Source organism: Somniosus microcephalus, unplaced genomic scaffold (assembly GCF_052327205.1).
Source record: "Somniosus microcephalus isolate GS21.2 unplaced genomic scaffold, FLI_Smic_1.0 unresolved_chr4, whole genome shotgun sequence".
In the NCBI taxonomy this organism is placed as follows: Eukaryota; Metazoa; Chordata; class Chondrichthyes; order Squaliformes; family Somniosidae; genus Somniosus; species Somniosus microcephalus.
In genome coordinates, this window is record NW_028225182.1 from 7,701,300 (window position 1) to 7,773,388 (window position 72,089).

Here is a 72,089-nt window from a genome sequence, read left to right on the forward strand (position 1 = left end):
GTCAGTATTGGCTTTCTAACACTCCCTGGTTTTGCCACGTTACCCTTGTTGTATCACGTTCACTGGTCTGGGCCGTGGTTGAATTAATGAATTATATCTTAACGCCATTCAAGCCGTTTCTTTTGATTCTACTGTTCAATGCTTTAACAGTCAGGCACGTTTTAGTGGCCAGCAGAGCCCGCAGAAGACTCCGGGCTCGGAGCAGTGGCGAGAGTCCCAGTGACCCAGAGATGGAGAGCCAAAGGAAATGCACGATTGTACTGTTCGTTACATCAGGGAATTTCATACTGTTATGGGTGGTGTTTATGGTCTGTTCTATACTGAGGCGGTTGGATTACTTGGGATATCCTGCCCCTCTGCCCACATTTGTACCTGAAATCGGCTTCATGCTCCAGCTCCTGAGTTGCTGCACCAACACTTTTATTTATGCTGTGACCCAGAGGGAATTTAGAGAGGAATTGAGGAGAGGAGTGAAGTATCCCCTCGCAATGATGAACAAATTAAATAGATGAGAAGGGCTAACACTTTCTAACAATATCCTGTATTTTTGTTTCATGTGTAGATTTCACTGGGTTCCATTTGGCCTTTATATTTTCGGAAACATTTCACAATCTGGTCCAGTGTTAAAACGCAAGTTAATATCATAGTTCGGGACCTTCTCGCCTTTTTGCGCAAGGACAGGACCTGGACACAAGCTATCTACAGCTGTGGTTTTAGCAGGTACTCGCCCAGGAGTGGGTAGCTGCTTTACTCAGTCTCATGCTGAGGTCGCAGTACAAGGGTGTTTTGGGAATGAGTCCTTGTTGTGACTGATTCCAAAAAATAGACAAATCGTGTGAAATTTCCCGACATTCAGACCGGGTTTAGATCCTCAGAGTTGACAGCTTTATCCGATCTGTGCTAGTCTGTAAAGGAAGACTTGTTTTAAAAATAAAGATCAGAAAAATTTAAGGCAGCAGGATGGTTGCGATATATATTAATCTCTGCCTCGTCACTGGGAAAGATATTGAAAAGAAATCAATCTATATTAAATTCCAGTCAACCCCGTGCGTTCGTCTAAGCCTGTTCTTCATTTTGTACATTTCCGGGCAGGTGCCGTTCTGATTAAAGTGAACATATTGCATCCCATTCAGTGTTATGTATATTTTACCTGTTGTTGAATGAAACAGAATGTGACCTGAAATAAATGACATTTTGCCCAGTGATAATTTCGTCCACATATAGAGTTCTTGCCAAATTAGTTGGGAATAATGGCCCGCATTTTCCAATCCCTACGGGTGTGTACGAGCTGTGTACACACCTGTCGGGAGCTCATAAGTGCCGGATTCACGCATGTGAAGCTCATGCCCTGAAAACCGGCCCTTCCGATCTGTCAAGCATCCTCTCGGCTGATCATGCAGCTGCAGAAGAGAAGGGCCACTGCGGGCAGAGCGTTCCGCTTTCTGCAATATCTCCGCCCGCTGAAATCTCTTTAAAATGTTTTGCCTGGTAAAAGGAGGCGTAAGGCCTGCTTTTACCAGCAAAGAGTTTAAAAAAGTAAAAATATTTTTTTACACTCATTTATCATTTAAAATACATTTCAAAAAGGTAAGTTTATTTTAACCCCGTAAAATTTATATATCTTTTTGAAATAATTACATTTTTGTTTAAAATATTTAATTTAATGTAATTTTAAATAATTTTAAAAACGTGATTTAAAAAAATATATATTTATTGTTCTGATATATTTTTTCATTGATGCCCATTCATAATTTTGACAGGTCTAAGCTGAGAGATCTGTCAAATATATGAAGGGGGATTCCCTTCTTTCATTGGTTCCTCATGGCGCACATGATCCCAGGGACGCTTGCGAACCGCCTGTGCCCGTGGGAGACCTGGGCCCTACGCATTTCGTAGAGCAGAGGCTCAGGAGTGGAACTGTCCGGACCTCCGGAGCCCTCAGGTAAGGGCGCATGCAGGAATCCTCTGATTGGAAAATACGGGCCGACATTGCTTAACAACTGGGTTCCTGTGCAGCACACTCCTTGGTCCCAGTATGGGAAACTACCGTGTCCCGTACTGCACATTCAGTGTTACCATTACAGCACTTCCCCATTCCCAATACCGCATACTCCCTGATTCCGAGGCTGCACACTCCCGGATACCGTTACAGCACATTCCCTGGTCACATTACTGCACATTTCCCGCTCCTGCTACAGCAGCAATAGAAAACTGCTTGTAGTTCTCATCCGGAAAAAGCAAGTTACCGGATTTCTTAAGGAAGTGACTAATTTAACTGAACAGCAGTAGACACCTGCAGCAGACCCGAGTTGGCTAGAGTTTGCAAATTTAGATAAGCGTCATACTCTCTGTAAAATGTATATAATGTCTGTGTATTCATTAAACTACTGTTAACACATTATCATGAAATCTTTTTAAATTTTCATTAAAAAAATCTCTCCAGAATAAACTCATTCCACCATCCCTGTTGTTATTTGTGCCGAATCTCAAATATCGGTGTTGGCATCAATAGTCCAGCAAGACTTGCGACTGTGCCTGTTATTATACCTGTCTATGCTGAATAGCTACATACCCGGTGTGTTGAATGGGTTAATACCCAGTGTGTTAAATGGTTATTACCCAGTGTGTTAAATGGTTATTACCCAGTGTGTTAAATGGGTTAATACCCAGTGTGTTAAATGGGTTAATACCCGGCGTGTTAAATGGGTTAATATCAGGTGTGTTAAATGGGTTAATGTCCAGTGTGTTAACTGGGTTAATGTCGGTTGTGTTAAATCGGTTAATACCCGGTGTGTTAAATGGGTTAATACCAGGAGTGTTAAATGAGTTGATACCCGGTGTGTTAAATAGGTTAATACCAGGAGTGTTAAATGGGTTGATACCAGGTGTGTGAAATGGGTTCATACCAGGTGTGTGAAATGGGTTGATACCCGGTGTGTTAAATGGGTTAATACCCGGTGTGTTAAATGAGTTGATACCCGGTGTGTGAAATGGGTTAATACCAGGAGTGTTAAATGGGTTAATACCAGGTGTGTTAAATGGGTTGATACCCGGTGTGTTAAATGGGTTATTACCAGGAGTGTTAAATGGGTTAATACTAGGTGCGTTAAATGGGTTGATACCCGATGTGTTAAATGGGTTATTACCAGGTGTGTTAAATGGGTTAATACTAGGTGCGTTAAATGGGTTGATACCCGCTTTACAATAGCAGACTGTGGAAAGTAAATGAGACAGACTCACTGTTCAGAAAATAATTTCCCAGAATGCCATAATCGAGCTCAGAAGTGTAACCTGTCCCGGTCCTTTCAGCATCCCTGTTCTTCCTGCCAGTGGCTTCTAAGCCAGGGCTCAGAGGAAGGAGCAGTGGAACCCGGGAGAACTAACATAAATATGGGGGATAAGTATTAAGGTAACGATGTAAGATTATATAAAAAACTGGAACTGTGTATCAGGAGATAGTCACACCAATTAGATTAATTAATTCAGATGTAGTCCGTGGCCAGGGGCAGGATGGTGTGACTAGAAGTGAGGCAGGTACGGGGATCCAGGAGGTAGTGTTGGAGGAGCCGCAGCCCTTGCACTTGTCCAACAGGTTCAAGGCTCTTACTCCCTGTGAGGATGGGAACAGGGACTGCGGGGAGGATGAGAAACCTGGCCACAGCACCGTGGAGCGGGGGACCATTCAAGTGGGGGGAGTTAAAAGAAATGTTGTAGTGGTAGGGGATAGTATCGTTAGGGGGATAGATAGAGTTCTCTGCAGCCGAGAGCGAGAGTCCCGAAGGCTGTGTTGCCTGCCCAGTGCCAGGGTTAAGGACATCTCCTCTGGACTGGAGAGAAACTTGGAGTCGGAAGGGGAGGATCCAGTTGTCGTGGTCCATGTTGGTACCAACGACATAGATAGGACAAGGAAGGAGGTTCTGCTGAGGGAGTTTGAGCAGCTAGGGGCCAAATTAAAAAGCAGAACAACAAGGGTAATAATCTCTGGATTACTACCTGAGCCACGAGCGAATTTGGCTAGGACAAATATAATTAGAGAGTTAAATGCGTGGCTCAAAGACTGGTGTGGGAGAAATGGGTTTTGATTCCTGGGACACTGGCACCAGTACTGGGGCAGGAGGGAGCTGTTCCGTTGGGACGGGCTTCACTTGGCCAGTGCTGGGACTAGAGTCCTGGCGGATCATATAACTAGGGCTGTAGAGAAGGCTTTAAACTAACTAGTGGGGGGGAGGTTCCTAGAGAGCAAATAATACAAATGACAACAGAGAAGGTCATAGACCTAGGTAGCAGTGGGGAAATTAAAAACCAGAGCATGTCAGGAAGGGGCAGAAGGTATGGAGTAAAAGGTAAAGTAATAAAAAGGGCAAAAGCAGGAACTAAGTGTCACAAAACATCTTTGAAAGTTCTCTATCTGAATGCACGTAGCATTCGTAACAAAATAGACGAGTTAATGGCACAAATAACTACATATGGGTATGATGTTGTGGCCATTACAGAAACATGGCTGCAGGGTGACAATGCCTGGGAATTAAACATACCAGGTTATTTAACGATCAGGAAGGACAGGCAGGAAGGAAGGGGAGGTGGGGTGGCAATGTTAATAAAGGAAGGAATCACTGTAATACAGAGAAATGATATTGGGTCAAAAGATCAGGACAATGAAACAGTTTGGGTGGAGGTAAGGAATAATAAGGGAAAAAAAACACTAGTGGGCGTAGTCTATAGGCCTCCGAACTGTGGCAACTCTGTTGGACGGAGTATCAATCAGCAAATAGTTGAGGCTTGTAATAAGGGAGCATCTATAATTTTGGGGGATTTTAACTATCATATTAATTGGAGAAATCAAATTGGGCAGGGCTGCCTTGAGGATGAGTTCATTGAGTGTATTAGGGATGGGTTTCTTGAGCAGTATGTAACTGAACCGACCAGGGGGCAAGCAACCTTAGATCTGGTCCTGTGTAACGAGACAGGATTAATTAAAAATGTCCTAGTAAAGGATCCCCTTGGAATGAGTGACCATAACATGGTTGAATTCCATATTCAATTAGAGGGTGAGAAGGTTGGATCTCAAACAAGCATGCTAAGCTTGAATAAAGGAGACTATGAAGGTATGAGAGCGGAATTGAGTAGAGTGGATTGGGAAAATAGATTAAAGGGTAAGACGATACATGATCAGTGGTGTACATTTAAGGAGTTATTTTACAACTTCCAAAAAATATATATTTCACTGAGAAGGAAAGGGTGTAAAAGAACAGACAGCCATCCGTGGCTAAGTAAAGAAATTAAGGATAGTATTCAACTAAAAACAAGGGCATATAAGGTAGCCAAATCTAGTGGGAGGATAGAGAATTGGGAAAACTTTAAAAGACAGCAAAAAATAACAAAAAGATTGATTAAGAAAGGGAAGATAGATTATGAAAGTAAATTAGCAAACAATATAAAAACAGATAGTAAGAGTTTTTATAGTTATATAAAAAGAAAAAGGGTGGCTAATGTAAATGTTGGTCCCTTAGAGGATAAGACCGGGAAATTAATTGTGGGAAATATGGAGATGGCAAAAACACTGAATGAATATTTTGTATCAGTCTTTACAGTAGAGGACACTAAGAATATCCCAACGCTGGACAAACAGGGGGCTATAGGGGGGGAGGAGCTAAACACGATCAAAATCACTAAGGAAGTGGTACTCAGTAAATTAATGGGACTCAAGGCGGATAAATCACCTGGACCTGATGGCTTACATTCTAGGGTCTTGAGGGAAGTGGCGGTAGGGATTGTGGATGCATTGGTAATAATTTTCCAAAACTCCCTGGACTCAGCAAAGGTCCCGGCAGACTTGAAAACTGCTAATGTAACACCCTTATTTAAAAAGGGCAGTAGACAGAAGGCTGGAAACTATAGTTAGCCTAACATCTGTGGTAGGTAAAATTTTGGAGTCCATTATTAAGGAGACAGTAACAGGACATTTGGATAAACATAATTTAATAGGACAAAGTCAGCATGGTTTTATGAGGGGGAAGTCATGTTTGACAAATTTGCTGAAGTTCTTTGAGGAAGTAACATATAGGGTGGATAAAGGGGAACCAGTGGACATAATGTATTTAGACATCCAAAAGGCATTTGACAAGGTGCCACACATAAGATTATTGCTTAAGATAGAAAATCACGGGATTGGGGGTAATATTCTGGCATGGATAGAGGATTGGCTATCTAAGAGAAGGCAGAGAGTTGGGATAAATGGTTCATTCTCAGACTGGCAATCAGTAACTAGTGGTGTTCCGCAGGGGTCAGTGCTGGGTCCCCAACTCTTTACAATCTATATTAACGATTTGGAGGAGGGGACTGAGTGTAACATATCAAAGTTTGCAGATGATACTAAGATGGGAGGGAAAGTAGTGAGTGAGGAGGACATAAAAAACCTGCAAGGGGACATAGACAGGTTAAATAAGTGGGCAGAGATTTTACAGATGGAATACAATACTAGAAAGTGTGAGGTTATGCACTTTGGCAGGAAAAATCGTAGAGCAAGTTATTATCTTAATGGCAAGAAACTGGAAAGTACTGAAGTACAAAGGGATCTGGGGGTCCTGGTGCACGAAACTCAAAAGGTTAGTATGCAGGTGCAGCAAGTGATTAAGAAGGCCGATGTAATGTTGGCTTTCATTGCTAGGGGGATAGAATATAAAAATAGGGAGGTATTGCTTCAGTTGTACAAGGTACTGGCGAGACCGCACCTGGAATACTGCATACGGTTTTGGTGTCTATACTTAAGAAAAGACATACTTGCTCTCGAGTCAGTACAAATAAGGTTCACTCGTTTAATCCCGGGGATGAGGGGATGGACATATGAGGAGAGGTTGAGTAGATTGGGACTCTACTCATTGGAGTTCAGAAGAATGAGAGGCGATCTTATTGAAACATATAAGATTGTGAAGGGGTTGGATCGGGTTGATGCGGGGAGGATGTTCCCGATGATGGGCGAAACTAGAACTAGGGGGCATAGTCTTAGAATAAGGGGTTGCTCTTTCAAAACTGAGATGAGGAGGAACTACTTCAGTCAGAGGGTGGTAGGTCCATGGAATATGCTGCCCCAAAAAGCTGTAGAAGCTACATCATTACATAAATTTAAAACAGAAATAGACAGTTTCCTAGAAGTAAAGGGAATTAAGGGTTACGGGGAGCAGGCAGGAATTTGGACATGAGTCTAGGTTCGGATCGGTCATGGCCCTGTGGGTAGCGGAGCGGGCCCAGGGGCCGTGTAGTCTGATCCTGCTCCTATTTCGTGTGTCTAATTCTGTTAGATTCAGGAGATGGTTCTGTGATTGTAGATTGGCAGTTAGGATCAGATCAGCCATGATCTTATTGAATGGCGGAGCAGGCTCGAGGGGCCGATTGGCCTACTCCTGCTCCTATTTCTTTTGTTCTTATGTTCTTATGTTCACTGAACCGTGCTCTCTAAGAGATACTTTATCCAGAAGTCACTGATCCCAATAAGCATTTATCATTCTGGAGGTTGCACCTAAATCAATCTTATGCAGAGCCGCTGGTGATCTCGGAGACTCATCAGAATGTGTTATGCTACAGACAGAGGCTGTTACACAGGAACATTTTACCAATAAATACTGGACATGTAAGCTGGCAATTCTAATAAACCCTGGAAAGCAAAATATATAGGCTGTTGATCCCAGTAAATCCCGACAAACCCAATAATATAGCTGGTAATCCAAGTGAACCCAGATAAACCCAGATATCTTGGCTGGAGTTTACAGTAAATTACGATTAATCCATATATATATATAGGCAGTTGTTCTCAATGAGCCCTCATAATCACAGATATATTGTCTGTCGATTCTAGTAATCTGTCATAAACCCAGAAATATAAGCAGGCGATCCCGAATAAACCTGTTTGGAGCACAGGAGCATAGCAACAGTAGTAGTAGCCATTCAGCCCCTCGAGCCATTCAAGGGGATCACGGCTGATCTATTGCCTAACTCCATTCACCTGGCTTTGCCCCATATCCCTTGATAACTTTGGGTAACTGAAATCTAATAATATCAGATTTTAAATTAACAATTGACCCCACATCAAATGTTTTTTGTGGAAGAGAGCTTTATGAGATATTGTATTGAGTGTTTTGCTGAGGTAACAGAGAGGGTGGGTGAGGGCAGTGCATTTGCTATTGTGTATATGGACAATACAAATCTTTTGATAAAGCTCCATATATTAGGCATGTGAGACAATTTGAAGCCCATGCAATAAAAGGGGAAGTAGCATCATGTATATAAAGGCGGCGAAGGGATAGAAAGCAGCGAGTTGTGGTGAATGGCTGTTATTGCGTAATGTATAGAGGTGAAAATTTGTGTTCCCTCGGGTTAACTACTCGGGCCACTGCTGTGCTTGTCATACATTAACGTCATGGACATGGGGGTATAGGCCCAATTTTGAAAATTGCAGAGGATACGAAATATGTAAGAGTGAAGAAGATAGTAAGAGACTTCAATTCGTGGTGATTGAAGGTCAATCATCACAGCCCAGGACATCGCTGCAGGATATCCTCATGGTAGTGCCCTAGGCCCAACCATCTTCAGCTGCTTCATCAATGACCCTCCCTTCAAGATAATGTCAGAAATGGGCATGCAACATGACCTGGATGGCATTCAGGATTGGGCTGATATGTGGCAGGTAACATTCGTGCCACAGAAGTGCCAGGCAATTACTACCTCCAACAACCGAGAGTCTAACCACCGTCCCATGATATTTACCAGTATTACCATCGCCGAATCTCCTACCATCAGCATCCTGGGGGTCACCATTGACCAGAAACTTAACTGTACCAGCCACATAAATACTGTGGCAACAACAGCAGGTCAGAGGGTCGGTATTCTGCGGCGTGTGTCGCACCTCCTGACTCCCCAAAGACTTTCCACCATCTACAAGGGACAAACAAGGAGTGTGATGGAATACTCTCCACTTGCCGGGATGAGAGCAGCACAAACAACACGCAAGAATCTCGACACCATCCAGGACAAAGCAGCTCGTTTATTGGCACCCTATTCACCATCTTAAACATTCACTCCCTCCGCTACCAGTGCATGGTGGCTGCAGTGTGTACCATCTATAAGATGCTTTGCAGCAACCGCTAAGGCTTCTTCGGCAGCACCTCCCAAACCCGCGACCTATTCCACCTAGAAGGACAAGGGCAGCAGGTGCATGGGAACAGCACCACCTCCAAGTTCCCCTACAAGTCACACACCGTCCTGCATCGTCGCTGTGTTAATATCCTGGAACTCCATCCCTAACAGCACAATGGGACTACCTTCACATCACGGACTGCAGCGGTTGAAGAAGGTGGCTTGCCACCACCTTCCCAAAGGTAATTAGGAATGGAAAATAAATGCTGGTCTTTCCAGCGACGCCCACAGCCCATGAAAGAATTTTTAAAAATGATGACATAGACAGGCTGTTGTAATGGGCGGACACATTTAGATGAAATTCAATGCGGAAAATTGTGAGTTGATATGATTACAAGCTAAATTGAATAATTTTAGAAGGGTTAACGGACAGATATCACTGGGGGAGTTTGTGAACAATTCGTTGAAGATGGCAGAACAGCTTTAGAACGCTGTTAATAAACCATGTGTGATCCTTGTTTATATAAAAAGAAACATGAAGTCCAAACGGCATGAAGTTGTGGATAACCATAATATAATATACTAGTTGGGCTGCAGCTGGAGTATTGAGTCCTATTCTGGGCGCCGCACTTTCAGAAGGACATGAAGGATTTGAAGAGAGCACAGAAGAGATTTACTTCATTGGTTCCAGTAATAAACGATTGCCGTTACGTGGATAGACCAGAGAAGCTGGAGCTGTTCTCCTTAGAGCATAGACGGCTAAGAGGAAATTTGACAGAGGGTTTTAAAATCAAGAAAACGATTAGATACAGTAAATAAACAGAAAAGATGGATGAATACAAAAGACAAAGCTGAAGTGTCTGTAACCATCCTGAGAGAAGCCAGACTTCATTCAATTCGATTAATTCCAAGCGATATTAAGAAACAGCTGAGCTGATTAGTTACAGCAAATGCAATGAGCTCCGACAACACTCCGTCTGCAGCACTAAAAGCGTGTGCTCCAGAACTAGCCACGCCTCGGGGAAGCGGTTGTGTTAAGAGATTGAGTAAACTAGGCCTGTAATCTCTTGAATTCGGAAGAATGAGAGGGGATCTCATGAAGCATGCAAAATTATTACACGGTTTGATCGGTTGGATGCTGGGAGAATGATTCCCTTTGCTGGGGAGTCTAGAACCAGCGGACACAGCCTCAGGATAAAGGTTAGGCCATTCAGGACTGAGAGAAGACATTTCTTCACACAGAAAGTGGTGAATCTTTGGAATTCTCTTCCCCAGAGTGCTGTGGAGGCTCAGTTATTGGGTATATTCAAAACAGAAGTGGGTAGATTTCTGACTGGTAAGGGCATCAAGGGATATGGCGATAGGGCCGGTGAGTGGAATTGAGGCAGGAGATCAGCCATGATCTCATTGAATCCCCTGCACTGCTTAAAATCTGTTCCATTACCTTTTTTTTTATAGTTCTGACGAAAGGTTATCGACCTGAAACGTTACCTCTGTTTCTCTCTTCGCAGATGCTGCCTGACCTGCTGAGTATCTCCAGCATTTTCTGTTTCAATTCATATTTCCAGCATCTGCAGTATTTTCTCAGTTCGCATTTCTTTCATTGTGCAAAACAAGGATATCGCTTAATTAATGACGCTTTGAAAGCAACATAAAAGTTTAACAAAATAACTACCGCCCAACGTGGGGCTCGAACCCACGACCCTGAGATTAAGAGTCTCATGCTCTACCGACTGAGCTAGCCGGGCCTGTTGCAGCGACATTGCCTTGTCGCTGATTGCAGTCAGGAACCTTGTGGCTCCGGCCCGGTCACAACAGCATGTCTGAGCCGCGTTTCTGCAAACTACGAAACAAGTTCTCCAGAAGCCCAAGGCGTATAAGGAACTCAAGCAGCAAAATCCCTTTCATTAACCACAGGGGTTCAGGCAAATTTCTGATCACAAATCGCTTTAGTCCTTGTCAACATCGCTTGTCTATTTCCCGGAGATTCCCGATTCTGTCTGTCTCTCTGGCTCTGTTTATTGTGTCTGTGGCCACCTGCAGGTAGATTTTGAACGAATTACCTGTGTTTGTGTCTGCTTGTTACTTTAAACAAATGAGGGCATCAGGCGCTTCTGTGCATGACACTGAGGAATCAGGAGAAGGCAGGAGGGATGAAACAGTGTTTGTGGAACGAGTATATATACAAACATCCGCGGTTATGTTGTGGACCTCATGGTGCAACGGTAGCGCATCTGACTCCAGATCAGAAAGTCTGCGTGTTCAAATCTAATCGATCTCCCAACTGAGCTATTTCAGTGTTGTATGGTGGCTATTCAAACAGCCCCAAAACGCACAGTTTTCTCACCGGGAATCGAACCCGGGCCGCGGCGGTAAAAGTGCCTGGAATCCTAACCACTAGACTACCAGAAAAGCTGCAGCAAGTCTCCTGCCAGCAAGCACAGCAATGCAGTGTTTCCTGCTTGCTCCTTTGCAATTCAGATCCTTTCGCGCCAGGCAAACTGTTCGGACAAAATGGTATTTTTAACATGAGAACACAAAAGACGTGTTCGCGAAAGCACGGCACCAAGTGCGGGTAGGCATCCACTTGAAATCGATTTCCTTCAGTGGTTTTCTCTGGATGTTGTCTCTTTCGGTGCCGGCGAACATTTCATTGATGCATTTGTCCTGAACTGAAGCCTTTTGCCCTTCTCGCGGGGTCAGAGCTGCTCTGTCTGTCTATTACCTGCCTGTTAACCTTATCGGGAACAGGCCACCTGTTCAACGTTCAACAGCAAACCCAGAAAGACAAATAAACAGAAAGATGTGTCTCTCAGCCCCGGTGGCAAAGGTGCAATGGATGTTAATCCAAATAAATCCCCCGTGAGTCTGTGTGCATTGGCTTCCTTATAAAGTTTGTATTTGAAATGTGCGGGAAAAGTGTAAAATTATGAAAACATCCTGATGGCCAGTACGGGGATCAAACTTGCGACCTTGTCGTTATTAACACCAGGCTTTCACCAACTGGGCTAACCGGCCACAATGCTCTTGTTGGCCAGGCTCGCACCCAGGCTGCGAGATTGTCTTTCAGCCTCACACTGGGTGACCGAGTTACTGCTCAATCATTGAAAACACCACATCGGTTAAACATTGTTAACTGTTCGTATATACAACTGGGCAGAGTGTAAATCGAAACTAACAGAAAGACAGCTCTATGGTCGAACAAACCTCATTCTAAAATTTATTATCGCACCACAGCCCCTCCCACAAACACTGCTCCGGTATAAGAGCAGACGGCGGGACCCCAACTGGATTCGCACCTGCAGCGGACGGTTGGAGCCGGATCCAGCATGTCCGATGTGGTTTCACTCCCATTCGTTTGGGAAACGCGGCATCAGGAGCGTAAAATTTCTCCTCATTCACTCCTCTTGTAGTGAAGGAGACAGAAAGTAACTAAAACCTACCGAAACCCGGGACCTTTAGATCTTCAGTCTAACGCTCTCCCAACTGAGCTATTTCGGCTTCACATCAAAAGCAGTATACTGTTGTTCTTTTGGAGGTTTTTCTATCCCCGGGTGGAATTGCCCCTCTCGCTCATTCCTCACTTCGGGCAATGTGACCGGACCAGATCTCGGAGGTCAGGTTGTGTTAATGTAAAGCTGCAGTGTTGATAAAGATACAATGCTGACACAGCACGGGGGACCTCACTGTGTTGGACACAGCGTGAAATGCAATGACATGTTCAAATAAAGTTACAGAGCACAACACATGTGTAAAATTCCCTGTTCTTTTCTCCACACTGATGGGTTGTGAAGGGAGAGACGGGCCGAAGTCTCACTGAGCCGCACTGATCACGAGCCAAAACAAGTTCAATCTTCAGGTATGGTGCTGAGCCCGACACAGAAGTGAAAATGCCCGTGGTTGTGGGTTGATTAATGATAATAGAAACAAATATGAAGTGTCTCACAGACTTCAATGATTCCTTAATACCGTTGGTTGTCTAAAAGCTATCAATCGCAGGTTAAAATGAGCAATTCATGATGCATCTTTGAAAGAGCTATCCAATCAGTCCCACTCCGCTGCTCTTCCCCCATAGCCCTGCTGACACTCCTGCCAGTGGAAACGGTTTCCCCCTTAATTTTGATCACCTCTATTAAATCTCCCCTGACCAGTGATTAATGGAGCTCAACGCGGGCAAGTGTCAGATCATCCACTTGGGGCCTAGCAAAGATCAGTCAGTGTGGGGTCTGAAAACATCATGTGAGAGAATCGTTTTTTTCTGTGAAATAGCCGGTCCCGTTAAATTTTACAAATGTTGCCCCAGATCGCTGCTCTCTCAAGCAATGAACATTTTAAACCATTCTCCTGAAATGCAATGTGTTAAATGAGATATGGGTTAACAGTTCAGGAGATGCAAAGAGCAAAATAAATGTATGAAGTTTCGACTGTCCCTCAGTAACCATATTATTATCTCTTTCATTCCGCAAAATAAAGTTACCGGTTAATTAATGGTGATTAAAGCAGTTCTTATTTATTCACATTAGATGCATGTAATTAATTTAATAAAATTACATCGCATTCATGAATAAGAAACGGTGACATCAAAATTTCTTCCCTAACCGTGAATCGAACCCAGCCTGCAACACTGATAGGAATAAATTATTGAATCATTTAATGGTGCCTCGAAAAATATCACACTACTAAATTAAAATCACTGCTATAATGTGTTTCGGTGTTGAAGGGGATTGAAAAAAGCCCAGACTGCGCCCGCGGTGAGACAGAATTCGAACTTACAAAGAAGTTGGTGCTGCGAAGTAACCGCCAAGCGAAAGCTGACACCGATTAATGAAGGAGACACCGCTCAATATAAAGGAAGAGCTCACAAACGTTAACTTTCTGTATTCTGTGTAAAAGGACTCTCAAATCCTTGAATATACTCAATGACTGAGCATCCACTGCCCTCTGAGGTTGAGAATTGCAAAGATCACAAGCCTCTGAGTGAAGAAATGTCTCCTCATCTGAGTCTCAAATAGCCGGCCCCTAATCCTCAGACTCTGCCCCCCAGTTCTAGATTCTCCAGCCAGGGGAAACAACCTCTCAGCTTCTATCCTTTCAAGCCCTCCAAGAAAATTATACCTTTCAATGAGAACACCTCTCGTTCTTCTGAACTCCAGAGATTATAGGCCCAATCTGCTCAATCTCTCCTCATAGGACAATCCTATCATCATTGAAAACAATCAGGTCTGATTCCCAGTCAGGGATTTCAGTTCTGACAAAGACCATTGAAGTCTGTGAGAATCTTAATAATTGTATTAAAACCAACAAAAATGTGTGTTGCACACTGAAGGAAATTGTAACATGTTTGCTGGGTGACAGTCAAACTTTAATAACTTTCGTCAGAGATTCATAGATTTATAACAAAAGGCGATGGTTTTATCCAGCGTTTCCGTAGTGTAGTGGTTATCACGTTCGCCTCACACGCGAAAAGTCACCGGTTCGAAACCGGGCGGAAATATTTTGTAAACCATGTTCATTTAAATCGTAGAAAAATGGATCAATTCCCATTTGTTATGCAAAGTAACAAAGTCCTGTTACAGTTGTGTTATTCTGTACAGTTATGCACACACACAGAACACTACGGTTTCGCTCGCTCACTTCCGTTTCCAGCCCTGACCGTGCAGACAGCCCCTCTCAAAGCTACACAATCCGGCTGCTTTCAGTTGAATTGTGAAAGATTATTCAAGGATCCTGCAGCTTTACTTCGGTTCACAACAGCAGATCGAAGCCGCGTTGCTGCAAACAACAAACCATGTTTTCCAGGATTACAAGGTGTATACGGAACTCAACCATTAAAATTCCCTTCATTAACCTCAGGGGTTCAGGTAATTTTCTATGATTCTATAACAAGTTATTAAAGTTTGACTGTCATCCGGTATACATGTTAGCAATTCCTGCAGTGTGCAACAAAATGTTGTGGGTTGATTAATGATAATAGAAACAATTATGAAGTGTCTCACAGACTTCAATGATCCCTTAATACCGTTGGTTGACTAAAAGCTATCAATCGCAGGTTAAAATGAGCAATTCATGATGCATCTTTGAAAGAGCTATCCAATCAGTCCCACTCCGCTGCTCTTCCCCCATAGCCCTGCTGAAACTCCTGCCAGTGGAAACTGTTTCCCCCATAATTTTGATCACCTCTATTAAATCTCCCCTGACCAGTGATTAATGGAGTTCAACGCGGGCAAGTATCAGATCATCCACTTGGGGCCGAGCAAAGATCGGTCAGTGTGTGGTCTGAAAACATCATGTGAGAGAATAGTTTTTTTCTGTGAAGTAGCCGGTCCCGTTAAATTTTACAAATGTTGCCCCAGATCGCTGCTCTCTCAAGCAATGAACATTTTAAACCATTCTCCTAAAATGCAATGTGTAAAATGAGATATGAGTTATCAGTTCAGGTGATGCAAAGAGCAAAATAAATGAATGAAGTTTCGACTGTCCCTCAGTAACCATATTATTATGTCTTTCATTCTGCAAAATAAAGTTACAGGTTAATTAATGGTGATTAAAGCAGTTCTTATTTATTCACATTAGATGCATGTAATTAATTTAATAAAATTACATCGCATTCATGACTAAGAAACGGTGATATCAAAATTTCTTCCCTAACCGTGAATCGAACCCAGCCTGCAACACTGATAGGAATAAATTATTGAATCATTTAATGGTGCCTTCGAAAATATCACACTACTAAATTAAAATCACTGCTTTAATGTGTTTCGGTGTTGAAGGGGATTGAAAAAAGCCCAGACTGCGCCCGGGGTGAGACAGAGTTCGAACTTACAAAGAAGTTGGTGCTGTGAAGTAACAGCTGGGCGAAAGCTGACACCGATTGAAGGACGAGAAACCGCTCAATATAAAGGATGAGCACACAAACGTTAATTTCTGTATTCTGTGTAAAAGGACTCCCAAATTCTTGAATATACTCAATGACTGAGCATCCACTGCCCTCTGAGGTTGAGAATTGCAAAGATTCACAAGCCTCTGAGTGAAGAAATGTCTCCTCATCTGAGTCTCAAATAGCCGGCCCCTTATCCTGAGACTCTGCCTCCTAGTTCGAGACTCTCCAGCCAGGGGAAACAACCTCTCATCTTCTACCGTTTCATGCCCTCCAAGAAAATTGTACCTTTCAATGACAACACATCTCGTACTTCTGAACTCCAGAGATTATAGGCCCAATCTACTCAATCTCTCCTCATAGGACAATCCAATCATCATTGAAAACAATCAGGTTTGATTCCCAGTCAGGGATTTCAGTTCTGACAAAGACAATTGAAGTCTGTGAGAATCTTATTAATTGTATTAAAACGAACAAAAATGTGTGTTGCACACTGAAGGAAATTGTAACATGTTTGCTGGGTGACAGTCAAACTTAAATAACTTTCTTCATAGATTCATAGATTTATTGCCAAAGGCGACTGTTTTATCCGGCGTTTCCGTAGTGTAGTGGTTATCACGTTCGCCTAACACGCGAAAGGTCCCCGGTTCGAAACCGGGCGGAAACATTTTGTAAATCATGTTCATTTAAATCGTAGAAAAATGGATCAATTCGCATTTGTTATGCAATGTAACAAAGTCCTGTTACATTTGTGTTATTCTGTACAGTTGTACACACACACAGAACACTACGGTTTCGCTCGCTCACTTCCGTTTCCAGCCCTGACCGTGCAGACAGCCCCTCTCAAAGTTGCACATTCCGGCTGCTTTCAGTTGAATTGTGAAAGATTATTCAAGGATCCTGCAGCTTTACCTCGGTTCACAACAGCAGATCTAAGCCCCGTTTCTGCAAACTACAAACCATGTTTTCCAGAATTCCAAGGTGTATACGGTACTCAACCATTAAAATTCCCTTCATTAACCACAGGGGTTCAGGCAATTTTCTATGATTCTATAAAAAGTTATTGAAGTTTGCCTGTCATCCGGTATACATGTTAGCAATTCCTGCAGTGTGCAACAAAATGTTGTGGGTTGATTAATGATAATAGAAACAGTTATGAAGTGTCTCACAGACTTCAATGATCCCTTAATACCGTTGGTTAACTAAAATCTATCAATTGCAGGTTAAAATGAGGAATTCATATTGCATCTTTGAAAGAGCTATCCAATCAGTCCCACTCCGCTGCTCTTCCCCCATAGCCCTGCTGACACTCCTGCCAGTGGAAACGGTTTCCCCCTTAATTTTGATCACCTCTATTAAATCTCCCCTGACCAGTGAATAATGGAGCTCAACGCGGGCAAGTGTCAGATCATCCACTTGGGGCCTAGCAAAGATCAGTCAGTGTGTGGTCTGAAAACATCATGTGAGAGAATCGGTTTTTTCTGTGAAATAGCCGGTCCCGTTAAATTTTACAAATGTTGCCCCAGATCGCTGCTCTCTCAAGCAATGAACATTTTAAACCATTCTCCTGAAATGCAATGTGTAAAATGAGATATGGGTTAACAGTTCAGGAGATGCAAAGAGCAAAATAAATGAATGAAGTTTCGACTGTCCCTCAGTAACCATATTATTATGTCTTTCATTACGCAAAATAAAGTTACCGGTTAATTAATGGTGATTAAAGCAGTTCTTATTTATTCACATTAGATGCATGTAATTAATTTAATAAAATTACATCGCATTCATGAATAAGAAACGGTGATATCAAAATTTCTTCCCTAACCGTGAATCGAACCCAGCCTACAACACTGATAGGAATAAATTATTGAATCATTTAATGGTGCCTCGAAAAATATCACACTACTAAATTAAAATCACTGCTTTAATGTGTTTCGGTGTTGAAGGGGATTGAAAAAAGCCCAGACTGCGCCCGCGGTGAGACAGAGTTCGAACTTACAAAGAAGTTGGTGCTGTGAAGTAACAGCTGGGCGAAAGCTGACACCGATTGAAGGACGAGAAACCGCTCAATATAAAGGATGAGCTCACAAACGTTAATTTCTGTATTCTGTGTAAAAGGACTCCCAAATTCTTGAATATACTCAATGACTGAGCATCCACTGCCCTCTGAGGTTGAGAATTGCAAAGATTCACAAGCCTCTGAGTGAAGAAATGTCTCCTCATCTGAGTCTCAAATGGCCGGCCCCTTATCCTGAGACTCTGCCTCCTAGTTCGAGACTCTCCAGCCAGGGGAAACAACCTCTCATCTTCTACCGTTTCATGCCCTCCAAGAAAATAGTACCTTTCAATGACAACACATCTCGTACTTCTGAACTCCAGAGATTATAGGCCCAATCTACTCAATCTCTCCTCATAGGACAATCTAATCATCATTGAAAACAATCAGGTTTGATTCCCAGTCAGGGATTTCAGTTCTGACAAAGACAATTGAAGTCTGTGAGAATCTTATTAATTGTATTAAAACGAACAAAAATGTGTGTTGCACACTGAAGGAAATTGTAACATGTTTGCTGGGTGACAGTCAAACTTAAATAACTTTCTTCATAGATTCATAGATTTATTGCCAAAGGCGACTGTTTTATCCGGCGTTTCCGTAGTGTAGTGGTTATCACGTTCGCCTAACACGCGAAAGGTCCCCGGTTCGAAACCGGGCGGAAACATTTTGTAAATCATGTTCATTTAAATCGTAGAAAAATGGATCAATTCGCATTTGTTATGCAATGTAACAAAGTCCTGTTACATTTGTGTTATTCTGTACAGTTGTACACACACACAGAACACTACGGTTTCGCTCGCTCACTTCCGTTTCCAGCCCTGACCGTGCAGACAGCCCCTCTCAAAGTTCCACATTCCGGCTGCTTTCAGTTGAATTGTGAAAGATTATTCAAGGATCCTGCCGCTTTACCTCGGTTCACAACAGCAGATCTAAGCCCCGTTTCTGCAAACTACAAACCATGTTTTCCAGAATTCCAAGGTGTATACGGAACTCAACCATTAAAATTCCCTTCATTAACCACAGGGGTTCAGGCAATTTTCTATGATTCTATAAAAAGTTATTGAAGTTTGACTGTCATCCGGTATACGTGTTAGCAATTCCTGCAGTGTGCAACAAAATGTTGTGGGTTGATTAATGATAATAGAAACAGTTATGAAGTGTCTCACAGACTTCAATGATCCCTTAATACCGTTGGTTAACTAAAATCTATCAATTGCAGGTTATAATGAGGAATTCATTTTGCAACTTTGAAAGAGCTATCCAATCAGTCCCACTCCGCTTCTCTTCCCCCATAGCCCTGCTGACACTCCTGCCAGTGGAAACGGTTTCCCCCTTAATTTTGATCACCTCTATTAAATCTCCCCTGACCAGTGAATAATGGAGCTCAACGCGGGCAAGTGTCAGATCATCCACTTGGGGCCTAGCAAAGATCAGTCAGTGTGTTGTCTGAAAACATCATGTGAGAGAATCGGTTTTTTCTGTGAAATAGCCGGTCCCGTTAAATTTTACAAATGTTGCCCCAGATCGCTGCTCTCTCAAGCAATGAACATTTTAAACCATTCTCCTGCAATGCAATGTGTAAAATCAGATATGGGTTAACAGTTCAGGAGATGCAAAGAGCAAAATAAATGAATGAAGTTTCGACTGTCCCTCAGTAACCATATTATTATGTCTTTCATTCCGCAAAATAAAGTTACCGGTTAATTAATGGTGATTAAAGCAGTTCTTATTTATTCACATTAGATGCATGTAATTAATTTAATAAAATTACATCGCATTCATGAATAAGAAACGGTGATATCAAAATTTCTTCCCTAACCGTGAATCGAACCCAGCCTGCAACACTGATAGGAATAAATTATTGAATCATTTAATGGTGCCTCGAAAAATATCACACTACTAAATTAAAATCACTGCTTTAATGTGTTTCGGTGTTGAAGGGGATTGAAAAAAGCCCAGACTGCGCCCGCGGTGAGACAGAGTTCGAACTTACAAAGAAGTTGGTGCTGTGAAGTAACAGCTGGGCGAAAGCTGACACCGATTGAAGGACGAGAAACCGCTCAATATAAAGGATGAGCTCACAAACGTTAATTTCTGTATTCTGTGAAAAAGGACTCCCAAATTCTTGAATATACTCAATGACTGAGCATCCACTGCCCTCTGAGGTTGAGAATTGCAAAGATTCACAAGCCTCTGAGTGAAGAAATGTCTCCTCATCTGAGTCTCAAATGGCCGGCCCCTTATCCTGAGGCTCTGCCTCCTAGTTCGAGACTCTCCAGCCAGGGGAAACAACCTCTCATCTTCTACCGTTTCATGCCCTCCAAGAAAATAGTACCTTTCAATGACAACACATCTCGTACTTCTGAACTCCAGAGATTATAGGCCCAATCTACTCAATCTCTCCTCATAGGACAATCTAATCATCATTGAAAACAATCAGGTTTGATTCCCAGTCAGGGATTTCAGTTCTGACAAAGACAATTGAAGTCTGTGAGAATCTTATTAATTGTATTAAAACGAACAAAAATGTGTGTTGCACACTGAAGGAAATTGTAACATGTTTGCTGGGTGACAGTCAAACTTAAATAACTTTCTTCATAGATTCATTGATTTATTGCCAAAGGCGACTGTTTTATCCGGCGTTTCCGTAGTGTAGTGGTTATCACGTTCGCCTAACACGCGAAAGGTCCCTGGTTCGAAACCGGGCGGAAATGTTTTGTAAATCATGTTCATTTAAATCGTAGAAAAATGGATCAATTCGCATTTGTTATGCAATGTAACAAAGTCCTGTTACATTTGTGTTATTCTCTACAGTTGTACACACACACAGAACACTACGGTTTCGCTCGCTCACTTCCGTTTCCAGCCCTGACCGTGCAGACAGCCCCTCTCAAAGTTCCACATTCCGGCTGCTTTCAGTTGAATTGTGAAAGATTATTCAAGGATCCTGCAGCTTTACCTCGGTTCACAACAGCAGATCTAAGCCCCGTTTCTGCAAACTACAAACCATGTTTTCCAGAATTCCAAGGTGTATACGGAACTCAACCATTAAAATTCCCTTCATTAACCACAGGGGTTCAGGCAATTTTCTATGATTCTATAAAAAGTTATTGAAGTTTGACTGTCATCCGGTATACGTGTTAGCAATTCCTGCAGTGTGCAACAAAATGTTGTGGGTTGATTAATGATAATAGAAACAGTTATGAAGTGTCTCACAGACTTCAATGATCCCTTAATACCGTTGGTTAACTAAAATCTATCAATTGCAGGTTAAAATGAGGAATTCATTTTGCAACTTAGAAAGAGCTATCCAATCAGTCCCACTCCGCTGCTCTTCCCCCATAGCCCTGCTGACACTCCTGCCAGTGGAAACGGTTTCCCCCTTAATTTTGATCACCTCTATTAAATCTCCCCTGACCAGTGAATAATGGAGCTCAACGCGGGCAAGTGTCAGATCATCCACTTGGGGCCTAGCAAAGATCAGTCAGTGTGTTGTCTGAAAACATCATGTGAGAGAATCGGTTTTTTCTGTGAAATAGCCGGTCCCGTTAAATTTTACAAATGTTGCCCCAGATCGCTGCTCTCTCAAGCAATGAACATTTTAAACCATTCTCCTGAAATGCAATGTGTAAAATGAGATATGGGTTAACAGTTCAGGAGATGCAAAGAGCAAAATAAATGTATGAAGTTTCGACTGTCCCTCAGTAACCATATTATTATGTCTTTCATTCCGCAAAATAAAGTTACCGGTTAATTAATGGTGATTAAAGCAGTTCTTATTTATTCACATTAGATGCATGTAATTAATTTAATAAAATTACATCGCATTCATGAATAAGAAACGGTGATATCAAAATTTCTTCCCTAACCGTGAATCGAACCCAACCTGCAACACTGATAGGAATAAATTATTGAATCATTTAATGGTGCCTCGAAAAATATCACACTACTAAATTAAAATCACTGCTTTAATGTGTTTCGGTGTTGAAGGGGATTGAAAAAAGCCCAGACTGCGCCCGCGGTGAGACAGAGTTCGAACTTACAAAGAAGTATGGTGCTGTGAAGTAACAGCTGGGCGAAAGCTGACACCGATTGAAGGATGAGAAACCGCTCAATATAAAGGATGAGCTCACAAACGTTAATTTCTGTATTCTGTGTAAAAGGACTCCCAAATTCTTGAATATACTCAATGACTGAGCATCCACTGCCCTCTGAGGTTGAGAATTGCAAAGATTCACAAGCCTCTGAGTGAAGAAATGTCTCCTCATCTGAGTCTCAAATGGCCGGCCCCTTATCCTGAGACTCTGCCTCCTAGTTCGAGACTCTCCAGCCAGGGGAAACAACCTCTCATCTTCTACCGTTTCATGCCCTCCAAGAAAATTGTACCTTTCAATGACAACACATCTCGTACTTCTGAACTCCAGAGATTATAGGCCCAATCTACTCAATCTCTCCTCATAGGACAATCCAATAATCATTGAAAACAATCAGGTTTGATTCCCAGTCAGGGGTTTCAGTTCTGACAAAGACAATTGAAGTCTGTGAGAATCTTATTAATTGTATTAAAACGAACAAAAATGTGTGTTGCACACTGAAGGAAATTGTAAAATGTTTGCTGGGTGACAGTCAAACTTAAATAACTTTCTTCATAGATTCATAGATTTATTGCCAAAGGCGACTGCTTTATTCAGCGTTTCCGTAGTGTAGTGGTTATCACGTTCGCCTAACACGCGAAAGGTCCCCGGTTCGAAACCGGGCGGAAACATTTTGTAAATCATGTTCATTTAAATCGTAGAAAAATGGATCAATTCGCATTTGTTATGCAATGTAACAAAGTCCTGTTACATTTGTGTTATTCTGTACAGTTGTACACACACACAGAACACTACGGTTTCGCTCGCTCACTTCCGTTTCCAGCCCTGACCGTGCAGACAGCCCCTCTCAAAGTTCCACATTCCGGCTGCTTTCAGTTGAATTGTGAAAGATTATTCAAGGATCCTGCCGCTTTACCTCGGTTCACAACAGCAGATCTAAGCCCCGTTTCTGCAAACTACAAACCATGTTTTCCAGAATTCCAAGGTGTATACGGAACTCAACCATTAAAATTCCCTTCATTAACCACAGGGGTTCAGGCAATTTTCTATGATTCTATAAAAAGTTATTGAAGTTTGACTGTCATCCGGTATACGTGTTAGCAATTCCTGCAGTGTGCAACAAAATGTTGTGGGTTGATTAATGATAATAGAAACAGTTATGAAGTGTCTCACAGACTTCAATGATCCCTTAATACCGTTGGTTAACTAAAATCTATCAATTGCAGGTTATAATGAGGAATTCATTTTGCAACTTTGAAAGAGCTATCCAATCAGTCCCACTCCGCTTCTCTTCCCCCATAGCCCTGCTGACACTCCTGCCAGTGGAAACGGTTTCCCCCTTAATTTTGATCACCTCTATTAAATCTCCCCTGACCAGTGAATAATGGAGCTCAACGCGGGCAAGTGTCAGATCATCCACTTGGGGCCTAGCAAAGATCAGTCAGTGTGTTGTCTGAAAACATCATGTGAGAGAATCGGTTTTTTCTGTGAAATAGCCGGTCCCGTTAAATTTTACAAATGTTGCCCCAGATCGCTGCTCTCTCAAGCAATGAACATTTTAAACCATTCTCCTGAAATGCAATGTGTAAAATGAGATATGGGTTAACAGTTCAGGAGATGCAAAGAGCAAAATAAATGAATGAAGTTTCGACTGTCCCTCAGTAACCATATTATTATGTCTTTCATTCCGCAAAATAAAGTTACCGGTTAATTAATGGTGATTAAAGCAGTTCTTATTTATTCACATTAGATGCATGTAATTAATTTAATAAAATTACATCGCATTCATGAATAAGAAACGGTGATATCAAAATTTCTTCCCTAACCGTGAATCGAACCCAGCCTGCAAAACTGATAGGAATAAATTATTGAATCATTTAATGGTGCCTCGAAAAATATCACACTACTAAATTAAAATCACTGCTTTAATGTGTTTCGGTGTTGAAGGGGATTGAAAAAAGCCCAGACTGCGCCCGCGGTGAGACAGAGTTCGAACTTACAAAGAAGTTGGTGCTGTGAAGTAACAGCTGGGCGAAAGCTGACACCGATTGAAGGACGAGAAACCGCTCAATATAAAGGATGAGCTCACAAACGTTAATTTCTTTATTCTGTGTAAAAGGACTCCCAAATTCTTGAATATACTCAATGACTGAGCATCCACTGCCCTCTGAGGTTGAGAATTGCAAAGATTCACAAGCCTCTGAGTGAAGAAATGTCTCCTCATCTGAGTCTCAAATGGCCGGCCCCTTATCCTGAGACTCTGCCTCCTAGTTCGAGACTCTCCAGCCAGGGGAAACAACCTCTCATCTTATACCGTTTCATGCCCTCCAAGAAAATAGTACCTTTCAATGACAACACATCTCGTACTTCTGAACTCCAGAGATTATAGGCCCAATCTACTCAATCTCTCCTCATAGGACAATCTAATCATCATTGAAAACAATCAGGTTTGATTCCCAGTCAGGGATTTCAGTTCTGACAAAGACAATTGAAGTCTGTGAGAATCTTATTAATTGTATTAAAACGAACAAAAATGTGTGTTGCACACTGAAGGAAATTGTAACATGTTTGCTGGGTGACAGTCAAACTTAAATAACATTCTTCATAGATTCATAGATTTATTGCCAAAGGCGACTGTTTTATCTGGCGTTTCCGTAGTGTAGTGGTTATCACGTTCGCCTAACACGCGAAAGGTCCACGGTTCGAAACCGGGCGGAAACATTTTGTAAATCATGTTCATTTAAATCGTAGAAAAATGGATCAATTCGCATTTGTTATGCAATGTAACAAAGTCCTGTTACATTTGTGTTATTCTGTACAGTTGTACACACACACAGAACACTACGGTTGCGCTCGCTCACTTCCGTTTCCAGCCCTGACCGTGCAGACAGCCCCTCTCAAAGTTCCACATTCCGGCTGCTTTCAGTTGAATTGTGAAAGATTATTCAAGGATCCTGCAGCTTTACCTCGGTTCACAACAGCAGATCTAAGCCCCGTTTCTGCAAACTACAAACCATGTTTTCCAGAATTCCAAGGTGTATACGGAACTCAACCATTAAAATTCCCTTCATTAACCACAGGGGTTCAGGCAATTTTCTATGATTCTATAAAAAGTTATTGAAGTTTGACTGTCATCCGGTATACGTGTTAGCAATTCCAGCAGTGTGCAACAAAATGTTGTGGGTTGATTAATGATAATAGAAACAGTTATGAAGTGTCTCACAGACTTCAATGATCCCTTAATACCGTTGGTTAACTAAAATCTATCAATTGCAGGTTAAAATGAGGAATTCATTTTGCAACTTTGAAAGAGCTATCCAATCAGTCCCACTCCGCTGCTCTTCTCCCATAGCCCTGCTGACACTCCTGCCAGTGGAAACGGTTTCCCCCTTAATTTTGATCACCTCTATTAAATCTCCCCTGACCAGTGAATAATGGAGCTCAACGCGGGCAAGTGTCAGATCATCCACTTGGGGCCTAGCAAAGATCAGTCAGTGTGTTGTCTGAAAACATCATGTGAGAGAATCGTTTTTTTCTGTGAAATAGCCGGTCCCGTTAAATTTTACAAATGTTGCCCCAGATCGCTGCTCTCTCAAGCAATGAACATTTTAAACCATTCTCCTGAAATGCAATGTGTAAAATCAGATATGGGTTAACAGTTCAGGAGATGCAAAGAGCAAAATAAATGAATGAAGTTTCGACTGTCCCTCAGTAACCATATTATTATGTCTTTCATTCCGCAAAATAAAGTTACCGGTTAATTAATGGTGATTAAAGCAGTTCTTATTTATTCACATTAGATGCATGTAATTAATTTAATAAAATTACATCGCATTCATGACTAAGAAACGGTGATATCAAAATTTCTTCCCTAACCGTGAATCGAACCCAGCCTGCAACACTGATAGGAATAAATTATTGAATCATTTAATGGTGCCTCGAAAAATATCACACTACTAAATTAAAATCACTGCTTTAATGTGTTTCGGTGTTGAAGGGGATTGAAAAAAGCCCAGACTGCACCCGCGGTGCGACAGAGTTCGAACTTACAAAGAAGTTGGTGCTGTGAAGTAACAGCTGGGCGAAAGCTGACACCGATTGAAGGACGAGAAACCGCTCAATATAAAGGATGAGCTCACAAACGTTAATTTCTGTATTCTGTGTAAAAGGACTCCCAAATTCTTGAATATACTCAATGACTGAGCATCCACTGCCCTCTGAGGTTGAGAATTGCAAAGATTCACAAGCCTCTGAGTGAAGAAATGTCTCCTCATCTGAGTCTCAAATAGCCGGCCCCTTATCCTGAGACTCTGCCTCCTAGTTCGAGACTCTCCAGCCAGGGGAAACAACCTCTCATCTTCTACCGTTTCATGCCCTCCAAGAAAATTGTACCTTTCAATGACAACACATCTCGTACTTCTGAACTCCAGAGATTATAGGCCCAATCTACTCAATCTCTCCTCATAGGACAATCCAATCATCATTGAAAACAATCAGGTTTGATTCCCAGTCAGGGATTTCAGTTCTGACAAAGACAATTGAAGTCTGTGAGAATCTTATTAATTGTATTAAAACGAACAAAAATGTGTGTTGCACACTGAAGGAAATTGTAACATGTTTGCTGGGTGACAGTCAAACTTAAATAACTTTCTTCATAGATTCATAGATTTATTGCCAAAGGCGACTGTTTTATCCGGCATTTCCGTAGTGTAGTGGTTATCACGTTCGCCTAACACGCGAAAGGTCCCCGGTTCGAAACCGGGCGGAAACATTTTGTAATTCATGTTCATATAAATCGTAGAAAAATGGATCAATTCGCATTTGTTATGCAATGTAACAAAGTCCTGTTACATTTGTGTTATTCTGTACAGTTGTACACACACACAGAACACTACGGTTTCGCTCGCTCACTTCCGTTTCCAGCCCTGACCGTGCAGACAGCCCCTCTCAAAGTTGCACATTCCGGCTGCTTTCAGTTGAATTGTGAAAGATTATTCAAGGATCCTGCAGCTTTACCTCGGTTCACAACAGCAGATCTAAGCCCCTTTTCTGCAAACTACAAACCATGTTTTCCAGAATTCCAAGGTGTATACGGAACTCAACCATTAAAATTCCCTTCATTAACCACAGGGGTTCAGGCAATTTTCTATGATTCTATAAAAAGTTATTGAAGTTTGACTGTCATCCGGTATACATGTTAGCAATTCCTGCAGTGTGCAACAAAATGTTGTGGGTTGATTAATGATAATAGAAACAGTTATGAAGTGTCTCACAGACTTCAATGATCCCTTAATACCGTTGGTTAACTAAAATCTATCAATTGCAGGTTAAAATGAGGAATTCATATTGCATCTTTGAAAGAGCTATCCAATCAGTCCCACTCCGCTGCTCTTCCCCCATAGCCCTGCTGACACTCCTGCCAGTGGAAACGGTTTCCCCCTTAATTTTGATCACATCCATTAAATCTCCCCTGACCAGTGAATAATGGAGCTCAACGCGGGCACGTGTCAGATCATCCACTTGGGGCCTAGCAAAGATCAGTCAGTGTGTGGTCTGAAAACATCATGTGAGAGAATCGTTTTTTTCTGTGAAATAGCCGGTCCCGTTAAATTTTACAAATGTTGCCCAAGATCGCTGCTCTCTCAAGCAATGAACATTTTAAACCATTCTCCTGAAATGCAATGTGTAAAATGAGATATGGGTTAACAGTTCAGGAGATGCAAAGAGCAAAATAAATGAATGAAGTTTCGACTGTCCCTCAGTAACCATATTATTACGTCTTTCATTCCGCAAAATAAAGTTACCGGTTAATTAATGGTGATTAAAGCAGTTCTTATTTATTCACATTAGATGCATGTAATTAATTTAATAAAATTACATCGCATTCATGAATAAGAAACGGTGATATCAAAATTTCTTCCCTAACCGTGAATCGAACCCAGCCTGCAAAACTGATAGGAATAAATTATTGAATCATTTAATGGTGCCTCGAAAAATATCACACTACTAAATTAAAATCACTGCTTTAATGTGTTTCGGTGTTGAAGGGGATTGAAAAAAGCCCAGACTGCGCCCGCGGTGAGACAGAGTTCGAACTTACAAAGAAGTTGGTGCTGTGAAGTAACAGCTGGGCGAAAGCTGACACCGATTGAAGGACGAGAAACCGCTCAATATAAAGGATGAGCTCACAAACGTTAATTTCTGTATTCTGTGTAAAAGGACTCCCAAATTCTTGAATATACTCAATGACTGAGCATCCACTGCCCTCTGAGGTTGAGAATTGCAAAGATTCACAAGCCTCTGAGTAAAGAAATGTCTCCTCATCTGAGTCTCAAATGGCCGGCCCCTTATCCTGAGACTCTGCCTCCTAGTTCGAGACTCTCCAGCCAGGGGAAACAACCTCTCATCTTCTACCGTTTCATGCCCTCCAAGAAAATTGTACCTTTCAATGACAACACATCTCGTACTTCTGAACTCCAGAGATTATAGGCCCAATCTACTCAATCTCTCCTCATAGGACAATCCAATCATCATTGAAAACAATCAGGTTTGATTCCCAGTCAGGGATTTCAGTTCTGACAAAGACAATTGAAGTCTGTGAGAATCTTATTAATTGTATTAAAACGAACAAAAATGTGTGTTGCACACTGAAGGAAATTGTAACATGTTTGCTGGGTGACAGTCAAACTTAAATAACTTTCTTCATAGATTCATAGATTTATTGCCAAAGGCGACTGTTTTATCCGGCGTTTCCGTAGTGTAGTGGTTATCACGTTCGCCTAACACGCGAAAGGTCCACGGTTCGAAACCGGGCGGAAACATTTTGTAAATCATGTTCATTTAAATCGTAGAAAAATGGATCAATTCGCATTTGTTATGCAATGTAACAAAGTCCTGTTACATTTGTGTTATTCTGTACAGTTGTACACACACACAGAACACTACGGTTGCGCTCGCTCACTTCCGTTTCCAGCCCTGACCGTGCAGACAGCCCCTCTCAAAGTTCCACATTCCGGCTGCTTTCAGTTGAATTATGAAAGATTATTCAAGGATCCTGCAGCTTTACCTCGGTTCACAACAGCAGATCTAAGCCCCGTTTCTGCAAACTACAAACCATGTTTTCCAGAATTCCAAGGTGTATACGGAACTCAACCATTAAAATTCCCTTCATTAACCACAGGGGTTCAGGCAATTTTCTATGATTCTATAAAAAGTTATTGAAGTTTGACTGTCATCCGGTATACGTGTTAGCAATTCCTGCAGTGTGCAACAAAATGTTGTGGGTTGATTAATGATAATAGAAACAGTTATGAAGTGTCTCACAGACTTCAATGATCCCTTAATACCGTTGGTTAACTAAAATCTATCAATTGCAGGTTAAAATGAGGAATTCATTTTGCAACTTTGAAAGAGCTATCCAATCAGTCCCACTCCGCTGCTCTTCTCCCATAGCCCTGCTGACACTCCTGCCAGTGGAAACGGTTTCCCCCTTAATTTTGATCACCTCTATTAAATCTCCCCTGACCAGTGAATAATGGAGCTCAACGCGGGCAAGTGTCAGATCATCCACTTGGGGCCTAGCAAAGATCAGTCAGTGTGTTGTCTGAAAACATCATGTGAGAGAATCGGTTTTTTCTGTGAAATAGCCGGTCCCGTTAAATTTTACAAATGTTGCCCCAGATCGCTGCTCTCTCAAGCAATGAACATTTTAAACCATTCTCCTGAAATGCAATGTGTAAAATCAGATATGGGTTAACAGTTCAGGAGATGCAAAGAGCAAAATAAATGAATGAAGTTTCGACTGTCCCTCAGTAACCATATTATTATGTCTTTCATTCCGCAAAATAAAGTTACCGGTTAATTAATGGTGATTAAAGCAGTTCTTATTTATTCACATTAGATGCATGTAATTAATTTAATAAAATTACATCGCATTCATGACTAAGAAACGGTGATATCAAAATTTCTTCCCTAACCGTGAATCGAACCCAGCCTGCAAAACTGATAGGAATAAATTATTGAATCATTTAATGGTGCCTCGAAAAATATCACACTACTAAATTAAAATCACTGCTTTAATGTGTTTCGGTGTTGAAGGGGATTGAAAAAAGCCCAGACTGCGCCCGCGGTGAGACAGAGTTCGAACTTACAAAGAAGTTGGTGCTGTGAAGTAACAGCTGGGCGAAAGCTGACACCGATTGAAGGACGAGAAACCGCTCAATATAAAGGATGAGCTCACAAACGTTAATTTCTGTATTCTGTGTAAAAGGACTCCCAAATTCTTGAATATACTCAATGACTGAGCATCCACTGCCCTCTGAGGTTGAGAATTGCAAAGATTCACAAGCCTCTGAGTGAAGAAATGTCTCCTCATCTGAGTCTCAAATGGCCGGCCCCTTATCCTGAGACTCTGCCTCCTAGTTCGAGACTCTCCAGCCAGGGGAAACAACCTCTCATCTTCTACCGTTTCATGCCCTCCAAGAAAATTGTACCTTTCAATGACAACACATCTCGTACTTCTGAACTCCAGAGATTATAGGCCCAATCTACTCAATCTCTCCTCATAGGACAATCCAATCATCATTGAAAACAATCAGGTTTGATTCCCAGTCAGGGATTTCAGTTCTGACAAAGACAATTGAAGTCTGTGAGAATCTTATTAATTGTATTAAAACGAACAAAAATGTGTGTTGCACACTGAAGGAAATTGTAACATGTTTGCTGGGTGACAGTCAAACTTAAATAACTTTCTTCATAGATTCATAGATTTATTGCCAAAGGCGACTGTTTCATCCGGCGTTTCCGTAGTGTAGTGGTTATCATGTTCGCCGAACACGCGAAATGTCACCGGTTCGAAACCGGGCGAAACATTTTGTAAATCATGTTCATTTAAATCGTAGAAAAATGGATCAATTCGCATTTGTTATGCAATGTAACAAAGTCCTTTTACATTTGTGTTATTCTGTATAGTTGTACACACACACAGAACACGACGGTTTCGCTCGCTCACTTCCGTTTCCAGCCCTGGCCGTGCAGACAGCCCCTCTCAAAGTTGCACATTCCGGCTGCTTTCAGTTGAATTGTGAAAGATTATTCAAGGATCCTGCAGCTTTACCTCGGTTCACAACAGCAGATCTAAGCCCCGTTTCTGCAAACTACAAACCATGTTTTCCAGAATTCCAAGGTGTATACGGAACTCAACCATTAAAATTCCCTACATTAACCACAGGGGTTCAGGCAATTTTCTATGATTCTATAAAAAGTTATTGAAGTTTGACTGTCATCCGGTATACATGTTAGCAATTCCTGCAGTGTGCAACAAAATGTTGTGGGTTGATTAATGATAATAGAAACAGTTATGAAGTGTCTCACAGACTTCAATGATCCCTTAATACCGTTGGTTAACTAAAATCTATCAATTGCAGGTTAAAATGAGGAATTCATATTGCATCTTTGAAAGAGCTATCCAATCAGTCCCACTCCGCTGCTCTTCCCCCATAGCCCTGCTGACACTCCTGCCAGTGGAAACGGTTTCCCCCTTAATTTTGATCACCTCTATTAAATCTCCCCTGACCAGTGAATAATGGAGCTCAACGCGGGCAAGTGTCAGATCATCCACTTGGGGCCTAGCAAAGATCAGTCAGTGTGTGGTCTGAAAACATCATGTGAGAGAATCGGTTTTTTCTGTGAAATAGCCGGTCCCGTTAAATTTTACAAATGTTGCCCAAGATCGCTGCTCTCTCAAGCAATGAACATTTTAAACCATTCTCCTGAAATGCAATGTGTAAAATGAGACATGGGTTAACAGTTCAGGAGATGCAAAGAGCAAAATAAATGAATGAAGTTTCGACTGTCCCTCAGTAACCATATTATTATGTCTTTCATTCCGCAAAATAAAGTTACCGGTTAATTAATGGTGATTAAAGCAGTTCTTATTTATTCACATTAGATGCATGTAATTAATTTAATAAAATTACATCGCATTCATGAATAAGAAACGGTGATATCAAAATTTCTTCCCTAACCGTGAATCCAACCCTGCCTGCAACACTGATAGGAATAAATTATTGAATCATTTAATGGTGCCTCGAAAAATATCACACTACTAAATTAAAATCACTGCTTTAATGTGTTTCGGTGTTGAAAGGGATTGAAAAAAGCCCAGACTGCGCCCGCGGTGAGACAGAGTTCGAACTTACAAAGAAGTTGGTGCTGTGAAGTAACCGCCAAGCGAAAGCTGACACCGATTAAAGAACGAGACTCCGCTCAATATAAAGGAAGCGCTCACAAACATTAACTTTCTGTATTCTGTGTAAAAGGACTTTCAAATCCTTGAATATACTCAAATACTGAGCATCCACTGCCCTCTGAGGTTGAGAATTGCAAAGATCACAAGCCTCTGAGTGAAGAAATGTCTCCTCATCTGAGTCTCAAGTAGCCGGCCCCTAATCCTCAGACTCTGCCCCCCAGTTCTAGACTCTCCAGCCAGGGGAAACAACCTCTCAGCTTTTATCCTTTCAAGCCCTCCAAGAAAATTATACCTTTCAATGAGAACACCTCTCGTTCTTCTGAACTCCAGAGATTATAAGCCCAATCTGCTCAATCTCTCCTCATAGGACAATCCTATCATCATTGAAAACCAACAGGTTTGATTCCCAGTCAGGGATTTCAGTTCTGACAAAGACCATTGAAGTCTGTGAGAATCTTAATAATTGTATTAAAACCAACAAAAATGTGTGTTGCACACTGAAGGAAATTGTAACATGTTTGCCGGGTGACAGTCAAACTTTAATAACTTTCGTCAGAAATTCATAGATTTATAACAAAAGGCGAATGTTTCATCCAGCTGTTCCGTAGTTTAGTGGTTATCACGTTCGCCTAACACGCGAAAAGTCGCCGGTTCGAAACCGGGCGGAAACATTTTGTAAATCATCTTCATTTAAATCGTAGAAAAATGGATCAATTCCCATTTGTTATGCAAAGTCCTGTTACAGTTGTGTTATTCTGTACAGTTGTGCACACACACAGAACACTACGGTGTCGCTCGCTCACTTCCGTTTCCAGCCCTGACCGTGCAGACAGCCCCTCTCAAAGCTACACAATCCGGCTGCTTTCAGTTGAATTGTGAAAGATTATTCAAGGATCCTGCAGCTTTACTTCGGTTCACAACAGCAGATCGAAGCCGCGTTGCTGCAAACAACAAACCATGTTTTCCAGAATTCCAAGGTGTATACGGAACTCAACCATTAAAATTCACTTCATTAACCTCAGGGGTTCAGGTAATTTTCTATGATTCTATAACAAGTTATTAAAGTTTGACTGTCATCCGGTATACATGTTAGCAATTCCTGCAGTGTGCAACAAAATGTTGTGGGTTGATTAATGATAATAGAAACAATTATGAAGTTTCTCACAGACTTCAATGATCCCTTAATACCGTTGGTTAACTAAAATCCATCAACATACACTTAAAATTCGTTTAGGTAAATTTTGTCAAGGTTAAAATTTTAAGTTTTCATTTATATTTCAAAACATTCAATTTGAATTTTAAATCATAGATTCATAGAATCATAGATTGATACGGCACAGAAGGAGCCCATGCAGCCCATTGAGTCTGTGCTGGCACTTTCAAAGAGCTCTTCAAATAATCCCACTCCCCTGATGTTTCACACAGAATCACACAGAAACCCAGAAATGCAGATAGAGGCCATTTCGGCCCATCGAGCCTGCACCGACACATGTCCCACCTGATTCCCGTAACCCCTACATGAACACATATCCCACCCTATCCCCGTAACCCCACGTATTTAATCCCCCTAACACTAAGGGTCAATTTATCATAGCCAATCAACCTAACCTGCACACCTGCAAATTTCTCCTTTACAATGATTTATTCAATTCTCTTTTGAAAGTTACTATTGTGTCTGCTCCACCGCCCTTTCAGGCAGCGCATTCCCGATCACAACAACTGGCTGCGGTAAAAAAAAACTCCTCATCTCCCCTCTGGTACCTTTTGCCGGTTAAGTTCAATCGGTGTCCTCCAGTTACCGACCCTACTGCCACTGGAAACAGATTCTCCTTATTTACTCTTATCAAAACATCTTGTAAATTTACAAACCTCGATTAAATTTCCTCTTAATCTTCTGCGGAAAAACAATTGCAGCTTCTCAGTCGATCAACATAACTGAAGTCAACTCATCCCTGGGGCCACTCGCTCTTTGTGCTTGTCTCTCTTTTTTGTCTCTATCTGTCAATCTCTTTGTCCCTGCCTCTCTCTTTGTCCCTGTCTCTCTCTTTGTCTCTGCCTCTCTCTTTGTCCCTGTCACTCTCTTTGTCTCTGCCTCCCTCTTTGTCCCTGTCTCTCTATCTGTCTGTCTGTCTCTTTCTCACTCTGTTCACAGTTAGCTTCTAGGTCTGATCAAACACTGCAACTTTCAGTTCCACGTTAGTATAGTGGTGAGTATCCCCGCCTGTCACGCGGGAGACCGGGATTCAATTCCCCGACGGCAGTTTTTTTTTTAACAACCCCAATTTTTTAATTTCTTCCCAGTTCCTTGAAATGCTCCTTGGAAAAGTTGAACTGAAAAAGTTCAAGTGAAATAATTTTAAAAGATTTACCGACATAAGAAGAACTGTACAAAATCTTCCTGCACCTGTTCCTCGTTGGAATCGTGCTCCCCTCTATTTCCCTCTCACTGTTCTATGGGACAGAGAGGAGTCATAACGGCACAGAATGAGACCATTGAATGCTTAATTAAATTCATTTATTTTGAACATGTGACCATTTATTCTTACTTCCGTGGAGTGAAATGTTATTTATTTGGAGATTTCTACTATACTTATGGGATTCAGTACATAAAGCATCATAGGAATCCCCTGCGTGATTGGTTGGCCTGGCCAACGGATGCTGCCGAACCATGAGCGCCAATGGTATCCGTGGGCCTTTATGCTTGCGTACGCCAGCAGGCCCAAGACCGCAAGAGTGCGAAGCTCCGGAGACACCAGTTAATTGGGATTTGTTTCTCGGTTCGGAGGCGTAAGCCGGCGCCAAACCTCCGATCGCAATCTCAAGGCCCATCGTATTTTAGGAGGCTGGTTTAAAATGTTTATTACTTACGATATCAGGAATCTGGGGCAAATTTTGTTCAATATAACCGGGCCGGTTATTGCGCAGAATAAAAATGTTCCACTCGAACATATCCACCCGGGCTCGATTTGGGAACTGTACATGTAGGAGGCGAACATGATCGTCGCTGCACTACGGAAACCGGAGCGTTAGTGTCCACGGAAAAGCGAATCAGCAGCGAGCATAAAATCTGATTGTGATCATTTTCAGTTTCAATGCAGTCAGCCATTAAATAAAGTGAATAATTTTACAGTGAAAAGATTTGGAAGTATTACTCGCATCTGTGCCTTTAGTTAAAGTTTGTGGCGTCTGACTCCCGCTCATGTCTCTGAATAAGAAAGGAGAGGCTTGACATTGACCAGACTGCACTGCGCCTGGTGTTTGTGAACTCATCCTTTATATTGAACGGTTTCTCATTCATTGACCGGCGTCAGCATCAGCTCAGCGATTACTTCGCAGCACCAACTTAATTGTAAGCTCCAACCTCTCTCACCGCGGGCGTTGCACAGTGATTTTATCGTCATTTTCAATCCTCTTCTTCTGCACCGAAACAAATTGTAGCTGTGATTTTAAAACAATGCTGCGTGATTCATAGCGATCACCTTTAAATGATTCAGAAAACCAGTCCTTTCACCTCCGTAACACGGGATCGATTCCTGGTAAGAAAAGTTACTTTTATAACACAGTTTTAAAATCAAAATCTGATGAAATTGACTATATTCAGCTGATGGGAAAATTTAGAATTGTTTTAATTACCATTAATTAACCGATAACTTTCTTTTGCAGAATGAATGAATTAATAGCTTTGCACCATTTAAAAAATATTCTGTTTGTCTATTCTCCCTACCACAGTGAATAACCTCACATTTCCCTACATTATACTCCGTCTGCCGCCTTATTGCTTATCACTGAATCTGTCTATATCCCATTGTAGGCTCTTTGTGTCCTCACAGCTTACTTTCCCACCTAGCTTTGTATCATCAGAAAACTTGGATACATTACACTCTGTCCCTTCATCTAAGTCAGTAATATAGGCTGTAAATAGCTGAAGCATGCGCACTTGATCCTTGCGGCACCCGACTAGTTACAGCCTGCCAATCTGAAAATGACCCGTTTATCCCTAATCTCTGTTTTCTGTCCGTTAACCAATGCTCTATTCTTGCTAATACATTACCTCCAGTCCCATGAGCCCTTATCTTGTGTAACAACCTGTTACGTGGTGCCTTATCGAATGCCTTTTGGAAATCCAAATATGCTGCCTCCACTGGTTCCCCTTATAGTTCCAATTAATGCCTGAAGCAGAACATCCCGTTGTGCCAATGGAGCCTGTTTGTCGGACAAGGCTACATGTAAGGAAGGAGTGTGGTAAGGAGAGAAGTGAAGTGATACTTTGGTAACAAGGTCGGATAATAAAAATAAAAGTGCTGGAAACACTCAGCAGGTCAGGCAGCATCTGTGGAGAGAGAAGCAGAGTTAACGTTTCAGGTCGAAAACCTTCCATCAGAAGGTGGCCAGTTGTGTTAGGTTACACTATTAAACGTGCAAATTGTCACGTAGTAGAGGTAAGGAAAAGATATTGAAAGTTTGGAACAGATACTTTAGAATTCGATAAAGGTTTGAGCCACTTGTATATCGAACTCGGAACTATAAAGTGTTGGAGTTCCTCGGCTAAAATTCGCAAAGATTTGTTTAAAAGCTGTTGTTAATTATACTTCTAATTGTTGCAAGATTAATAAATCTGACATTTATTGTTGCGAACACTTTTCCTGCTCTGCGCGTTTCCCAGCTGTGCTCGGAGCGCCGTCCCCTTCAGTCCATCGCTCACAGGGTCTGTTCCATTCAGCGTTTCTATTCTCTGGACCTTGGTGAAATTTCATAGATTGAAAGGGACGCGTCTCAACCCCGAGCTCGTCACCGACTCGCTCACCGGTGCACAGCGACCACACTCTGCTCCCGTGAGATGGAGGCCCAGGAGCTGTTTCAAGCTCGAGTGCAGTTTCAAGCAGAACTCATTCAAAGAAAGTCCAAGTCATTGAGGCGCCTGATTCTTTGCACATTCCCAACGTGTTGAGATTCATGTGGGGGTGATTTGGGCACGCCTTTCCCCACATTGCAACACTTCAAATGTACTTCTAATGGTTATAAAGCGCTTTGGGACGTCCTGAGTTCGTGAAAAGCTCTGTATCAATGCCAGTGTTTTTTTTTTGCAGAAGTTCGAACAGCAAGTTCATAATTCGCTGGCAATATAAAGGCTCGGTCCGGGATTTGAACCGGGGACCTCTCGTAAATTTCAACCAATAACCCCGAAGCAAGAATAATACCTCTAAAGCAACGAGCCAACTGATAGATGCTATTGGAAATAAGAGCTAACCATTGTAAAACCATTTTTTCTGTGTGGTTTTACTTGATGAGCAGAGCACTTGAGACCGAGACAATGACTTTGCCTTTTGGACCTGTCTTCTGAAGCGCCGTCCGGTCCCAGACCTACAGTTATTGAGCTGTGGTTCAGATATTGGATGTGATAACAATTGTTAAAGAGGAGGTACCAGGAAAGCTGGCTGTATTTATGTCCATAAATCACAAGGACCAGATGAAATGCATCCTAGGATGCTCAGGGAAGCACAGGTGGAAATTGTGAAGTTACTGGCCACAATCTTCCAATACTCATTGGATACGGCGGTGGTGCCAGACGTCTGGAGAATTGCAAATGTTACACCCTTGTTCAAAAAGGAGTATAAGGTTCAACCCAGCAACTACAGGCCAGTCAGCTTAACGTCGGTAGTCAGGAAGCTTTTAGACAGGATAATCCTGGACAAAATGACCGGTCACTTGGACAAGTATGGATGAATTAAGGAAAGTCTGCACGGATTTGTTAAAGGCAAATCGTCTTTTACCAACTTGGTTAAATTATTTGATGAGGTGAAAGAAAGGGTTGATGAGGGAAATGCGGTTGATGTGGTGAACATGGACTTCCAAAAGGCACTTGATAAAGTGCCGCATAACAGGCTTGCCAGCAAAGTTGAAGCCCATGGAATAAGAGGGACAGTGCCAGCATGGATGTGAAATTGGCTAAGAGACAGGAAACAGAGTAGTGGTGAACGGTTATTTCTCTGACTGGAGGAAGGTGTTCCCCAGGGGTCGGTACTAGGACCACGGCCCATCTTGACATATATTAATTATTTGGAGTTAGGTGTCCAGGGCACAATTTCAAAACTTGCTGATAATACAAAACTTGGAAGTATAGTGAGCAGTGAGGAGTGTAGTGATAGACTCCAAGTGGACATGGACAGGCTGGTGGAATGGGCGGACATGTGGCAGATGAAGTTAAATGCAGAAAACTGTGAAGTGATACATTTTGGTTGGAAGAATGAGGAGAGGCAATATAAATTAAAGGATACATTTCCAAAGTGGGTGCAGGAACAGAGAGACCTGGGGGTATATGTGCACAAATCATTGAAGTTGGCAGGACAGGTTGAGAAATCAGTTTAAAAAGCTTATGGAATCCGGGGCTTTACAAATAGAGGCATAGAGCACAAAAGCAAGGAAGTTATGATGAACCTTTATAAAACACTGGTTCGGCCACAACTGCAGTATTCATGTTCCAGAAAATGTTATTCTGTGCAATAACCGGTCCTGTTAAATTGAACAAAAGTTGCACAAGACTCCTGGTGACATAAGCAATGAACATTTTAAACCAGACTCCTGAAATACATTGGCCTGGAAATTGCGATCGGGGGCTAGCCACCGGCTAAGGCCTCGGAATCGAAAAACAAATCCGAATTACCTGGTGTCTCCGGAGCTTCGGACTCTTGCCGCCCTGGGCCTGCTGGCGTCCGCCTGCATAAAGGCACATGGATCCCAGGGGCGCACACGGTTCGCAAGCATCCCTGAGATCACATGGGCCAGACCAGCCAATCAAAAAGGGGGGTTCCTATGAGGGTAATGGGGATTCCATTTATGTACAGAAACCCCATAACATAGTCGACATCTCCAAATAAATAACATTTCACACCACGGAAATAAAAATAAATGATGACTTGTTCAAACTTAATGAAATTAGTTAAACATTTAAAATACAGTTTTTAATTTTATGAAATATATATTTGAACATTTTAAAGCGGGCCAGAGTTTACATGAACTAATTTAAAATGTATGTATGTGTATATCATTAAAAAAATATATTTTAACATTTATTTTCACCCGTGCACTGGCAAAAGAAGGTCTTACGCCTGCTATTAGGCTGGATAGCTCTTTCGACCAACGTGGACACGAAGGGCCGAATGGCCTCTTTCTGTGCCGTAAATTTCTATGATTCTATTACCAGGTGTAAGGGTTTCCTGGGCATCCGCTGGGCAGTAGTTAGCCCAACTCTGCACCAGCAAAAGTGATGTTATAGCAGATGCGGTGGCTCTGTCCCAGCGAAACTTGACAGATCACAAGTTCTGGGCTTTCGGGCGTGTGGAAACCTGGAACTTGCGGGGTGGTTCTGAAGGTGTACGAGAGCCTACACTGTGCATTCGCTGTCGGAAGCACCGTAAAATCCAGGCCATGCTGTAAAATGAGATATGCATAACAGTTCATCACATAGAAAGCACAATACACGTTATTGAAGTATCTTTAGCATTTAATTCATTCTGCAAATTAAGATTATCGGTTAATTAATGGTAATTAAAACATTTGCTCACATTAGATACATGTAAGTAATTTTAACAAGTTAGTTTAAATTAATTAAAGACTGTTACAAAAATTGCTTCCCTGACCAGGAATCAAACCGCGGCAACAGCGATGAGAGCGCCGAATCCTAACCACTAGACTACCAGGTAACACATAAGAGTAATGCGATAATTGTAAATAGAATGGGTCAATCCGTATTGGTTACAAATTCGTTTTGATTGTTTACATCAAAAAGCAATACATGACACTGCGGCTTACAAATCTAGTTACATGTACCTGAAGCTATGATAAATTGACCCTTAGTGTTCGGGGGATTAAACACGTGGGGTTACGGGGATAGGGTGGGATATGTTTTGGTGTAGGGGTTACGGGGATCGGGTGGGATATGTGTCGGTGCAGGCTCGATGGGATGAAATGGCCTCTATCTACACTGTGGGGTTTCTGTGATTCTGTGATTCTGTGATTTATTGGGGTGCATTTATCTTCATTCGAAACCTCAGTAAAATGTTCCAACCTCTTCTGTTTCCCTCATACCAGCTGTGCAACAGCCACAACTCAAATGTAACCTCACACGGCGCGCTGGCGTCTTCCAGTTCTATATCTGTATATAGAGAATTAATGACGAAAGGTCATTGACCTAAAGATTACACATACATGTAAAAATATTTATAGCATTCTGGACTCAACATCGAGTTCAACAATTTCAGACCATAACCTCTGCTCCTATTTTTTCAGATGGCAGCTGTTGATGATTCTGCCATTCCCATTTACACCTCCTCTGGTCCCATCTCTCCTTCCTTTACTTGTCCCATTGCCATCTCCTTTTGCCTCGCACCTTCATCCCTTTTGTCATTTAATCTCTCCTGCCTTCCACCTTATCATTAATATTGCCTCTTGCTGTTTCCTCCTCTCCCCCATTTGCCTAAAATCTGTTTCATCTCTAACTTCTCCCAGTTCTGGCGAAAGGTCATCGACCTGAAACGTTAACTCTGTTTCTCTCTCCACAGATGCTGCCTGACTTGATGAGTATTTCTAGAATTTTCTGTTTTTATGTCAGATTCCCAGCCTCTGCAGTATTTCGCTATTGCATACTTTACTCCAAATAGACTCACATGCATTGATAAATATTGTGACGGTGCAATGCAACGTTCCCTAATGGATAGGATTCAGCGTTCTCTTGGATTTGATTCCAGGTCAGGGGAGTAACAGTTTTTAATTCGAGACCTGATTTAAATGAATTACATGACTTTCATGTGGAAAAAAGAATAATTGGTTTAAACATCATTTATTAATCCATAAAGTTATTTTGTGGAACTTCAATCATTTAATTAGCCCTCAGCATGTGATGAACCTTTATCCCGAGCTCATTGTATTTTAGGAGCCTTGGTTTAAAATGTTGAGTGTTTATGACACGGACCCAGCCGCAGAATCGCCACTGTGAAAGTAGGAAACTGCTCGAAATACACAACAGGGCGGGCAGTTTGTGAAAAACAATTAAACTTTTGGCGTGTAGACTTTTCACAGAAATGGAACCAGCTTCGTGTGACAATATGAGCTGTGACTGTGTGTACATGGGTGGCATGTTTCTATATCAAGTGAGTGTTTGGGTTCTGATGCGATCCTTTGCATGTCATTGAGTCATAGAGTCATAGCGGCACAGAAGGAGGCCATTCGGCCCTTTGAGTCCGTGCCGGCTCTCTGTGGAGCAATCCAGTCAGTCCCATTTCCCCCGCTCGATCCACGTAGCCCTGAAAGTTTATTTCCCTCAAGTGCTTATCCAGTCTCCCCTTGTGTGTCAGTTGTACATTTAATTTCTTGACTTTTATCATATGCATCAGGTTGTCAATATATAAATACCTGTGTTTGAAAGAGAGATTCTTCTAAATGGATTTTAGGTGTATCAGTGAGCTGGTGATGAATAAATGTGATTGTATCTGTGTGTTATTTCTCAATGTATTTGTGTGTATCTGTGTTCTGTATAAATGTATTTGCGTGGCATTTAAAAGGAATACAGACATAAAGAGCCAGAACATGCTTTTTGAATGAGACAGATTCCCCCAAATAAATAAATCAATAACACAGATGCATGGAAATCTTGGATAAGTGCCTGAAGGAAATAAAATGTGCAGGGCTACGGGGAGAGGGCGGGGGAGTGGGACTAGCTGAAGGGCTCTTGCAGAGAGCCGGCACGGGCTGGACGGGCTGAATGGCCTCCTTCTGTGCTGTATCCATTCTCTGATTCTATGATGTAGATCTATCTGTAAGTGGTGAAAGGTGACTACAGTGATTCACCGCCACCTCGGTGATGGGCAATAAATGCTGGCCTTGCCAGCGAGACTTACATCCCAGGAACGAATATCAAAATATATCTAATACCAGTACTCATTGTTGTGAGTTAACAAATAAGATATTAATTGTCCAGACTGATATAAGCTCTAAAAGAATAGTGACCCCGACGTGATTTGAACACGCAGCCTTCTGATCTGGAGTTGCGCCAGGAGGTCGAGACAGCATTTGTTCTCTATTCAAGTTCATATATACAGAAGTATCATACCTGGTTCCTGCTGGACGAATGACACTCACCTGCTTTCGATTCTCAATCAAGGAATTTATGTTGACACAAGATTTGGGAACAGTAAATTACAGAAAGATAATTCAAGTCTGTGAGACGAGTGATAATTGCTTTAATCTTGGTTAATAAATCCATTACTTTCTGTTACAGATTTCGGTTACAGACGCTCTTTGCGTGACATTTGTTCCGCGTTTAATTTTGCAAACTGGGAGAGATCGCTGATCACGGGGAGACAGTGGGAGCTTCAGCGGCCCCTCTGTCAGGATGTGGAAGGATTCACGTTAGGGGTGTGCGCGGGGAATCAGTGACATTTTTTGTAAAGGCCAGCGGGGGAGAAGGACTGAGAGCATTCAGTGTGGGACAGAAGCTTTTTAAATTGAGGCAGCACATTGCCGATCAGCACAGAGGGAGTTAACTGACTCAGCGCCCCTCTGCTGCTGCTACAGAGCCGGTGATTTCCACATTGTAGCGGTTATCAGATTCGAGCCCGCGTGGAAATAAATACGTTTTAAACTTGCTGTGGCGAACAAACAGAGGCGAATTTATTCTCCTGTCAAAAGGGCCACAGCGGCTTCGACCTTGTTCTTTAATTGCTCTTTATTTCACTTCACTGTGTTAGATATATTTCTTATGGCTAAAGGGATCAAGGAATATGGGGAGAAGGCAGGGACAGGGCACTGAATTTGGATGATCAGCCATGATCTCATTGAATGACGGAGCAGGCTCGACAGACCGAATGGCCTACTCCTGCTCCTACCTTCTATGTTTCTCTGTTTCTATGAATAGATAACTTTGCGTGAGAGAAAACTGATCCAGAAATATAATCCATTAATCTGCAGGGTGGCCGTCAGTAAGAAGCCTTTTCTCTTTGGATCCGGTAGCGGTTCTGGTTTCAGGCTCAAGGTTGCCGGTGCTGTCGATAGATTTTTGTTGAGTAAGGGTATTAAGGGTTAAGGAACCAAAGCGGGTAGCTGGGGTGAAGATACAGACTCGCCCTGATCTAATTCAATGACGGAACAGGCTCGAGGGGCTGAATGGCCTCCTCCTGTTCCTATGGAGTCGCTGCAATGCAATGTACTCGATGCTGGACGGTTTCTGGTGTGTAATAGTTACCGCATTCCGCTAACACACGAAAACTCAATGGTTCGAAAGTGGGTAGAGGCAATTTAATGCCTTTTCTCCATTCAAGATTACTAAATATGAAAACAGGAATAATTTACATGTTTGTACAAATAAAACACGCATTGTCAGGCGAATTATACCTTTCAAATGGCAGCGTTACAGTGAGTGAAGTAACTCTCAATAATATGTCCCATATAGGACACAGTTTGGCTTGCGGTACTGTAAGCAGGGTTTGGCGAAAATTGGCATGATTTAGGGAATCTCCCCCTCGCGTGTCGCTACATTAAAGAGGTTCAGAATGCGGAAGCAAAACAACACAGATTAATAGGAAAACACAGGGTGAGCGACGGGATTCATAGTGCAGTTTCAATCGGTCTGTCTGGGTGTCCTTTCAATAACTAACAAAGAAAGCGCATCTCCAAAAATGTCCCACACCGTGTTATGATTCAGGAAACTGAGACGGGGGTAGAAATAAGAAAAAAAAACATAGTGATATAGAGAAGAGTAAGAGAGAAGGGGAAAAATACTGTTTCCACGGAGAACTAACGCAGAGACCCCTCTGCTGCGCCTGGGGTGGCCTCCTGCAGCCCGGATACATTAACATCCTAACAGCTCATTAACTGTACGAGTGGGACCGGGCGGCGCTTCAGAAGACAGGACGAAAAGGCAAAGACACTGTGTCGGTCTCAAGTGCTCTGCTCATCAAGAATAGACACACACACAAAATGGTTTTAGCATGGTTACCTCTTATCTGCATCACCGCCAATCAGTCGGCTCTTTGGTCTAGGGGGTATGATTCTCGCTGCTTGAAACTTGCGAGACATTGTGGGTTGAAATCCTGGACGTGCACTACTTTTCTCCACGGATTTTGAACTTGCAGTTGAAACTATTGCAAAGAAAGTCTCCCATTGACTCAACGCTTTTCACGAGCTCAGGACAGCCCAAAGCGCTTTACAACCTTTGCAGTATCTTTGAAGTGTTGTAAGGTGGGGAAAGATGTGCCCAAATTCCCCCCACGTGAATCTCAACTCTTTGGGAAGGAGTTTGGTGGAAAGACTCAGGCTCCTCAATGTCTTGGACTTTCTTTGAATGAGTTCTGCCTGTAACTGCACTCGAGCTTGAAACAGCTTCTGGGCCTCCATCTCACGGGAGCAGAGTGTGGTCGCTGTGCAGCGGTTAGCGAGTCGGTGACGAGCTCGGGGGTGAGACACGTCGCTTTCAATCTATGAAATTTCACCAAGGGCCAGAGAATAGAAACGCTGAATGGAACAGTCCCTGTGAGCGATGGATTGAAGGGGACGGCGCACCGAGCACAGCTGGAGAACGCGCAGTGCAGCCAAAGTGTTCGCAACATTAAATGTCAGAGTTATTAATCCTGCAATAATTAGACATATAATTAACAACAGCATTTAGACAAATTCTTGCGAATTTTAACCGGAGAACTCAAATACGTTATAGTTCCGATCTCGATATACAAGTTAATCAAACCTGTATCGGATTCTAAAGTATCTGTTCCAAACGTCACTTTTACATCCTTTCCTCGCCTCTTCTACGCGGCCCCTCAAACTATTACAGCTGTTCCAATGGATGCATCACCTCACCTAATAAATATTCTCGAACTGATACACTATCTCAAATTAATACACCTCAAAAAAATATAGCACCTCAAACTAATACAGCACCTCAAACCAATTCAGCTCCTCAAACTAATGCAGGACCTCAAACTAATCGAGCACCCCAAACAAATACAGGTCAAACTAATATGGCACATCAAATTATTACAGCACCTCAAACTAGTACACCTCAAAATAATACACTACCTCCAACTAATACAAATTCTCAAACTAATACACTATGTTAAAATAATACAACATCTCAAAATAATACAGCCCCTCAAAATAATATCGCGGCTCAAACTAATGCAACAGCTCAAAATCATACACCTCAAAATAGTACACTACATCAAACGAATACAAAACCTCAAACGAATACAGCAACTCAAACTAATGCAGCCCCTCAAACTAATAAAGCACCTCAAACTAATACAGCACCTCAAACTAGTACACTACATCAAACGAATACAAAACCACAAACGAATACAGCAACTCAAACTAATACAACCCCTCAAACTAATAAAGCACCTCAAAATAATACAGCACCTCAAACTAATACAGCGCCTCAAACTAATACAGCGCCTCAAACTAATAGAGCATCTCAAACTAATACAGCACCTCAAACTAATACAGCACCTTAATCTAATACAGAGCCTCAAACTAATACAGCACCTCAAATGAATACGGCACCTCAAACTAATACAGCACCTCAAACTAAAATAGCACCTCAAACTAATGCAGCACCTCAAACTAATACAGAGCCTCAAACTAATACAATGCCTCAAACAAATACAGCACCTCAATCTAATACAGCACATCAAATGAATACGGCACCTCAAACTAATACAGCACCTCAAACTAATGCAGCATCTCAAAGTAATACAGCTCCTCAAACTAATACAGCAGCTCAAACTAATGCAACACCTCAAACTAATACAGCACCTCAAAATAATACAGTCCCTCAAACTAATACTGCGCCTCAAACTAATACAGCACCTCAAATTAATACAGCACCTCAAACTAATACAACACCTCAAACTAATACAACACCTCAAACTAATACAGCGCCTCAAATTAATACAGCACCTCAAGCTAATACAACACCTCAAACTAATAAAGCGGCTCAAACTAATACAGCACCTGAAACTAACACAGCCCCTTAAACTAATACAGTGCATCAAGCTAATGTAGCACCTCAATTCATAGAAAGATAGAGGATAGGAGCAGGAGTAGGCCATTCGGCCCCTCGATCCTGTTCCTTCAGTCAATGAGATCATGGCTGATCATCCAAATTCAGCACACTGTCCCTGCCTTCTCCCCATACCCCTTGATCCCTTTAGCCTTAAGAAATATATCTAACTCCTTCTTGAATATATTTAATAAATTGGCCTCAACTGCCTTCTGTGGTAGAGAATTCCACAGGTTCACCACTCTCTGGGTGAAGAAATTCCTCCTCATCTCAGTCCTAAATGGCTTACCCCTTATCCTTAGACTGTGACCCCTGGTTCTGGAGTCTCCCACCATCGGGAACATCCTTACTGCATCTAGTCTGTCTATTCCTGTTAAAATTTTTAAAGTTTCAATGAAATCCCCTCTCATTCTTCTAAACTCCAGCGAGTATAAGCCCAATCGACCCAATCTCTCCTCATACGTCATTCCTACCATCCCAGGTAAATCAATAGAGCATGTAAAACTAATAAAGCACCTCAAACTAATACGGCACCTCAAACTAAAACAGCACCTCAAACTAATACAGCACCTCAAACTAATACAGCACCTCAAACTAATACGGCACCTCAAAATTAAAACAGCACCTCAAACTAATACAGCACCTCAAACTAATACAGCACCTCAAACTAATACAGCCCCTCAAACTAATACAGCACCTCAAACTAATACAGCGTCTCAAACTAATACAGTGCCTCAAACTAATATGGCACCTCAAACTAATACAGCACCTCAAACTAATACAGCACTTCAAACTAATACAGCACCTCAAACTAATACAGACCCTCAAACTAATACAGCGCCTCAAACTAGTACAGCAATGCCAACTAATACAGACCCTCAAACTAGTACAGCACCTCAAACTAAAAGATCACCTCAATCTAATACAGCACCTCAAAATAATACAGCACCTCAAACTAATACAGCCCCTCCAACTAATACGGCACCTCAAACTAATACAGCACCTCAAACTAAAAGAGCACCTCAAACTTGTTAAGTATGTGTATTGTATTGAACAATTAACACAAAGACTTAAACGTATAACTCAAACAGGTCTTTACTGGTTGGAGGTAGGGACTATACGTAGGTTTTTACTTCATGCCCACAGGCGGGAACTGAGGGGAGATCAGTACCCACAGTACTATTTATACCCCTATGGCCAGGAGTGGTACTGCGTATCCCTACGCCCTACAAGTAGTGCAGTCCTGTCCATAGGTTTAAAGTAGCACACATATTACATGCACAACATTCCTCCCTTCTTAGCTTTACAGTCATCTCCCCATTTAACATAATGTAATAACATATATACATATATAACTTCAGGTTTACATAACAGAATAACATAGATACATAGATAACTTCATGTCAAAACAGATCACAGATTCAGTCTCTGCGGAAAACAGTTCACAGATTCAATCTCTGCGGAAAATAGTTCACAGATTCAGTCTCTGTGGTGTAGTCGGTTCACGTTGCTGGAGTGACTCATTCAATAGTCCTTCCATGGATTTAACAGCTTGAACTTCCGAACTGATTTGGCTCCGTTCGGAGGGACCACGTGTGTGATCTGGTAGGGGTGATAATGGTTCAGATGGTTATCATCTTCTGCTTCGTCTTTTCCTTTTCTGCTTCTTAGAGACTCTCTGGGCTCCCCTGTCAGCTGCCAGCTGTAGCGCCACCATCTCCCTATGTTCCTTTGACTTTAAGTGATTCATCCTGATTTCTGCACTTTGGGAGCTTTCATCACAAGCTGGGCAGACCAGGTCACTATAATATTCAGTGTCACTCAATAGTTCATGGTAATATTCGGTGTCATCCTGATCTAGGCCAGCGAGAGTGTCTTCTATTTCCTCCATACCCAGCTGGGCGTTAGCCAGCTTTTGTTCCAAGTCCAGACATCTTTCCTGAAGAGACTTCTTCATGCGTACCTCTTCATCCAGCTTTTTCTGGGCTTTCAGCAAGTCGTTTACTAATGACCTCATTTGAGATTTTACGACTTCAACTTCTTTTGGAGATTGATTGATCGGACTATTCAATCCCTCTACCGGAGCAGCTGTTTCAGCGGTCTGTTGTTCTACGTTGACGTGAGTCAGCTTACTTTTGGCATCCAAGGGCTGCTCTGTTGCAGTCATCTCAGTCTGTGTTGCCACCTCAGCTCTTCCAATAACCTTTGAGAGCTCTGAACCCCTTTCGTTTGAATATTGAAGTTCGTGTTCAAGTTTTTCCCATTTCAGAGTCCTGTCCTTCAGCATATGCAGGAGTTGGCTGACCGTGAACTCCTCTGACATCAGACGTTTTGTGTGCTCCTGCTCCATTTGCTCCAGCAGCTGCTTCTGTTGGCTTTCCAGATGTTCCCACTCTATATCAAAGAACTCTTTCGTCGCATTCATCTCTTGCTCAAAACGGCGAATCATTTGTTCTAATTGCTGTTGCAGTTTGAAATGGAGTTGAGTTCGAGCCCGGTGTCCCTCAGAAATGTGCATGTCAGTAGACTGGACAGACTCAGAATTCTCTATCTCAGTGGAATTCTGTGCTGAAACTTTGTCTTTTGCACACGGGTTGGTCTTACCATCAGCAGTTCCAGAGTCTGGGTTGATTATGTTCACCGAGTTCTCACTCGTTATTGTTTGTAGGAAATGCCAGTCGATATTCATTTTCCTAATCCACTCCCGTCCTAGCAGTGGAGGACCTCCTTCAGATAGCACATATAAGTCCATTATTTGACTTCCTTCGCCCTTGTTGGCCACTGCAACCTTTATTGTCCCGATGGGGTACAGTCTCTGCCCCGTGTAGGTTGTCAATATAATCTCCGTATCCTGTAGGGTAATATGTTGGAATAACCTTCTGTAATCTTTCTTATTCATGACCGACAATGCCGATCCAGTGTCCAATTCCATTTTTACTTGGACTCCTTCTATCTGAAGAGTAACCCAAATTGTCTGGAGGTCTGCACCCTTACCAACGTTGAGTACCCTTAAGCTAGCCAGTTCACTACTGCTAGCGTCTGAATCGGACTCCTGTTCAGCCACCTTGTGTACCTTTGCGTATTTCCCTTGCGGTGACTTCTTGTTGCTGGTCTTCTTCCCTGACCTGCATACTCTAGCTATATGTCCAAGCCTACCACATGTTCTACATTCTTGGTTTTTAAACCAACACTGGTTCTGATCATGCATTGTCTTTCCACAACGATAACATTTGCCAGAACTCACACCCAATTTGTGTGCACTGAGCTCCGGTGACTGTAGCTGCATTACTGCCATGCCTCTCGCTGCGGCTTCGTGTGCTGCTGCCATAGTGACCGTCTTCTCAAGCGTCAGCTCATTCTCCTCGAGCAGTCGCTTTTGTGTATCCTGTTTAAATAAACCACACACAAATTTGTCTCGTAGTGCATCTGTCAGTCCCGTTCCAAACTGGCAATATTTCGCTAATTTACGCAATTCCAGCAAATATTCAGCATTGCTTTCATGCTGTAGCTGCCTTCTGTCGTAAAATTTAAATCGTTCCGCTAGCATCAGCGGCGTGGGGTTTAGATGATCTTTCAGGACAGTAACAATCTCATCGAACATCTTATCCGCCGGTTCATCTGGTGATAACAGGTATTTCAATTGCCCGTATGTCTTCGCACCCATTAAATTTAATAATGTTAGAGCTTTATCTTGGTCACGAATTTTATTGGCCTTACAATAATTTTTTACTCTTTCAACATATATGGCCCAATCTTCGAGGTCACTATCAAAGGTGCTAATATTCCCGTGTTTAGGCATTGTAGATTTGCAATTTCTCAGATTTTATTTTCTTTACTTGTTATCAAAGATGGCGGCTTCCCGCTCTTGCCGTCGTCCTCCGCCCACAAAATGGCTGTTTTCCCGCGCTTGGTGGTCTTCACCCGTCCCCCGACGCCATCTCCCTTCAGCCCCCGAGTGCGGCCCTTATCTTCGCCGCGATCGCCCGAGTGCGGCCCTTATCAGCGGATGCGATCGCTGGATCGTGAAGTGGATCCCGACCGAAGTGGCTCTCGGCCCTTATCTTCTGTGCGATCGATAGCCCGCGCTGTGCACCGCGGCTCTCGCACCTTGAGCTTCTGCACCCGCCGCGCCTTTCAGTCCGAGTGCGGCCCTTATCTTTGGTCCCGATCGCTGGCCCGCGCTGCGCCTCGCACTTGAAAGCGGCCCGGCCTTATCTCCGATCGCGATCGATGGCCCTTATCTCCTCCAACTTCCCCAGCCCTGTCTTTGCAGCCAACGCTGCACGGCTTACCCCACCACCTAGGTTGAACAAGGAAACTGCAGAAAGACTTCTGTCAGTCGCTGGAAGCTGTCAGGATGGCTGCTGCACTCCAGTGCTCAGTCGCTGATGGAGGCTTCAGAGTCCTAAAGCCTGTCGCTTCTAGTGGGGTGGTGATGTTTGAAACCTCTCTTCAACTGCCGCAGGGTAAGAACCTGACTCGTCGCCAGTGTTAAGTATGTGTATTGTATTGAACAATTAACACAAAGACTTAAACGTATAACTCAAACAGGTCTTTACTGGTTGGAGGTAGGGACTATACGTCGGTCTTTACTTCATGCCCACAGGCGGGAACTGAGGGGAGATCAGTACCCACAGTACTATTAATACCCCTATGGCCAGGAGTGGTACTGCGTATCCCTACGCCCTACAAGTAGTGCAGTCCTGTCCATAGGTTTAAAGTAGCACACATATTACATACACAACAAAACTAATACAGCACTGCAAACTAATACAGCACCTCTAACTAACACAGCACCTCAAAGGAATACCGCACCTCAAACTAATACAGCACCTCAATCTAATACAGCATCTCAAACTAATACAGCACCTCAAAGTAATACAGCACCTCAAACCAATACAGCGGGTCAAACTAATAAAGCACCTCAAATTAATACAGCATCTCAAACTAATACAGCACCTCAGACTAATACAGCAGCTCAAACTAATACAGCGCCTCAAACTAATACAGCGCCTCAAACTAATACAGCACCTTAAACTAATACAGCACCTCAAACTAATACAGCACCTCAAACTAATACGGCACCCCAAACTAATACAGCACCTCAAACTAATACAGCACCTCAAACTAATACATCACCACAAACTAATACAGCACCTCATACTAATACAGCACCTCAAACTAATACAGCACCTCAAACTAATACAGCACCTCAAACTAATACAGAACCTCAAACTAATACAGCACCTCAAACTAATACAGCACCTCAAACCTAATCAAAAATAAGGAATGTCAGAAGTGGGATCTGAACCCACACCTCCAGGGGAGACCGCTCGACCATCCTGACTTCTAAACATTATGTCGGGGCACCTGCAAGTTGATTCTGAACGAATATCTGTGATAGTGTCTTGCCGCTTATTTAACTGATGCCATCAGGCTCTTCTCTCTCTGACTCTGGGGAAACAGTGAGACAGAATTTCGAGCAAGCGTCTGGTTATTCTGAAACAGCAAAGAAAATATTAAATCCGGATTTATCCAAAAAAGTTGTGACCTGACCTGATTTGAACACACAGCTAACGTTGCGCCATGAGGTCGACAACAACAAGCGGGGATGATTATATATATAAACGTTCCTCAATAAAAGGGCTTTAAAATCCCACTCCCACTCGGTATCAGACAGCTGCAGAAGCAGCGCTTACCTGTCACTCACCGGACGTCTTTTGTTAAACTGTGGTCTTTTTTTCACGGGAAAGCATCATTAATTAACCGATTATTATCTTTTGCACAACTAAAGGAATGCTAACGGAGAGAGATTCGATTCTTCAATCATTTCTTCTGTGTTTTGCATGTTAACTGTTACCCATATCTCATTTTACACACTGTGCTTTAGGAACCTGGTTTAAAATGTTCATTGCTGATGACACCAGGAACCTGGGCCAACTTTTGTCAAATTGAACAGGACCGGTTATTTCTACCGTGCACAGAAAATAGAATCAGCAGTGAATATCAACTCCAATGGTACTGACTTTCAGCTTTAACGCAGTCAGATTTGCAATCAAGTGAAATAATTTCACAGTGAAAAGATTGTAAGTGTTACTCGCATTTGTGCCTTTAATTAAAGTTTGTGGCGTCTGACTCCCGTTCATGTCTCTTCTTCCTCCATTGAATAAAACAGGAGGGGCTGGACGTTGACCAGACTGCACTGCCCCTGATATCTGTGAGCTCATCTTTTATATTGAGTGGTTTCTCGTCCTTTGATCGGCTGCAGTGTGGCAGTTACAGTGTTCGCCTCACACGCGATGGATCCTCGTTGAATCAGTTTACTCTCACTCAAAGTTATCTATTTAGTGAAGTGAAATAAGAGCAATTAAAGAGTAAGTGAGCAGTCACTGCAGCCCTTTTGGTTAGAGAATGAACTCGGAAGCAAGCTTAAACATAGTACTACTCGCCCGGGATCGAACCGGGAACCTACGGCGTGCAAAGCAAACGTGATAACCACTACACTAAGGGAAACGCTGCCTAAGGACTTTTAACAGAGGGGGACTGACCAGTGAAGCAACTCTCTGCTGATTGGTTCACCTTAAACAGCATCACTCATGTAAAGTATGAGCTCACTAATATCAGGCGCAGTGCAGTCTGGTTAACGTCAAAACCCTCCTTTCTTATTAAACAGAGGAAGAAGAGACATGAACTGGAGTCAGATGGCACAAAATTTAATTAAAGGCACAAATACGATTAACACTTACTAACAATCGTTTCACTGATAAAATCTTTCACTTGACGTAAAAGCTGACTACGTTGAATCTGAAAATGAGCACCGTGGGATATTTTGTTGACTACTGATTCTATGCTTTGTGACCAGCTGTGCAGCAGTGTCCGTAGAGTAGCGGTTATCACGCTCTTCTCACACGCGGACAGTCCCCGGTTCGAGCGCAAGTAAACACAATACATTCGCAAAAATTTTATTCTGTTCAGTGAATAGTCCTGTTAATTTTCGCAAAAGTTGCCCCAGATTTCTGCTTTCATAAGCAATTAATATTTTAAACGAGATTCCTAAAATGCAATGTGTAAAATGAGATATGGTTAACAGTTGATTACTTACAAAGGGCAAAATGCGTTATTGAAGTGTGTATCGCCTTTCTTTCATTCTGTAAATTGTGGTAATCGGTTATTTAATGGTGATTGCAAAAGATTCAACTGCAGTTTGAACAGTGGCCGGCGACACGAGCGCTCGTTTGGGATTTGGGGCTTCACTGAAATTTATTCAAACAACCGAAGCGAAAAATCGATCCCCGAGAACGCCGGTTCAAACCTAGCCAGGTGAGGAGCTAACCATTGCAAAACCATTTTGTGTGTGTGGCTATTCTTGATGACCAGAGCACTTGAGACCGAGACAGTGACTTTGCCTCTTCGACCTGTCTTCTGAAGCGCCGCCCGGTCCCACTGCTACAGTTAATGAGCTGTTAGGATGTTAATGTATCCGGGCTGCAGGAGGGCGCTGCAGGCGCAGCAGAGGAGTCTCTGCATTAGTTCTCCGTGGAAACGGTAATTTCCCCTTCGCTCTTCCTCCTCTCTATATCCCTGTGCTTTTATGTCTCTATTTCTCCCCCGGCTCAGTTTCCGGAATCATAACACGGCGTGGGGCATTTTTGGAGACGCGTTTCTTTGTTTCTTATTGAATGGACACGCAGACAGACCGATTGAAACTGCACTTTGAACCCTGTCGCTGACCCTGTGTTTTCCTATTAATCTGTGTTGTTTTGCTTCCACATTCTCAATGAGAAAGTCCCCAGCCTCAATTTTTAAATAAAATAAGGCCCACCTCGTCAAATTGCGACACGCGCGGCGGAGATTCCCTAAATCAGCGCCAACTTTCCCCAAATCCTCCTTACAGTGCCGCAACCCAAACTGTGTCCTATGTGGGAAATACCATTGAGAATTACTTCACTCACTGTAACACTGCCATTTGAATGGCATAATTCGCCTGTCAATGCGTGTTTTATTTATACTGAACCAATCATGCAAACTATTTCAATTTTCATATTTACTATACTTGAATGGAGAATATACTTTAAATTGCCTCTGCCCACTTTCGAACCATTGAGTTTTCGGAAAGCGATCACCATTACACGCCGGAAACCATCCAACACTCGAGTACATTGCATTGTAGCGACTCAATAGGAACAGGAGGAGGCCATTCAGCCCCTCGATCCTGTTGCGCCATTCAATTAGATCAGGGTTGATCTGTATCTTCATTTCATCTACCCGCTTTGTTTCCTTAACCCGTAATAACCTTACCCAACCAAAAGTTCTCGCCAGTAGCGGCAATCTTGAGCCTGAATCCAGCTGCACTCCCGGATCCAGACAGAAAAGGCTTCTCACTGACGGCCACCCTGCAGATCAATTAATTACATTTCTGAACTTCAGGGATTCGGAGATTCCAGGGTTTAAAAGGGAACAAACGATGAAATGGGCCTCACTGTGGATCAGTTTTCTCTCACTCAGAGGTATCTGACTAGTGAAGTTAAATAAAGAACAAGCGAGGAGCCGCTGTATCCCTATTGACAGGAGAATAAACTAGCCATACATCTCTCACGTTTCCCAATTCTAACAGAAGTGTAATCGACTTGAAACGTTCACTCTGTTTCTTTATCCACATATACTGCCTGACCTCTTGAGAAGTTCCACCATTTTCCGTTTCTATTTGAGATTTACAGCATTTGCAATAATTTTCTTTTGTCAATTAAAATAAACCCGCTGGTTGTTCATCCACAGCAGCATTAAACATAATGTTCCCGCACGGGCTCGAACCGGAGATTTTCGCGTGTAAAGCTAACGTGATAACCACTACACTACGGGAACTGCTGGGTCCGTATCTTCAACAGAGGGGAACTGACCAGTGAAGCCCCTCTGTGCTGATTGGTTCAGCTGAAACAGCATCAGTCAACATAAAGGAGGAGCTCACAAATATCAGGCGCAGTGCAGTCTGGTCAACGTCAGCCCCTCCTTTGTTATTCAACAGAGGAAGAAGAGACATGAGCGGGAGTCAAACGTCACAAACTTTTATTAAAGCTACAAATACGAGTTACACATACTTCCAAATCGTTTCACTGAAAACTTCTTTCATTGATGAAAAAGCTGACTGCGTTGAATCTGAAAATGTGCCCTGGGCGATATTTTGTTCACTACTGATTCTATTATCTGTGGGCTATGCCGCAGCGGTTGCCGTAATGTACATGTTATCATGTTCGCCTCGCACGCGAATTGTCCCGGGTTCGAGCCCGGGCGGGAAACATTTACATTCGCCAGAATTTCGTTACGTGCAGTGAACGATCCTGTTCGCTTTAAATAAAATTGTGCCAAATTTCTGCTTTCATAAGCAATTAGCAATTTAATCGAGATTCCAAAAATACAATATGTAAAATGAGATATGGTTAACAGTTGATAACTTACAAAGGGGAAAATGCGTCATTGAAGAACGTTTCCGCCTTTTTTGCATTCTGTAAATTATGGTAATCGGTTATGAAAGGGTGATTGCAAAAGATTCAACTGCAAGTTGAATAGTGGCCGGCGACACGAGTGCTCGTCTGGGATTTGAACCGTGGGCTTCTCGGAAATTTAAACAAACTCCGAAGCGAAAAACGGACTACCGAGAATGCCGCTTCAAAGCCTAGCCAGGTGAGGAGCTAACCATTGTAAAACCACCGTGTGTGTGTGGCTATTCTTGATGAGCAGAGCACTTTAGACCGAAACAGTGACTTTGCCTTTTCGGCCTGTCTTCTGAAGCGCCGCCCGGTCCCACTCCTACAGTTAATGAGCTGTTAGGATGTTAATGTATCCGGGCTGCAGGAGGCCACCCCAGGCGCAGCAGAGGAGTCCCTGCATTAGTTCTCCTTGGAAACAGTATTTTCCCCTTCGCTCTTTCTCTTCTCTATATCCCTGTGCAGTTTCCTGAATCATAACAGGGTGGGGACATTTTTAGAGACGCGCTTTTTTTTATTACTTATTGAAAGGACAGCCAGACAGACCGATTGAAACTGCAATTTGAATCCTGTCGCCGACCTTGTGTTTTCCTATTAATCTGTGATGTTCTGCTTTCCACATTCTCAATGAGAAAGTCCCCAGCCTCAATTTTTAAATAAAATAATGCCCAGCTCGTCAAATAGCGACACGCGAGTGGGAGATTCCCTAAATCAGCGCCAACTTTCCCCAAATCCTCCTTACAGTACCGCAACCCAAACTGTGTCCTTTTTGGGAAATATTATTGAGAATTACTTCACTCATTGTAACGCTGCCATTTGAATGGCATAATTCGCCTGTCAATGCGCATTTTATTTATACTGAACCAAGCATGCAAATTATTCCAGTTTTCATAATCACTAAACTTGAATGGAGAAAAGGCATTAAATGGCCTCTACCCACTTTCGAACCATTGAGTTTTCGTGCGTTAGCGGAATGCGATAACCACAACACACCGGAAACCCTCCAGCACTCGGGTGCATTGTATTGCAGTGACTCCATAGGAAGAGGAGGAGGCCATTCAGCCCCTCGAGCCTGTTGCGCCATTCAATTAAATCAGAGCTGATCTGTATCTTCACTCCATCTACCCGCTTTGGTTACGTAACCCTGAATACGCTTACCCAACAAAAATCTATCGACAGTACCGGCAATCTTCAGCCGGAAGCCATCACCTCTCCCGGATCCAGACAGAAACGGTTTCTTACTGACTGCCACCCTGCAGATTCATGGATTACATTTCTGAACTTCAGCGATTCGGAGACTCCAGTGTTTAAAAGTGAACTTAAGATGAAATGGGTCTCACTGTGGATCAGTTTTCTCTCACTCGAAGTTATCTATTCAGTGAAGTGAAATAAAGAACAATTAAAGAACAAGGGAGAAGCCGTTGTGGCCCTTTTGACAGGAGGATAAATTCGCCTCTGGTTGCTCGCCAAACCTCGAACGTGACAACCGCTACACTGCGGACACCCCGGCTCTATAGCAGCAGCAGAGGGGACCTGACTCAGTGAACTCCCTCTGTGCTGATCGGCAATGTGCTGCCTCACTTTTTACAACTTCTGTCCCACACTGAAAGCTCTCAGTACTTCTTCTCCGCTGCCCTTAACAAAAAATTTCACTGAATCCCCCCGCACACCCCTAACGTGTTCTCTTCCGCACCCACACAGTGGGGCCGCTCAGCCTCCCCCTGCCTGATCACGATCAGCCATGTCACCCAGTTTGTAATATTAAACCCAGAACAAGCGCCCCGCAAAGAGAGTCTGTAACCTAAATCTGTAACAGAAAGTACTGGGTTTATTAACGGTGATGCAAGCAATTATAACTCGTCTCACAGATTAGAATTACTTTTATACAGTGAACTGTAGCCAAATCTTTTGTCACGCTGAATTCCTTGATTAAGAATCATAACCGGGTGAGTTCCAGTCGACCACCAGGGACCAGCTATCAACCTGAACATGATTGGGAGCTGTCTAGACCTCGTGTCGCAACGGTAGTGCGCCTGATCCCGAGGCTGCGTGTTCAAATGACGTCGGGGTCATGGTTGCTTTGCAGCTCATATGAGTCTGGATAATTAATATATTAATGGTTATCTCACAACAATGAGAACTTGAATTAGATGTATTTTATTAGATTGGTTTCAGGGATGTAGGTCTCGCTGGCAAGGCCAGCATTTATTGCCCATCCCTGAGGTGCTGGTCAGCCACTGTAGTCGCCTTTCACAACTTACAGAACTACATCATAGAATCAGAGAATGGATACAGCATAGAAAGAGGCCATTTGGCCCGTCCAGCCCGTGCCGGCTCTCTGCAAGAGCCCTTCAGCTAGTCCCACTCCCCCGCCCTTTCCCCATAGGCCTGCACACTTTATTCCTTCAGTTACTTATCCAATATTTACATGTATCGGTATTATTTATTCATTTATTTGGGTGAAGCTGTCTCATTCAAAAATATGTTCTGGCTATTTATTTCTGTCTTACTTTTAAATTACACGCAAATGACTTTATGCAGAACACCGATACACACAAATACATGGATCGCTTTTCTCTCACTCGAAGTTATCTATTCAGTGAAGTGAAATAAAGAACAATTAAAGAACAGGGGAGAAGCCGTTGTGGCCCTTTTGACAGGAGGATAAATTCGCCTCTGGTTGCTCGCCAAACCTCGAACGTGACAACCGCTACACTGCGGACACCCCGGCTCTATAGCAGCAGCAGAGGAGACCTTTTCACATTTATTCATCACCAGCGCAATGATACACCCAAAATCCATTTAGAAGAATCACAGTTTCAAACACAGATATTTATATATTAATATCCTGAAGTATGTTATAAAAATAAAGAAAATAAATGTACAACTGACTCCAGTATTTTTACATGTATGTGTAACCTTTAGGTCGATGACCTTTCACCATTAATTCTCTAAATACATATATAGAACTGGAAGATGCCAGCGCGCCATGTGAGATAACATTTGATTTGTGGCTCTTGTACAGCCGGTATGATGGAAATAGAAGAGGTTCGAGCACTTTAATGAGGTTTCCAATGAAGATAGATGCACCCCAATAAATGCAAAAATATTTCAGATATAATGTAAATAGATCTATAAGCTGCAGAGTCATGAAATGCTATACATGGAAACACGCGAAATTAATTTGTATCCAATACAGAATGACTCATTCTAATTGCGATTATTGCGTCACTTTACTTCAGTGTTCCCTGGCAGTCTCATGATTAGAATTCGGCACTCTTACTGTCTGGGTTCAATTCCCGGTCAGGGAAGTCATTTTTATAACAGTTTTTTATTAAATTAAACTAATTTTGTTTCAACTCTAACACGCATCTAACCTGGAAAATTGACTTAATTATTATTAATTAACCGATAATCTTAATTTACAGAATGATATAAATGCTAAAGGTAATTCACTAACATATATTGTGCTTTCTATGTGATGAACTGTTATGCATATCTTATTTTACACCATGGCCCGGATTTTACGGTACTTCCTACAGCGAATGCACAGCATAGGCTATTGTACGCCTTCAGAACGACTACACAAGTGCCAGGTATCCGCACGCCCAGAATTTGCGATCTGTCAAGTTTCGCTTTGACAGATTCACAGCATCCGCTGCAACATCACTTTTGCTGTCAGAGAGTTGGGCTAACTACTGTCCAGCGAATGCCCAGGAAACCCTTACACCTGGTAATAGCAGGTATAAGGCTTTCTTTTACCATCGTAAGGGTTAAAATCAATATTAAAATATATTTTTAAAGTGATATAAACATACACTTACATTTAAAATTCGTTTAGGTAAATTTTATTACGTTTTAAAATGTTACATTTATATTTCAAAACATTCAATTTGAATTTTAAATCATAGATTCATAGAATCATAGATGATACGGCACAGAAGGAGGTCATGCAGCCCATTGAGTCTGCACTGGCACTTTGAAAGAGCTCTTCAAATAGTCCCACTCCCCTGCTTTTCCCCATAGTCCTGCAAATTTCTCCTTTACAATGATTTATTCAATTCACTTTTGAAAGTTACTATTGTGTCTGCTCCACCGCCCTTTCAGGCAGCGCATTCCCGATCACAACAACTGGCTGTGGTAAAAAAAAATCTCATCTCCCCTCTGGTACTTTTGCCGGTTAGGTTCAATTAGTCTCCTCCAGTTACCGACCCTCCTGCCACTGGAAACAGATTCTCCTTATTTACTCTTATCAAAACATCTTGTAAATTTAAAAACCTCGATTAAATTTCCTCTTAACCTTCTGCAGGAAACAATTCCAGCTTCTCAGTCTCTCAACATAACTGAAGTCAACTCATCCCTGGGACCATTCGCTCTTTGTGCTTGTCTCTCTTTCTTTGTCTCTATCTGTCTCTCTCTTTGTCTCTGCCTCTCTCTTTGTCCCTGTCTCTCTCTCTGTCTGTCTGTCCCTTCTGTCTCTTTCTCACTCTGTTCACAGGTCCATTCTAGTTCTGATCAAACACTGCAGTTTTCAGTTCCTCATTGGTATAGTGGTGAGTATCCCCACCTGTCACGCAGCTGACCGGGATTCAATTCACCGACGGAGAGGATTTTTTTTTTTTAACAACCCCAATTTTAAACTTCTTCCCAGCTCCTTGAAATGCTCCTTTGAAAAGTTCAAGTGAAATAATTTTAAAAGATTTACTGGCATATGAAGAACTGTATAAAAACTTCCTGCACCTGTTCCTCGTTGGAATCGTGCTCGCCCTCTATTTCCCTCTCACTGTTCTGTGGGACAGAGAGGAGTCATAACGGCACAGAATGAGACCATTGAATGCTTAATTAAATTCATTTATTTTGAACATGTGACCATTTATTCTTACTTCCGTGGTGTGAAATGTTATTTATTTGGAGATTTCTATTATGCTTATGGGATTCCGTACATAAAGCATCATAGGAATCCCCCTGTTAGATTGGTTGGCCTGGCCAACGTGAATCCAGGGATGCTGCCGAACCGTGAGCGCCAATGGTATCCGTGGGCCTTTACGCAGGCGTACGCCAGCAGGCCCAAGACCGCAACTGTGCGAAACTCCGGAGACACCAGTTAATTGGGATTTGTTTCTCGGTTCGGAGGCATAAGCCGGACCCAAACCTCCGATCGCAATTTCAAGGCCCATCGTATTTTAGGAGGCTGGTTTAAAATGTTCATTACTTACGACATCAGGAATCTGGGGCAAATTTTGTTCAATATAAACGGACCAGTTATTGCGCAGAATAAAAATGTTCCACTCGAACATATCCACCCGGGCTCGATTTGGGAACTGTTCATGCAGGAGGCGAACATGATAGTCGCTGCACAACGGAAACCGGAGCGTTAGTGTCCACGGAAAAGCGAATCAGCAGCGAACATAAAATCTCATGGTGATCATTTTCAGATTCAATGCAGTCAGCCATTAAATAAAGTGAAATAATTTTACAGTGAAAAGATTTGGAAGTGTTACTCGGATCTGTGCCTTTAATTAAAGTTTGTGGCGTCTGACTCCCGCTCATGTCTCTGAATAAGAAAGGAGGGGCTTGACGTTGACCAGACTGCACTGTGCCTGATGTTTGTGAACTCATCCTTTATATTGAGCGGTTTCTCATCCTTTGATCGGCCTCAGCATCAGCTCAGCGGTAACTTCGCAGCCTTAACTTAATTGTAAGATCGAACCCTCTCTCACCGCGGGCGTTGTATGGTGATTTTATAGTCATATTCAATCCCCTTCTTCTACACCGAAACAAATTATAGCCGTGATTTTAAACCGAGGCTGCGTGATTCATAGCGATCACCTTTAAATGATTCAGAAAACCAGTCCATTCACCTCCGCAACACGATTTCGATTCCTGGTCAGGAAAGTGACTTTTATAACAATGTTTTTAAATCACAACCTGATGAAATTGACTGCATTAGCTGATTTGAAATAATTAGAATTGTATAAATTACCATTACTTACCCCATAACTTTCCTTTGCAGAACGAAAGAATTAATAGCTTTGCACCACTTAAAATTATTCTGTGTGTCTATTCTTCCTACCAAAGTGAATAACCTCACATTTCCCTACATTATATCCCATCTGCCACCTTCTTGCCCGCCCACTCACTTAATCTGTCTATATCCCATTGTAGGCTCTTTATGTCCTTCTCACAGCTTACTTTCCCACCTAGCTTTGAATCATCAGAAAACTTGGATACATTACACTCTGTCCCTTCATCTAAGTCAGTAATATCGGCTGTAAATAGCTGAAGCATGCGCACTTGATCCTTGCGGCACCCCACTAGTTACAGCCTGCCAATCTGAAAATGGCCCAATAATTCCTACTCTCTATTTTCTGTCCATTAACCAAACCTCTATTCTTGCTAATACATTGCCTCCAGTCCCATGAGCCCTTATCTTGTGTAACAAGCTTTTACGTGTTTGCTAATCGAATGCCTTTTGGAAATCCAAATATGCTGCCTCCACTGGTTCCCCTTATAGTTCCAATGAATGTCTGAAGCAGAACATCCCGTTGTGCGAATGGAGCCTGTCTGTCGGACAATGCTACATGTAAGGAAGGAGTGTGGTAAGGAGATAAGGGAAGTGATACTCTGGTAACAAGGTCGGGTAATAAAAATAGAAAGTGCTGGAAACACTCAACAGGTCAGGCAGCAGCTGTGGAGAGAGAAGCAGATTTAACGTTTCCGGTCGAAAACCTTCCATCAGAAGGTGGGCAGTTGTGTTAGGTTACACTATTAAACGTGCAAATTGTCACGTAGTAGAGGTAAGGAAAATATATCAAATGTTTGGAACAGATACTTTAGAATTCGATAAAGGTTTGATTAACTTGTATATCGAACTCGGAACTATAACGTGTTGGAGTTCCTCGGCTAAAATTCGCAAAGATTTGTTTAAGAGCTGTTGTTAATTACATGTCTAATTATTGCGGGATTAATAAATCTGACATTTAATGCTGCGAACACTTTTGCTGCACTACGCGTTCTCCAGCTGTGCTCGGAGCGCCGTCCCCTTCAAGCCATCGCTCACAGGGACTGTTCCATTCAGCATTTCTTTTCTCTGGGCCTTGGTGAAATTTCATAGATTGAAAGCGACGCGTCTCAACCCCAAGCTCGTCACCGACATGCTAACCGCTGCACAGCAGCCACACTCTGCTCCCGTGCGATGGAAGACCGGGAGATGTTTCAAGCTCGAGTGCAGTTACAAGCAGAACTCATTCAAAGAAAGTCCACATCATTGAGGCGCCTGAGTCTTTGCACCGAACTCCTTCCCAAAGAGTTGAGATTCATGTGGGGGTCATTTGGGCACATCTTTCCCCACATTACAACACTTCAAAGGGACTTCAATGGGCTTAAAGCGCTTTGGGATGTCCTGAGTTCGTGAAAAGCTGTGTATCAAAGCCAGTGTTTTTTTTTGCAAAAGTTCGAACAGCAAGTTCATAATTCGCGGGCAAAATAAGGGCTCGTCCGGGATCCCTCGCAAGTTTCAACCAATAGCCCCGAAGCAAGAATCATACCAACCTAGCGAACTGATAAATTTGACTGGAGATAAGAGGGAAGCATTGTAAAACCATTTTGTTTCTGTGGTTGTTCTTGATGAGCAGAGCACTTAAGACCGAGACAGTGACTTTGTCTTTTCGAACTGTCTACTGAAGCGCCGCCCGGGCCCACTGCTACAGTTAATGAGCTGTGTTGAATATTGGATGGGATAAAAATTGATAAAGAGGAGGTACTAGAAAGCTGGTTGTACCAGGACCAGTTGAAATGCATCCTAGGATGCTGAGGGGAGTAAAGGTGGGAATTACGGAGGTGCTGACCATAATCTTCCAATACTTATTGGATATGGGGTGGTGCCAGACGTGTGGAGAATCGCAAATGTTACACCCTTGTTGAAAAAAGTGTATAAGGTTCAACCCAGCAACTACACGCCAGTCAGCTTAACGTCGGTAGTGAGGAAGCTTTTAGGAAGGGTAACCCTGCACAAAATGACCAGTCACTTGGACAAGTGTGGATTAATTAAGGAAAGTCTGCTCGGATTTGTTAAACGCAAATCGTCTTTTCCCAACTTGATTGCATTTTTTGATGAGGTGAAAGAGAGGGTTGATGAGGGAAATGCAGTTGATGTGGTGGACATGGACTTCCAAAAGGCATTTGATAAAGTGCCACGTAACAGGCTTGCCAGCAAATCTGAAGCCCATGGAATAAAAGGGACAGTGACAGCATGGATGACAAATTGGCTAAGTGACAGGAAACAGAGAGTAGTGCTAAACTGTTGTTTCTCTGAATGGACGAAGGTACACAGTGGTGTTCCCCAGGGGTCGGTACTAGGACCACGGCCCTTCTTGACATATATTAATCCTTTGGAGTTAGGTGTCCAGGGCACAATTTCATAATTTGCAGATGATACAAAACTTGGAAGTATAGTGAGCAGTGAGGAGTATAGTGATAGACTTCAAGAGGACATGGATCGGCTGGTGGAATGGGCGGACATGTGGGAGATGAAGTTAAAAACAGAAAATTGCGAATTGATACATTTTGGTCGGAAGAATGAGGAGAGGCAATATAAACTAAAGGATACATTTCCAAAGTGGTTGCAGGAACAGAGCTACCTGGGGGTGTATGTACACAAATCGTTCAATGTGGCAGGACAGGTTGAGAAACCAGTTTAAAAAGCTTACAGTAACCGGGGCTTTATAAATAAAGGCGCAGAGTACAAAAGCAAGGAAGTTATGATGAACCTTTATAAAACACTGGCTCGGCCACAACTGCAGAAATTATGTGTTCCAAAATTTTTTATCCCGTGCAATAATTGGTCCCATTAAATTAAACAAAAGTTGCCCCAGATTCCTGGTGACATAAGCAACGAGCATTTTAAACCAGACTCCTGAAATACAATCGGCCTGGAAAATGCGATCGGAAACTCGTCGCTGGCTAACGCCTCTGAATCAAAAAACCAATACGACTTACCTGGTGTCTTCAGAGCTTCGGACTCTTGCTGCCCTGGGCCTGCTGGCATACGCCTGCATAAAGGCCCATGGATCCCAGGGGCACACACAGTTCGCAAGCCTGGGTGTCCTTGTGCACCAGTCGCTGAAGGTAAGCATGCAGGTGCAGCAGGCGGTTAAGAAGGCAAATGGTATGTTGGCTTTCGTAGCGAGAGGATTCGAGTACAGGAGCAAGGATGCCTTGCTGCAGTTGTACAGGGCCTTGGTGAGACCACATCTTGAGTATTGTGTGCAGTTTTGGTCGCCTTATCTGAGGAAGGATGTTCTTGCCATGGAAGGAGTTCAGCGAATATTGACCAGGCTGATACCTGGGATGGCAGGAATGACATATGAGGAGAGATTGGGAGGATTGGGCTTGTACTCGCTGGAGTTTAGAAGAATGAGAGGGGATCTCATTGAAACTTATAAAATTCTGACAGTACTGGAAAGACTAGATGCAGGAAGGATGTTCCTGATGGTCGGGGACTCCAGAACCAGGGGTCACAGTCTAAGGATAAGGGGTAGGCCATTTAGGACAGACATGAAGAGGAATTTCTTCACCCAGAGAGTGGTGAACCTGTGGAATTCTCTACCACAGAAGGCAGTAGAAGCCAATTCATTAAATATATTCAAGAAGGAGTTGGATATATTTCTTAAGGCTAAAGGGATCCAGGTGTATGGGGAGAAAGCAAGTTTAATCAGAGGAATATCCGCAGTCAGGAGCTGAAAAGGAACAAGAGCTGAAAAAACACCAGAAAAAAGATAAGAAATATCAGCAATTGTGATCAACTCTTTAATGTGTGTTCTCGTAGTTTAGTGGTTTAATTGTTGTAATCAACATTCATTAACCGAAAGCGTTGTTTTGGAGAATGGAAGAAATACTCACAGTAAGGGACAGTCGAAAGTTGAGTAATTTAATTTTAATAATTTGTGAAAGTTTATTCATTGACGAAGATTTATACCCTATCCGAATTTACGCACTGTGTATTTTAGGAGCCTGCTTTAAATTGTTCGTTGCTTCTGACACAAGAAAGCTGTTAAATTTATTTCACAGAAAAATAATGTTTCCGCCCAGGCTCGAACCGGGGATTTTTCGCGTGCGAAGCGAACGTGGTAACCGCTATACTACGGAAACCTCTGCTTAATTAAGTATCGAGAAAGCACTGTTCAGACAGAAGGGACACTATAGAATCGCTCTTTCTGCAATGATTTCCTTTCACTGGCATTTCTCTGACCGAACTGCACAAGTCAATAATGTTCCTTTCAAACTCATTAAACTGCCGAATTTCCTTCCCTCTGATTTAACGCAGGGGTTTAAATTGTTCTGCAAACCATGAACCAGGTTCACCTGAATTCCAAGGTGTGTAAGGAAATCAAGCATCAAAAGCCCTTTCATTAACCACAGGGATTCAGGCAATTTTCTGATCGGAAAGCGCTTTCTCACCTTGTCAATATCTCTCGTTTATTTGCCGGTGTTTCCCGATTCTGCCTGTCTCTCCCGATTCTGCCTGTCTCTCTGGCTGTTTATTCTGTGTGACCACCTGCAGGTTGATTTTGAGCGAATACCTGTACTTGTGTCTTGTCACATTAAATAAATGAGGAATTGTGGCGCTTCTCTCGCTGACACTGGGGAAAGAGTGAGACAGTCTCTGGAGCACGTGTCTGGTTATTGTGAAACGGCAAAGAAAAGAATAAATCTGGAATTACCCGAAGAAACAGTGACCCCGACGTGATTTGAACACGCAGCCTCCTGATCTAGGAGTCAAACGCGCTACCGTTGCGCCACGAGCTCCTACAAAGTAAACCGCGCTTTTTTCATATATACATGTTCCACAAACACTGTTTCATTCCTCCTGCCTTCTCCTGATTCCTCAGTGTCATTCACAGAAGCGCCTGATGCCCTCATTTGTTTAACGTAACAAGCAGACACAAACACAGGTATTCCTTCAAAATCAACCCGCAGGTGGCCACAGACACAATAAACATAGCCAGAGAGAAAGACAGAATCGGGAATCTCCGGGAAATAGACAAGAGATATTGACAAGGATTAAAGCGCTTTGCGATCAGAAAATTGCCTGAACCCCTGTGGTTAATGAAAGGGATTTTGCTGCTTGAGTTCCTTATACGCCTTGGGCTTCTGGAGAACTTGTTTCGTAGTTTGCAGAAACGCGGCTCAGACATGCTGTTGTGACCGGTCCGGGCCTGACTGCAATCAGCGACAATGAAATACAGTTTCGACCGGCCCGGCTAGCTCAGTCGGTAGCGCATGAGACTCTTAATTTCCGAATCGTGGGTTCGAGCCCCACGTTAGGCGGTATTTATTTTGTTAAACTTTTATGTTGCTTTCAAAGCGTCATTAATTGAGCGATAACCTTGTTTTGCACAATGAAAGAAATGTGAACTGAGAAAATACTGCAGATGATGGAAATCTGAATTGTAACAGAAAATGCTGGAGATACTCAGCAGGTCAGGCAGCTTCTGCGAAGAGAGAAACAGAGTTAACGTTTCAGGTCGATAACCTTTCGTCAAAACTGGAAAAAAGAGGTAATGGAACAGATTTTTAAGCATATGTAAGGGATTCTATGAGATCATGGCTGATCTCCTGCCTCAAATCCATTCACCGGCCCTATCGCCATATCCCTTGATGCCCTTACCATTCAGAAATCTACCGACTTCTGTTTTGAACATACCCAATGACTGAGCCTCCACAGCCATCTGGGGTAGAAAATTCCAAAGATTCACCACCCTCTGTGTGAAGAAATTTTTTCTCCTCTCAGTCCTGAATGGCCTATCCTTTATCCTGAGGCTGTGGCCCCTGGTGCTAGACTCCCCAGCCAAGGGAAACATGCTCCCAGCATCCAACCGATCAAACCCTGTAATAATTTTGCATGCTTAATGAGATCCCCTCCCATTCTTCCGAATTCAAGAGATTGCAGGCCTACTTTACTCAATCTCTTCTCATACGAGGTCAGTGACAGTCTTGCAAATGGTGACTTGATATTCGGTAGTGGGGTCATGGTCCAGGCGGAGGTAGGAGCAGGTGTTGGAGCGTTGGCGTACAGCTTCCGCTAGGTAGAGGTCGGTTCGCCAAACAGCAACAGCACCACCCTTGTCAGCAAGTTTTGTGCTTTGCATGTTAACTGTTAACTGTTACCCATATCTCATTTTACACAATATATGGGCTACTCCAGCTCCTAATTCTTTTGTTTTATTTGTTATTTCCACACACAGGAGAGCAATCTCGCCCCTGGACAAGCAGAAGGAGCAAGTTCCAACAAAATGATTCCGCAAACGTGATAACTGCTACACTGTGGAACCGTCTCCACTTTCAGTACCAGGTCAGATGGAAATGTTAGAATTTTTTGAGGATGGAACTGGTAGAATAGATAAGGGAGAACCAGTGGATGTGGTGTATTTGGACTTCCAGAAGGCTTTCGATAAGGTCCCACATAAGAGATTGGCGTGCAAAGTTAAAGCACATGGGATTGGGGGTAAGGTACAGACTTAGATAGAGAACTGGTTGGCAGAGAGGAAGCAAAGAGTATGTCTAAACGGGTCTGTTTCCAAGTGGCAGGCAATTACTAGTGGGGTAGGGCAGGGATAAGTGCTAGGACTCCAGCTACTCACAATATATATTAATGATCTAGAAGGTTGAACTAGATGTAATAACTCCAAGTTTGCAGACGACACAAAGCTGGGTGGGCATGTGTGCTGTGAGGAGGATGCAGAGAAACTCCAGTATGATACGGAAAGGTTAGGTGATTTAGCAGAAGCATGGCAGATGCAGTTTAATGTGGATAAATTTGAGGTTATCAACTTTGGTGGCAAAAACAGGGAGACAGCTTATTATCAGAATGTCAATAGATTGGGAAAAGGGGAACTGCAATGAGACCTGGGTGTCCGTGTGCACCAGTCGCTGAAGGTAAGCATGCAGGTGCAGCAGGTGGTTAAGAAGGCAAATGTTGGCCTTTATAGTGAGAGGTTTCGAGTACAGGAGCAAGGATGTCTTGCTGCATTTGTACAAGGCCTTGGTGAGACCATACCTTGAGTATTGTGTGCAGCTTTGGTCACCTTATCTGAGGAAGGATGTTCTTGCCATGGAGGGAGTGCAGCGAAGATTCACCAGACTGATACATGGGATGGCAGGAAAGACGTACGAAGACAGATTGAGATGATTAGGCTTTTTTCGCTAGAGTTTAGAAGAACGAGAGGGGATCTCATTGAAACTTACAAAATTCTAACAGGACTAGACACACTAGATGCAGGAAGAATGATCCCGATGGTGCGGGAATCCAGAACCAGCAGTCACAGTCTAAGGATAAGTGGTAAGCCACTTAGGGCTGAGATGAGGAGGAATTTCTTCACCCAGAGAGTGGTGAACCTGTTGAATTCTGTACCACAGAAGGCAGTTGAGGCCAATTCATTAAATATATTCAAGAAGGAGTTAGATATATTTCTTAAGGCTAAAGAGATATGGGGAGAAAGCAGGGACAGGGTACTGAATGTGGATGATCAGCCATGATCTCATTAAATAACGGAGCAGGCTGGAGGGGCCTATCTTCTATGTTTCTGTGTGAATGGAGCAGGTGAACTGCTGAGTCCCACTTTTAAGGGATGTCCCAAAGTGCTTGACAGTGGTGTGAAATTAAATGAGTTCCGCTTGGTAATTTAAGGTAAAAACTGCCAGAAGCGGGATTGGAACCCACGACGCCAGAGAAGACTACGATTTGAACGCAGCGTCTTAGACCGCTCGGCCATCCTGACTTCTTCCGTTAATCTCGGCATCTCATCACTTCCACATGAAGAACGTTTCCGTCCGGATGCTTGTTCAATGCTGTTGAAGGCTCAGTTACCGGGTATCATCTCCCCCGGTGTTTTCCTGAGCTTGTGCTCGGTGTATGGGGAGGTTTATTCCATGTCCCTGGAATCTTGCAGCTCCACGGATGGGTAGTAACAATCTGAGCTCTGGAGCTGGGAAAAAGCGATTAATTAATGGGTTTGTTTTCGGGCCTGAAATGCGGCTTAGATCTGTTGGTATTAACCGAGGCCGGGGCTGCGAGATATTTCAGTTTGTTCACGTTTAATCAGAGGAATATCCGCAGTCAGGAGCTGAAAAGGACCAAGAGCTGAAAAAACACCAGAAAAAAGATAAGAAATATCAGCAATTGTGATCAACTCTTTAATGTGTGTTCTGGTAGTTTAGTGGTTTAATTGTTTTAATCAACATTCATTAAAAGAAAGCGTTGTTTTGCAGAATGAAAGAAATGCTCACAGTAAGGGACAGTCGAAAGTTGAGTAATTTAACTTTAATAATTTGTGAAAGTTTATTCATTGCCGAAGATTTATACCCTATCAGAATTTACGCACTGTATATTTTAGGAGTCTGCTTTAAATTGTTCATTGCTTCTGACACAAGAAACCTGTTAAATTTATTTCACAGAAAAATAATTTTTCCGCCCAGGCACCTTTCGCGAGTGACGCAAACGTGATAACCGCTACACTACGAAAACCTCTACTTAATTCAGCATCGAGAAAGCACTGTTCAGACAGAAGGGACACTACAGAATCGGTCCTTCTGCAATGATTTCCTTTCACTGGCATTTCTCTGACCGAACTTGCACAAGTCAAAAATGTTCCTTTCAAACTCATTAAACTGCCGAATTTCCTTCCCTCTGGTTTAACCCAGGGGTTTAAATTGTTCTGCAAACCATGAACCAGGTTCACCTGAATTCCAAGGTGTGTAAGGAAATCAAGCATCAAAGGCCCTTTCATTAACCACAGGGATTCAGGCAATTTTCTGATCGCAAAGCGCTTTCTCACCTTGTCAATATCTCTCGTCTATTTGCCGGTGTTTCCCGATTCTGCCTGTCTCTCTGGCTCTGTTTATTCTGTGTGACCACCTGCAGGTTGATCTTGAGCGAATACCTGTGCTTGTGTCTTGTCACATTAAATAAATGAGGAATTGTGGCGCTTCACTCCCTGACACTGGGGAAAGAGTGAGACAGTCTTTGGAGCAAGTGTCTGGTTATTGTGAAACGGCAAAGAAAACAGTAATTCTGGAACTACCCGGAGAAACAATGACCCCGACGTGATTTGAACACGCAGCTTTCAAAATCTAGCCGATGGAGACGCGCTACCGTTGCGCCACAAGAGTTTATAGGCCCAATGTACTCAATCTCTCCTCATAGGATAATCCTATCATCATTGAAAACAATCAGGTCTGATTCCCAGTCAGGGATTTCAGTTCTGACAAAGACCATTGAAGTCTGTGAGAATCTTAATAATTGTATTAAAACCAACAAAAATGTGTGTTGCACACTGAAGGAAATTGTAACATATTTGCCGGGTGACAGTCAAACTTTAATAACTTTCGTCAGAGATTCATTGATTTATAACAAAAGGCGACGGTTTTATCCAGCGTTTCCGTAGTGTAGTGGTTATCACGTTCGCCTAACACGCGAAAGGTCCCCGGTTCGAAACCGTGCGGCAACACTTTGTAAATCATGTTCATTTATGTCGTTGAAAAATAGATCAATTCGCATTTGTTATGCAAAGTAACAAAGTCCTGTTACATTTGTGTTATTCTGTAAAGTTGTACACACACACAGAACACTACGGTGTCACTCGCTCACTTCCGTTTCCAGCCCTGACCGTGCAGACAGCTCCTCTCAAAGCTACACAATCCGGCTGCTTTCAGTTGAATTGTGAAAGATTATTCAAGGATCCTGCAGCTTCACCTCGGTTCACAACAGCAGATCTAAGCGGCGTTTCTGCAAACTACAAACCATGTTTTCCAGAATTCCAAGGTGGAAACGGAACTCCAACATTAAACCTCCCTTCATTAACCACAGGGGTTCAGGAATTTTCTATGATTCTATAAAAAGTTATTGAAGTTTGACTGTCATCCGGTATACATGTTAGCAATTCCTGCAGTGTGCAACAAAATGTTGTGGGTTGATTAATGATAATAGAAACAATTATGAAGTGTCTCACAGACTTCAATGATTCCTTAATACCGTTAGTTGACTAAAAGCTATCAAACGTAGGTTAAAATGAGCAATTCATGATGCATCTTTGAAAGAGCTATCCTATCAGTCCCACTCCGCTGCTCTTCCCCCATAGCCCTGCTGAAACTCCTGCCAGT

At 42.6% G+C, this 72,089-nt stretch overlaps 10 non-coding genes across 10 annotated transcripts; 9 read left to right on the top strand and 1 right to left on the bottom strand.

Moving 5' to 3' along the window:
- Positions 1-10,804: 10,804 nt before the first annotated feature.
- Positions 10,805-10,877, bottom strand: trnak-cuu (transfer RNA lysine (anticodon CUU)). Its single transcript has one exon. It is a non-coding gene; the product is annotated as a tRNA-Lys (tRNA).
- A 3,673-nt stretch (positions 10,878-14,550) lies between these two features.
- trnav-cac (transfer RNA valine (anticodon CAC)) lies at positions 14,551-14,623 on the top strand. The gene has a single exon. It is a non-coding gene; the product is annotated as a tRNA-Val (tRNA).
- A 1,977-nt stretch (positions 14,624-16,600) lies between these two features.
- On the top strand, positions 16,601-16,673 carry trnav-aac (transfer RNA valine (anticodon AAC)). The gene has a single exon. It is a non-coding gene; the product is annotated as a tRNA-Val (tRNA).
- A 1,977-nt stretch (positions 16,674-18,650) lies between these two features.
- On the top strand, positions 18,651-18,723 carry trnav-aac (transfer RNA valine (anticodon AAC)). The gene has a single exon. It is a non-coding gene; the product is annotated as a tRNA-Val (tRNA).
- Positions 18,724-20,700: 1,977 nt separating this feature from the next.
- trnav-aac (transfer RNA valine (anticodon AAC)) lies at positions 20,701-20,773 on the top strand. Its single transcript has one exon. It is a non-coding gene; the product is annotated as a tRNA-Val (tRNA).
- A 1,978-nt stretch (positions 20,774-22,751) lies between these two features.
- Positions 22,752-22,824, top strand: trnav-aac (transfer RNA valine (anticodon AAC)). Its single transcript has one exon. It is a non-coding gene; the product is annotated as a tRNA-Val (tRNA).
- A 1,977-nt stretch (positions 22,825-24,801) lies between these two features.
- On the top strand, positions 24,802-24,874 carry trnav-aac (transfer RNA valine (anticodon AAC)). The gene has a single exon. It is a non-coding gene; the product is annotated as a tRNA-Val (tRNA).
- A 1,977-nt stretch (positions 24,875-26,851) lies between these two features.
- On the top strand, positions 26,852-26,924 carry trnav-aac (transfer RNA valine (anticodon AAC)). Its single transcript has one exon. It is a non-coding gene; the product is annotated as a tRNA-Val (tRNA).
- Positions 26,925-28,901: 1,977 nt separating this feature from the next.
- Positions 28,902-28,974, top strand: trnav-aac (transfer RNA valine (anticodon AAC)). Its single transcript has one exon. It is a non-coding gene; the product is annotated as a tRNA-Val (tRNA).
- Positions 28,975-71,364: 42,390 nt separating this feature from the next.
- Positions 71,365-71,437, top strand: trnav-aac (transfer RNA valine (anticodon AAC)). The gene has a single exon. It is a non-coding gene; the product is annotated as a tRNA-Val (tRNA).
- Positions 71,438-72,089: the final 652 nt, after the last annotated feature.